Source organism: Leiobunum rupestre, chromosome 10, assembly GCF_980474605.1.
Source record: "Leiobunum rupestre chromosome 10, qqLeiRupe1.1.hap1, whole genome shotgun sequence".
In the NCBI taxonomy this organism is placed as follows: domain Eukaryota; kingdom Metazoa; phylum Arthropoda; class Arachnida; order Opiliones; family Sclerosomatidae; genus Leiobunum; species Leiobunum rupestre.
Window position 1 is genome coordinate 5569319 of NC_143393.1, and position 64910 is coordinate 5634228.

Consider the following 64910-nt stretch of genomic DNA (forward strand, 5'->3'; position numbering starts at 1 on the left):
CGAGAAAAAAAGTCTTAATTTTCCAAATGCCACAACACTAGGTGGTGGAGCGAGAAAAAACGTCTTAATTTTCCAAATGCCACAACACTAGGTGGTGGAGCGAGAAAAAAAGTCTTAATTTTCCAAATGCCACAACACTAGGTGGTGGAGCGAGAAAAAAGTCTTAATTTTCCAAATGCCACAACACTAGGTGGTGGAGCGAGAAAAAAAGTCTGAATTTTCCAAATGCCACAACACTAGGTGGTGGAGCGAGAAAAAAGTCTTAATTTTCCAAATGCCACAACACTAGGTGGTGGAGCGAGAAAAAAGTCTGAATTTTCCAAATGCCACAACACTAGGTGGTGGAGCGAGAAAAAAGTCTTAATTTTCCAAATGCCACAACACTAGGTGGTGGAGCGAGAAAAAAGTATGAATTTTCCAAATGCCACAACACTAGGTGGTGGAGCGAGAAAAAAGTCTGAATTTTCCAAATGCCACACCACTAGGTGGTGGAGCGAGAAAAAAGTCTGAATTTTCCAAATGCCACAACACTAGGTGGTGGAGCGAGAAAAAAGTCTGAATTTTCCAAATGCCACAATACTAGGTGGTGGAGCGAGAAAAAAGTCTTAATTTTCCAAATGCCACAACACTAGGTGGTGGAGCGAGAAAAAAGTCTGAATTTTCCAAATGCCACAACACTAGGTGGTGGAGCGAGAAAAAAGTCTTAATTTTCCAAATGCCACAACACTAGGTGGTGGAGCGAGAAAAAAGTCTGAATTTTCCAAATGCCACAACACTAGGTGGTGGAGCGAGAAAAAAGTCTGAATTTTCCAAATGCCACAACACTAGGTGGTGGAGCGAGAAAAAAGTCTTAATTTTCCAAATGCCACAACACTAGGTGCTGGAGCGAGAAAAAAGTCTTAATTTTCCAAATGCCACAACACTAGGTGGTGGAGCGAGAAAAAAAGTCTTAATTTTCCAAATGCCACAACACTAGGTGGTGGAGCGAGAAAAAAGTCTTAATTTTCCAAATGCCACAACACTAGGTGGTGGAGCGAGAAAAAAGTCTTAATTTTCCAAATGCCACAACACTAGGTGGTGGAGCGAGAAAAAAGTCTGAATTTTCCAAATGCCACAACACTAGGTGCTGGAGCGAGAAAAAAGTCTTAATTTTCCAAATGCCACAACACTAGGTGGTGGAGCGAGAAAAAAGTCTGAATTTTCCAAATGCCACAACACTAGGTGCTGGAGCGAGAAAAAAGTCTTAATTTTCCAAATGCCACAACACTAGGTGGTGGAGCGAGAAAAAAAGTCTTAATTTTCCAAATGCCACAACACTAGGTGCTGGAGCGAGAAAAAAAGTCTGAATTTTCCAAATGCCACAGCACTAGGTGCTGGAGCGAGAAAAAAGTCTTAATTTTCCAAATGCCACAACACTAGGTGGTGGAGCGAGAAAAAAAGTCTGAATTTTCCAAATGCCACAACACTAGGTGCTGGAGCGAGAAAAAAGTCTTAATTTTCCAAATGCCACAACACTAGGTGGTGGAGCGAGAAAAAAAGTCTTAATTTTCCAAATGCCACAACACTAGGTGGTGGAGCGAGAAAAAAGTCTGAATTTTCCAAATGCCACAACACTAGGTGCTGGAGCGAGAAAAAAGTCTTAATTTTCCAAATGCCACAACACTAGGTGGTGGAGCGAGAAAAAAGTCTTAATTTTCCAAATGCCACAACACTAGGTGCTGGAGCGAGAAAAAGTCTTAATTTTCCAAATGCCACAACACTAGGTGGTGGAGCGAGAAAAAAAGTCTTAATTTTCCAAATGCCACAACACTAGGTGGTGGAGCGAGAAAAAAGTCTGAATTTTCCAAATGCCACCACACTAGGTGCTGGAGCGAGAAAAAAGTCTTAATTTTCCAAATGCCACAACACTAGGTGGTGGAGCGAGAAAAAAGTCTTAATTTTCCAAATGCCACAACACTAGGTGCTGGAGCGAGAAAAAAAGTCTGAATTTTCCAAATGCCACAACACTAGGTGCTGGAGCGAGAAAAAAGTCTTAATTTTCCAAATGCCACAACACTAGGTGGTGGAGCGAGAAAAAAGTCTGAATTTTCCAAATGCCACAACACTAGGTGCTGGAGCGAGAAAAAGTCTTAATTTTCCAAATGCCACAACACTAGGTGGTGGAGCGAGAAAAAAAGTCTTAATTTTCCAAATGCCACAACACTAGGTGCTGGAGCGAGAAAAAGTCTTAATTTTCCAAATGCCACAACACTAGGTGGTGGAGCGAGAAAAAAAGTCTTAATTTTCCAAATGCCACAACACTAGGTGGTGGAGCGAGAAAAAAGTCTGAATTTTCCAAATGCCACAACACTAGGTGCTGGAGCGAGAAAAAAGTCTTAATTTTCCAAATGCCACAACACTAGGTGCTGGAGCGAGAAAAAAGTCTGAATTTTCCAAATGCCACAACACTAGGTGCTGGAGCGAGAAAAAGTCTTAATTTTCCAAATGCCACAACACTAGGTGGTGGAGCGAGAAAAAAAGTCTTAATTTTCCAAATGCCACAACACTAGGTGCTGGAGCGAGAAAAAGTCTTAATTTTCCAAATGCCACAACACTAGGTGCTGGAGCGAGAAAAAAGTCTTAATTTTCCAAATGCCACAACACTAGGTGCTGGAGCGAGAAAAAAGTCTTAATTTTCCAAATGCCACAACACTAGGTGCTGGAGCGAGAAAAAGTCTTAATTTTCCAAATGCCACAACACTAGGTGGTGGAGCGAGAAAAAAAGTCTTAATTTTCCAAATGCCACAACACTAGGTGCTGGAGCGAGAAAAAGTCTTAATTTTCCAAATGCCACAACACTAGGTGGTGGAGCGAGAAAAAAAGTCTTAATTTTCCAAATGCCACAACACTAGGTGGTGGAGCGAGAAAAAAGTCTGAATTTTCCAAATGCCACAACACTAGGTGCTGGAGCGAGAAAAAAGTCTTAATTTTCCAAATGCCACAACACTAGGTGGTGGAGCGAGAAAAAAAGTCTTAATTTTCCAAATGCCACAACACTAGGTGGTGGAGCGAGAAAAAAAGTCTTAATTTTCCAAATGCCACAACACTAGGTGGTGGAGCGAGAAAAAACGTCTTAATTTTCCAAATGCCACAACACTAGGTGGTGGAGCGAGAAAAAAAGTCTTAATTTTCCAAATGCCACAACACTAGGTGGTGGAGCGAGAAAAAAGTCTTAATTTTCCAAATGCCACAACACTAGGTGGTGGAGCGAGAAAAAAAGTCTTAATTTTCCAAATGCCACAACACTAGGTGCTGGAGCGAGAAAAAAGTCTTAATTTTCCAAATGCCACAACACTAGGTGGTGGAGCGAGAAAAAAGTCTTAATTTTCCAAATGCCACAACACTAGGTGGTGGAGCGAGAAAAAAAGTCTTAATTTTCCAAATGCCACAACACTAGGTGGTGGAGCGAGAAAAAAGTCTTAATTTTCCAAATGCCACAACACTAGGTGGTGGAGCGAGAAAAAAGTCTGAATTTTCCAAATGCCACAACACTAGGTGCTGGAGCGAGAAAAAAGTCTGAATTTTCCAAATGCCACAACACTAGGTGGTGGAGCGAGAAAAAAAGTCTTAATTTTCCAAATGCCACAACACTAGGTGGTGGAGCGAGAAAAAAAGTCTTAATTTTCCAAATGCCACAACACTAGGTGGTGGAGCGAGAAAAAACGTCTTAATTTTCCAAATGCCACAACACTAGGTGGTGGAGCGAGAAAAAAGTCTTAATTTTCCAAATGCCACAACACTAGGTGGTGGAGCGAGAAAAAAGTCTTAATTTTCCAAATGCCACAACACTAGGTGGTGGAGCGAGAAAAAAAGTCTGAATTTTCCAAATGCCACAACACTAGGTGGTGGAGCGAGAAAAAAAGTCTGAATTTTCCAAATGCCACAACACTAGGTGGTGGAGCGAGAAAAAAGTCTGAATTTTCCAAATGCCACAACACTAGGTGGTGGAGCGAGAAAAAAGTCTGAATTTTCCAAATGCCACAACACTAGGTGGTGGAGCGAGAAAAAAGTATGAATTTTCCAAATGCCACAACACTAGGTGGTGGAGCGAGAAAAAAGTCTGAATTTTCCAAATGCCACACCACTAAGTGGTGGAGCGAGAAAAAAGTCTGAATTTTCCAAATGCCACAACACTAGGTGGTGGAGCGAGAAAAAAGTCTGAATTTTCCAAATGCCACAACACTAGGTGGTGGAGCGAGAAAAAAGTCTGAATTTTCCAAATGCCACAACACTAGGTGGTGGAGCGAGAAAAAAGTCTTAATTTTCCAAATGCCACAACACTAGGTGGTGGAGCGAGAAAAAAGTCTGAATTTTCCAAATGCCACAACACTAGGTGGTGGAGCGAGAAAAAAGTCTGAATTTTCCAAATGCCACAACACTAGGTGGTGGAGCGAGAAAAAAGTCTGAATTTTCCAAATGCCACAACACTAGGTGGTGGAGCGAGAAAAAAGTCTTAATTTTCCAAATGCCACAACACTAGGTGGTGGAGCGAGAAAAAAGTCTTAATTTTCCAAATGCCACAACACTAGGTGGTGGAGCGAGAAAAAAGTCTTAATTTTCCAAATGCCACAACACTAGGTGGTGGAGCGAGAAAAAAGTCTTAATTTTCCAAATGCCACAACACTAGGTGGTGGAGCGAGAAAAAAGTCTTAATTTTCCAAATGCCACAACACTAGGTGGTGGAGCGAGAAAAAAGTCTTAATTTTCCAAATGCCACAACACTAGGTGGTGGAGCGAGAAAAAAGTCTTAATTTTCCAAATGCCACAACACTAGGTGGTGGAGCGAGAAAAAAGTCTTAATTTTCCAAATGCCACAACACTAGGTGCTGGAGCGAGAAAAAAGTCTTAATTTTCCAAATGCCACAACACTAGGTGGTGGAGCGAGAAAAAAGTCTTAATTTTCCAAATGCCACAACACTAGGTGGTGGAGCGAGAAAAAAAGTCTTAATTTTCCAAATGCCACAACACTAGGTGGTGGAGCGAGAAAAAAGTCTTAATTTTCCAAATGCCACAACACTAGGTGGTGGAGCGAGAAAAAAGTCTTAATTTTCCAAATGCCACAACACTAGGTGGTGGAGCGAGAAAAAAGTCTGAATTTTCCAAATGCCACAACACTAGGTGCTGGAGCGAGAAAAAAGTCTTAATTTTCCAAATGCCACAACACTAGGTGGTGGAGCGAGAAAAAAGTCTGAATTTTCCAAATGCCACAACACTAGGTGCTGGAGCGAGAAAAAAGTCTTAATTTTCCAAATGCCACAACACTAGGTGGTGGAGCGAGAAAAAAAGTCTTAATTTTCCAAATGCCACAACACTAGGTGCTGGAGCGAGAAAAAAAGTCTGAATTTTCCAAATGCCACAGCACTAGGTGCTGGAGCGAGAAAAAAGTCTTAATTTTCCAAATGCCACAACACTAGGTGGTGGAGCGAGAAAAAAAGTCTGAATTTTCCAAATGCCACAACACTAGGTGCTGGAGCGAGAAAAAAGTCTTAATTTTCCAAATGCCACAACACTAGGTGGTGGAGCGAGAAAAAAAGTCTTAATTTTCCAAATGCCACAACACTAGGTGGTGGAGCGAGAAAAAAGTCTGAATTTTCCAAATGCCACAACACTAGGTGCTGGAGCGAGAAAAAAAGTCTTAATTTTCCAAATGCCACAACACTAGGTGGTGGAGCGAGAAAAAAGTCTGAATTTTCCAAATGCCACAACACTAGGTGCTGGAGCGAGAAAAAAGTCTTAATTTTCCAAATGCCACAACACTAGGTGGTGGAGCGAGAAAAAAAGTCTTAATTTTCCAAATGCCACAACACTAGGTGGTGGAGCGAGAAAAAAGTCTGAATTTTCCAAATGCCACAACACTAGGTGCTGGAGCGAGAAAAAAGTCTTAATTTTCCAAATGCCACAACACTAGGTGGTGGAGCGAGAAAAAAGTCTTAATTTTCCAAATGCCACAACACTAGGTGCTGGAGCGAGAAAAAAAGTCTTAATTTTCCAAATGCCACAACACTAGGTGGTGGAGCGAGAAAAAAAGTCTTAATTTTCCAAATGCCACAACACTAGGTGGTGGAGCGAGAAAAAAGTCTGAATTTTCCAAATGCCACAACACTAGGTGCTGGAGCGAGAAAAAAGTCTTAATTTTCCAAATGCCACAACACTAGGTGGTGGAGCGAGAAAAAAGTCTTAATTTTCCAAATGCCACAACACTAGGTGCTGGAGCGAGAAAAAAAGTCTGAATTTTCCAAATGCCACAACACTAGGTGCTGGAGCGAGAAAAAAGTCTTAATTTTCCAAATGCCACAACACTAGGTGGTGGAGCGAGAAAAAAGTCTTAATTTTCCAAATGCCACAACACTAGGTGGTGGAGCGAGAAAAAAGTCTGAATTTTCCAAATGCCACAACACTAGGTGGTGGAGCGAGAAAAAAAGTCTTAATTTTCCAAATGCCACAACACTAGGTGGTGGAGCGAGAAAAAAAGTCTTAATTTTCCAAATGCCACAACACTAGGTGGTGGAGCGAGAAAAAAGTCTTAATTTTCCAAATGCCACAACACTAGGTGGTGGAGCGAGAAAAAAAGTCTTAATTTTCCAAATGCCACAACACTAGGTGGTGGAGCGAGAAAAAAGTCTGAATTTTCCAAATGCCACAACACTAGGTGCTGGAGCGAGAAAAAAGTCTTAATTTTCCAAATGCCACAACACTAGGTGGTGGAGCGAGAAAAAAAGTCTTAATTTTCCAAATGCCACAACACTAGGTGGTGGAGCGAGAAAAAAGTCTGAATTTTCCAAATGCCACAACACTAGGTGGTGGAGCGAGAAAAAAGTCTTAATTTTCCAAATGCCACAACACTAGGTGGTGGAGCGAGAAAAAAAGTCTTAATTTTCCAAATGCCACAACACTAGGTGGTGGAGCGAGAAAAAAGTCTGAATTTTCCAAATGCCACAACACTAGGTGCTGGAGCGAGAAAAAAGTCTTAATTTTCCAAATGCCACAACACTAGGTGGTGGAGCGAGAAAAAAGTCTTAATTTTCCAAATGCCACAACACTAGGTGGTGGAGCGAGAAAAAAGTCTTAATTTTCCAAATGCCACAACACTAGGTGGTGGAGCGAGAAAAAAGTCTTAATTTTCCAAATGCCACAACACTAGGTGGTGGAGCGAGAAAAAAGTCTGAATTTTCCAAATGCCACAACACTAGGTGGTGGAGCGAGAAAAAAAGTCTTAATTTTCCAAATGCCACAACACTAGGTGGTGGAGCGAGAAAAAAAGTCTTAATTTTCCAAATGCCACAACACTAGGTGGTGGAGCGAGAAAAAAGTCTTAATTTTCCAAATGCCACAACACTAGGTGGTGGAGCGAGAAAAAAAGTCTTAATTTTCCAAATGCCACAACACTAGGTGGTGGAGCGAGAAAAAAGTCTGAATTTTCCAAATGCCACAACACTAGGTGCTGGAGCGAGAAAAAAGTCTTAATTTTCCAAATGCCACAACACTAGGTGGTGGAGCGAGAAAAAAAGTCTTAATTTTCCAAATGCCACAACACTAGGTGGTGGAGCGAGAAAAAAGTCTGAATTTTCCAAATGCCACAACACTAGGTGGTGGAGCGAGAAAAAAGTCTTAATTTTCCAAATGCCACAACACTAGGTGGTGGAGCGAGAAAAAAAGTCTTAATTTTCCAAATGCCACAACACTAGGTGGTGGAGCGAGAAAAAAGTCTGAATTTTCCAAATGCCACAACACTAGGTGCTGGAGCGAGAAAAAAGTCTTAATTTTCCAAATGCCACAACACTAGGTGGTGGAGCGAGAAAAAAGTCTTAATTTTCCAAATGCCACAACACTAGGTGGTGGAGCGAGAAAAAAGTCTTAATTTTCCAAATGCCACAACACTAGGTGGTGGAGCGAGAAAAAAGTCTTAATTTTCCAAATGCCACAACACTAGGTGCTGGAGCGAGAAAAAAGTCTGAATTTTCCAAATGCCACAACACTAGGTGCTGGAGCGAGAAAAAAGTCTTAATTTTCCAAATGCCACAACACTAGGTGGTGGAGCGAGAAAAAAAGTCTTAATTTTCCAAATGCCACAACACTAGGTGGTGGAGCGAGAAAAAAGTCTGAATTTTTCTAGAAATGGGTTGATTCCCAAGTTATAGCATATTGGAGAATATAGTTGAAAACGGATAACCAGAGGAAGCCGCTGAGTGGCTCGGGTCAAGGACAGTAGATACTATCTACTGTCCTTGCTCGGGTATGATTCCCCTTGAAATCGCCGAATGAAATAGCTTCAGCAACTTGACTTAAATTGTGGCTATAGATGAAGTCATTGAAGTGTTAGGTGTTACAAATTATCTTTAAGTCGTTGCTATTTGTCAATCATGCGACCCGTTCTATTTCGATCTACATTGGTTAAAGGGACGGATAAGAATATCCAAAAAATTTATTAAATTGAAACACTGACTTCTTTAATTATTTAATAGCTGTAAGATTGCTTTGAGGATTTTGTCAAATACTACATATTTATTTTACGCATTAAAGTGGGAACTACTATATCCGAAAGGATTTTCAATTATCTCAATCGAATTATAACACGTCTGCGGACAACAATGGGGGTGGAAAGGCTATCAAGCCTATAGCCACTTTTTCGATTAATCGTGATCTATCAAACTACCTAGGAGACAAGCCCTCAAAAAAAGCCCTCAAATAGTAGTTGATAAACTACTATTAAGCGTGGCGTTCTTCGATTAAAAATAAAGTGAGTAATATTTAATTGTAAATAATTTATTTCACTAAATTTTTATTAAATAATTTGTTAAGTAATTAAATTTTTATTAAATAATTTGATAAGTTATTAAATTTTTATTAAATAATTTGTTAAATAATTAAATTTTTATTAAATAATTTGTTAAATAATTAAATTTTTATTAAATAATTTGTTAAATAATTAAATTTTTATTAATTTGTTAAATAATTAAATTTTTATTAAATAATTTGTTAAATAATTAAATTTTTATTAAATCATTTGTTAAATAATTAAATTTTTATTAATTTGTTAAATAATTAAATTTTTATTAAATAATTTGTTAAATAATTAAATTTTTATTAAATAATTTTTTAAATAATGAAATTTTTATTAAATGATTTGTTAAATAATTAAATTTTTATTAAATAATTTGTTAAATAATTAAACTTTTATTAAATAATTTGTTAAATAATTAAACTTTTATTAAATAATTTGTTAAATAATTAAATTTTTATTAAATAATCTGTTAAATAATTAAATATTTATTAAATAATTTGTTAAATAATTAAACTTTTATTAAATAATTTGTTAAATAATTAAATTTTTATTAAATAATTTGTTAAATAATTAAATTTTTATTAAATAATTTGTTAAATAATTAAATTTTTATTAATTTGTTAAATAATTAAATTTTTATTAAATAATTTGTTAAATAATTAAATTTTTATTAAATAATTTTTAAATAATTAAATTTTTATTAAATAATTTTTAAATAATTAAATTTTTATTAATTAATTTGTTAAATAATTAAATTTTTATTAAATGATTTTTAAATAATTAAATTTTTATTAAATAATTTTTAAATAATTAAATTTTTATTAATTAATTTGTTAAATAATTAAATAATTTAATCATTATTATATTTTTGTTAAATAATTAAATAATTTAATCATTATTATATTTTTATTAAACTATTTAATAATAATAATACAATTATTTAAATAATTAAATATTTTGATTAGTTAAATATCAAAAAAATTACAGACAAGTTTGTGATGGTTGAACACGCAGTGCCTACTCGCAAAAAAATCCCCGCGAGTTACGCAAATTCTTATGAGACTGACACGAGCCCTTGTTAGTAACAGAAATAATATGAGCCCGAGACAAGCTCAAATGTTTAGGGAGAGGAATTGTGAGTTCGAGACGAGCTCTTGTGTTTGGGAGAAAATAAATATGAGCCCGAGACGAGCTCTCGTGTTTAAAAAAATATTGATGAGCCCGAGACGAGCTCTCGTATTTAGGGAAAAAAACTTATGAGTCCGAGACGAGCTCTTGTGTTTTTGGGGAAATTATTGTGAGACCGAGACGAGACTAAGGCCAAACAAAAATTTTGGTGAGACTGATCCCGAGATCAAGTCTTAGTGTGCAGCTATGGTGGTCGGTCCCAAAACGTACAATGGAAGGCGTCCGTCCGGTCGGTGAACTGTCAAGGCTGCTCTTCTGTGTGGAGAACGTAGGGTGGCGGACTACCAAAGCTACATAATTTATGTACCCCATTTGAGTATAACAATTAAGTCTTTTATGGAATCTCAATGGGGATTTAACATTACGAGGAAGCTAGTTGGTCCTGTATTCGGGTTCTTGGGTCAAAAAAGGGTAATCTGGTCAGACGCGGTACTGAGGGTACAAAAATAGGTACGCCCGAAAATAAGTTGTATTCAGCCAATCGCTAGAATTTTCCCAAATCGCTAGCTCGCAATGCGCAATGAGAAAAAGTTATATACATTTAATTTGTTCATTTTAGAACTTTCTTTACATGTTTACGTAATTATACAAGCCCCAAAAATATATTGTCAGCGAAATTAGAGAAAAAGACGTGCAAGGGTGTGTGAAAGCGCGTGGTGCAGAAGCGCGTCCGGCATGCGGACAACCGCAACTGTCTCCTAAACAGTAAACTAACGGTCGCGGTGATGAAAAGGATTGCCAGTAATAATCATATTGTGACAACTGTGCGTCAGATCCAATTGTATTTGAACCCGTGCGATAGCAATCGTTTTATCCTCTGAACAAATATTTAGTGTACAGGGAGTATTTTGTCAGATTGCTGTTAGTCCATTATGAGCTTTGATCGAATAAAACTGCTCTGTTTTTTGTCGATTTCGACCAAAGATTGGTATTCGGAATAATAAATCACGCTAACTGTAGATGGCACCGATTCTCCAAATATTAATTCAAGACGAATGCTCCCATTCTTTATCAGGTTGAAACCGTCAGTCGAATTTCAGTTGAGGTAAGGGAGTTAAGTTGAATACGAAAAGGGCGTTTCCATTGGCGAATTCATCACGGTCAATGAAATTTCCTTCGTCAATATTCCATTGACCAGTTTGAAGAAAGAGGTTAGCGTAAGATCGCACAAACAACTTATTTTCTGGGACGCTACTACCATCAAGGTATAGGGCGATTTCATTTAGTGAAAAAAGTTAAAAGGTGACATTTTGTAGTCTCCCAAATACGCATTCCGGTCTACAAAACCGATACACACCTTACTCGGTATTTGACCATTATATAAGTTGTCTTTAACGCATATTTTGTTTCCTTGTGAAATTGAAAACGAATTACATCCCCTACGGGTGATAGGATATATGTGGCCAGTTCCAAAGTTTTAGCGTCTGATATCATAATCTCTGGCGTCAATCTAACTTTTCTGACGAACATGAGTGGGTAAAAATGACTTTGCATTTTTCACCGTCTGTGTGTAAACAAAATTCATTTAAAATTTCATTTTAAATTTACGTTCATCGCGTTAGGTATAAACCGAGTTTGTTGACAAATATCGGCTCGTACAAACTCCTATCATGTCAATAACCCCTTCTTGCGGAAATTTTGCACGTTTCATAAATCCGTCGTTATTGAATAATTCGTCAAATTTCCCAGATTTGTCGTTGTAGAATAGAGACGCTGTTAAGAAACTTTCCTTGGCTGGTCCACCATATGTCAAGAGAGTTTGAATCACTGATCTGTCACCCAATGATACGTGTACTTCGCCAAAGAAACCTTTTTTTTTGTGTTTTCTGGACCAAATTTGTCCGCGGACGTTGTTGTTTTAGATATAGCGTCATAAATCTATAGTTTCACAATTTTCACTTGAACTTGAAGTAAAATGTTTTTCAAATCAATGTACAGCTCTGAGTTTCCGGCGATATTGAATATAATTGCTTGGTTTTCATTTACGTTCGATGTAGGATTATATTCAACCAGAATTCTAATTCTGCTTCAACCCATATTAACTTCCTATTATACCCGTTTGCAGTGACGGCGATCCCTGTGGGGGCTCTGGGGCTCGAGCCCCCACAGGGAAAAACAAACGACGACAGAGCCCCCACAGAAATAAAATTGAGGAAAACGGTAATCAGGGAAATATTTATAATCTAACTGCCTTTATTTGGGTCCGAATTCAGTCTTTTTACCGAAGTTACATTGAGATTGCAGATGCGAGTAGCATTACGATGATATAACCGTAAAACTGATTTCTATAGATTCATCCAAACAGAAAATCGACCTGTCGTGTACCCTACTTTAGCTAAAATACCTTCGTTAAGTATGTGGCCAAGAAGGGCTTAATAGCCTAGCCATGTAAACAGATATTTTTCTAAAGATATCGACTTAACTTTTATTATCAATGTATCCATTGAAGGATGAGATATAAGAAAGAACACTTTTAAAAAAAATATATATAGTAATAAAAATTTAGAGCTGTACGTTTTCTTGCTTTAGTTTTAAGTATATTAATTTTTGGATGAAAAAAAATAATTGCCCGTGCCCCTACAGAAATATTTTCCGATCGCCGCCGCTGCCCGTTTGAGTATAATGTACGTGAAATAAGTTTCGAGCTAATGCTATTCCGCGAACTGGGGTGGGCTAACGATATTGTTCAATGATGACTACGATAATATATATCACACTCTAGCCGATAATATCTTTTATTCTTCCTGGTTTGAACCGAACTGATGATGGGAGGCGTTTTACGTTTCCTTTTACAACCATTTCGAGTCAGCTTAGGCTAGGCGCCCACTGGCTCTCCGTTTCGTATCCGTCTTGCCTTCCACAAGGCATTGTCTCCGTTACCAAGCAAAGGCTTGTGGAAGGTAGTACGTAGACGTTACGAAGAGCAGTGAGCGCTTGGCCTTAGTCACTGCTTCGGCGCCTCTTCTTAAGGTTTTTTCCCCCGCTTCTTTTCCCCGAGATTTTAACGCGTCTTTAAAGGACACACCACTTGAGACGTCAGGTGCAATTTTAGCTCCGGTATTTAAAACAATTCTACCAAGGAATGTAGCCCCTTTTTTTCAGTAAATAGGCATGGCAGATCGAAATGCCAAAGCCAATATATTTCCAAGACCATATCCTCTTTGTACGGCTACTCCACGATATGCCGGAATTGATCCGTGTCCAATTCGATTAAGTAATAGTTATTATAGTAATTTACAGAAACGTGATCTAAATTACGTGGATACATGTTTCTCCTTTGACTCGCTAGCCACAAATGAACAGAAGAAGGATTTTACACCTGATTTTATAGAGAATTCCATATTCTTCGGGGTCTAAAATGAAGAGTGACGTAAACGTTTTCTCTTTCGAAATGTACAGGCTGAACCATTTTGCTCATCATATTAATTTCAAAGGTTTGGAAATAGTTATTCGCAATGGGCATGTAATGGGGTCTAGAAAACTCTTTCTCAACAATGTCTCCGTCTTTTCCTTGAATACTATTATAATACGTAATAAGGGAACATCTGAATCTCCAACCGATCGGCTTTGTATTATATCAAAAGTGGATATAAAACAGAAGGTCTGAGAGGAAAAGGGTTCGTTAGCTTTCTCAGTGGTTTCCTTCAAAAATGAGGGGCTATTTCCCCTATACAATGAATGAGCCAATCAGGAACGACTCTGTTACGTTTGACCTCTGTCTCATGACGTCACGGTCAGAAGAAATAGTTCAGATGGGCGATGCTAGCTAACCTAGCGGTAAAACCAAGAAGCATATCCTCCTTGGTAAAACTCCCGAAGACGTTGTCACGTTGGTTAATTTATTCCTTTTTCAAAAATTTTGCCTCTGTTAAGTTCAAGCGTGGCTCAAGCCCGTAAGAAATATACACCAGAAGAGTTAGCTTTAAAGCCGAAAAGTAAATTTAGTCAGTGTAATTTAAAAGATTTGTATTCAATTGGTACTATACAAACCAGTGAAGATTTAAGCCAAGGCTTAGCTAAAATTCCAGTAGATAGGGATGTACAGACAAATTTTAGTATAGTAACATGGATTAAATAACCTTATAAGGTTATTTAATCAATGATAGTAATAACCAAGGTAATAATGCAGAATCGCAAACAGAGATTTTGGGTTCAATTGTATCTCAAAAAAAGGGGGATGAAATTAATTGTTTCTTCAGAGTAATGCGAATGTAACAACTCGTGTTGAGAGCACATATATTCTAGTAGTTCTTTTAAAGTTCCATTGTTTTTAAATTCGTTAAACACTTAAAACCGCACACCCCAATCATTCAAAACAAAAACGTTTTTATCAATTATCTACCTAAGCCTTACCAAACATGTCGCACCAAATCCAGCCCAAAGACTATATAATCAGGTGGATAAGAAACTGAAGAAGAACTATAATATATCAGCCGATTTGCGCAGGTACATGCGAGTAAAGCGCCATTTGTAATGCTCCGCCAAAGGGGGTAGGCACAAACTAGGGGCATGCTTGGGGGATCCTCATTTTTGATGGAACAGGGCTACCGGGTCCTCCCAGACTTTCTGTTTTATATCCACTTTTGATTATATCAGAGTACATGAACAGATAATGTAACCTAGCGTCCATATCACAACTAAAAGGCGCTGTCACGAAAGTAACCACAGCTACATCTTTGCCTGAAATTATCGTGAATCCTAATATAATGGCAATTTAATGCGGTATGTAAAGTTGGTTCCTTCCTTTACTTTTGACAACCACCCGCCGATTAGGTTTGCTGTAATAAAACTCGATCCTTGAGTTAATTTCTATGCTATCATGATCTCTAGTAATTCTTCGGTAGATTAGTAATATCCAGACGGTATAAGTGTGCTTATTATATCATGCATTTCATCTTTGAGATCTCTTTTAACAAATTTTTCGGGTTTCTTTTCCCGTTTCACGTTTGAGTTCTTTGTTTTCTTCTTGATTTTCTCGTGCATTTTGAGGCTTTTTGGAAATAAATTATTTCAAGGAGACTTGTAAATTATCGGCTACAAATGTAGTATCTTCTACAGTGTTCCAAATTAGAACGATTTTGGTTTTTTAGTTCTTTTGTTAAGTTGTAATCCACCCAAAAACCATTCGGTTAAAAATTGCAAGGTCCTTTTAAACAAAAACGTCACGTCCTATATTACTTTAGGCCATAAAAGTAGTGAAATCAAATAACGGGCAAGATCTGTAATGGACGCTTCAATAAAAGATCCTCGGTTTTTACTCCCCTCTCCAAATTCATCTGGGAAGGAGCTATTTCCGGTCGGTCGGTTAAACGGTTAGAATGGCTAGCCAAAAAGTCATATTTAAGCCAAATGGAGACGCGTTTTTGCCCTCATGAGAATTTTGCGTCAGATAAGAAACGCGTCGGCTCACGTTTATAAGGAACATACTAATGTTAATTTTCGATAAGATATTTTAAGGTAAAATATATAATGTTACTAAAACTAAGTACAAGAAGATAATATTATTACTATTATCATCCTCTTATGGTATAAATAATTAAAATTATATGTCATATTTTTATAATACCGGGCAATTTTAAAGCTTATCATGCAGGCAGAGTTAATTCATTTCGTATAAAATTATCTTTTGGAAAAAGATGAAAACTCATTCATTTAGAACTAAACATATTACTTTTGCAGTACGGTATGCAACAAGTGTTTCCTTTTAACCAGGTAACTTTTTGGCATGTTAAGGCTTAGCAAAAAACCGATGTTACGTTCGAGAAAGTTTCCAGCTTTCTAATATTTAAACAAGCACTATATAAATAATAACTTATGAGTCCTGGCTGTCGGAAATATTACTTCTTGGCAATTTCTGCGAAGATGTTTTATTTAACCGCCTATTATATTCCCATAAACATCATAAACTGGACTTGTTTATCAACAAGTGATGTGCTCTGAAGTAATATGCTAGACCTTGCGCGTCCTAAGTGTTTTACTGAGTTAAAATCCTTTGTACAACCATAAAACATTAGAGAATGGCTAATATTAGAAGAGACAAGTTTTCTAAGCTTAGCTGTAACGATTCTAATGATACAATATCAGTTAAATAATTTACCAAGTTAATTAAAGAAAAAGGTCAATATAAGATAAAACGTTTTCTTAAGAATGTATAAAGAGTGAACAAATCATAAAATTTACAACGTAGCGGACGAAAGGCAAGCATAAATATCAAAAATTAGTTTCTAAAAACGATGTAGATGGCAGCATTACCTAATCACGGGACCATTTCAACCTCCCGACTTTAAAGTTTTCTTTCGTTCTCGAAAAGCGTGGCCCGGCTTGTTTATTTTATTTATAGGGGCATATATTGTTTTGATCGAAATATATTATCTACTCTGTTTAGATTTACTCTTTTACCTTAAAAGCATAGTAAACGAGTTTCAATAATCAGAGTCAACATAACTTGGCAGTGAAATAAACGTTCGCACGGGTTAAATTCTTGTCTCGCTCAAAGTAGCACCTTGGCCAACCAAGACAAAATAAAAACACTCGATAAAATTACTGAAACTCTCCGTACTAGTGGTACTCGAACATTTCTGAACATTATCGATAGGTGGCGGTGCGACTATTGAAACTGGTCAATTACTGAAAGCAGACAAGTTGTTGACTGCAGTGACGTAATTACTGCAGTCAACAACTTGTCTGCTTTATTTAATTATGGTTTTAAGGTAAAAGAGTAAATTTAAACAAAGTAGATAATGTATTTCGATCTAAACAATATATTTGATACACTGCGATTCTAATATTAGCCATTCTCTTTGAAATGTTTTATGGTTGTACAAAGGATTTTAACTCAGTAAAACACTTAGGTATCACAGTGTGGTTTAAAATGTATTTTTCTAATTTATATAATGATTAAAATAAAACTCTGTTAATTTTGGTTGACAGTTGTTTGCCCATAACTCTGGTTCAAATTATATTCTTTCTAAAATATAACCTTCACCAATGAAAACAAAGAAGTCGCACCATTTAAGCTGAGTAATTGCAAGTTGCCCCTGCATTTGAAAAAAAAAATTGTGAGATCTTTTTAAAATAAATTTTCCATCTTGTTTTTTTAAATAATCAGGTTTGAGTTTTTCAAAACATTCCTCAAGAGTAAATTTCAAATCTCTGCCCTTTGCCAAAGTCTTTATTTCTAAAAGACCCCATTCTTGGATACTTGTATCGTATACTAGACGGTCAGGGCTAGCTCCCAGAAAAGGTAGTTCTGGATTTACGCAAAATCCTACTGGGTAGACATGTTTCACAGCATTCTGAATCTCAAGGTACGGAGCCACAGCTTCATTTTCACAGCTTAGTCCATCCTTCATAAACTTAGTTGCTACAGTTTTCTCACTCTTCAATCTTTTAACAAAGCCTTCATTCACTTCCTTTCTCCTTTGAATGATCTCCTTGAACTGTGAAGCTGTTATCCTTAATTTTCTTTCAGCTTTCCACTCAAGGCATTCTGATTGGATTCTTGTTCTCTCTTCTAAGGCCCAAGCTTCTTCCATAGTTAAAATTAATATCACAGGTAGTTTGGTTTTAAAACTTTCATCCAATTTAAGATCGCATAATTTAACTGGCAAATTTGGAGGTATTATATTTTCTAAACAGCTTTGAACTATATTTTCAGAATCTTCTATTCTTATTGCAGAATTTGAAGTTGGCATTACTGGTTGAAAATTGCAATCTGATAATAAATCTTTAAAAAAACTTGATTTTGAAAGATTATTTGATGTTTCGTAGAGATTTATTAAAGCTGATTGTGAAACAATAGTATTTGATAGTTGATATTTTTCCCGGCGCTTTGAGATTATACTTCTCTGCCTTTCATCAGATTTCCCTGGTCTATGTTTGACAAATGTCAATTCATCAAAATTTACGTTGACCTTATCAGCTGGTGTCAGGTGTGGGACACCCCATCCACGCTCTTTTTCAGTACAGGAAACATCATTAATTAGATATGTGTTACCCATCCTAACATTATCAATCAAAAACCATAGTACAGCAACAATATGCTTACATCTACCCCCATTTCCAGCTACACATTCACAGTTGCCAACTAAAATTTTTCCAAGATAGTTTAATTGGATAAATACTTTGTATTTTTTTTAAAGTAAATGATGCTTCTACATCAGCTTTAATTGATATTAAAGACTCTCCATAATGTAACAAAACATTTCCTGCCTTATTACTTTTATACCTTTGATACCCCGATTTATTATGTTTTTCCGTTTAGTTTGCCCTTGATAAAAATTAAAATCACTTTCTAAAAAGGAGAGTGGAAAATCTCTTAAAAGTTTTGTCCGTGGTCCTTTGGGTTGACAATTTATGTCGTAATCTTGAATTACTCTCAAAGGAGACCCAATTAACATAGAAATAAAAAATATATCAGTATATTAATTATAAAACAAATTTTATTTAAACATAACCGTCCATTTTGTTTGAAAAACGCGGGTTAAGCAGACAGCAGAACGTAAAAATTTTATTTTTGCGTCCTGCTGTCTGCTTTGAAAATTACCGCCTACTCCGTCGAGGCTTAAGTAACATCGCCAACTCACCCTATTTTCATGGCATTTATTAGATGAAAATTGTTTATTCACTTACTTAAAAATGATAATGGTTCGTTTTCCGAACATTTCTGAAGCCGTTGAACTAGTTTTCCCTATTTATTAACAATTTTTAATTAGCATAACTCATTGTTAAAACTTTACTAAAACATGCATAACGCTATGAGAAAAACTTTTAATTGGATAATATCAGAAGAAAATAGGGGGAAGTACGCTTCTAGTCAGCTTTGGAAAGGCGTCACTTTTCACGAATTTTCGCGCCAAAACGGTTTGGCGGGAAATCGCGGATGAATACATCGTTTAAAAAGTCATTTTTCTTAAATTGAACAATTGTAACATATTGCCCTTCTCATTCTCTGCTATTTGAGCTAAGGCGTATTTGCTTTCGTCGATTATAGCCGTGTTGAATCAAAACAAAAGTAGGACTACTTTTTCAGTTTGGTTTATTATGCGTAAAAAGGCGTTTTCTTGGGTCACACGACGACTTCTACGGCTCAAAGCTACAGATACGTACTTCCCCTATTTTCTTCTGATAATATTTACCTTTGGGAGGACGCAAAGCGCCGCCACTAGAGGTCTCTATCTTAGGCAAGATTGTCAATAGCGCAAGGATTATAAGCATTTTTGCATTTTTGGGTCCGCTTAATGTATGCTCTGCGTGAAACAAGGTCGCATTGAATTTTTTCAATGGAAATGTTATACATAGGCATACTTATGAGTAACATTAACAAGTATCCAAATTATACCAACTTTTAACCAATTTTCCCCAATTGTACTAATTTTTAACAGAATTTCCTAAATTATTCTAATTTTTACCATAAGCCAACTTAATTTCAAAACTATTGTCTATTTACGAAAATTGAGTTTTGTAGATATTTTGAATAGTTTCATTTTTATCCCTGGTTAAAAGTTATTATAATTGGGGATATTTTGTTAAAAGTTAGTATAATTTGTGAGATTCTTTTAAAAAAACTGCATAGTTTTGGTTATTTTCAAACAAAAATAGAAAATTAAAGCCTGCTTTTAGATTTTGGATACCTCGGAGCTTAATAACAACGCTAATCACTTGCATCTTGTAAAAAACAGTAACGTGAGTTTAGAATTAAAATTTGCCAAACCGTTACCGGAGCCGATTTCCATTCTAATTTACGCTGAGTTTCTTTAAGTATTTTTTCAATCCTTATACCTATATTTACATATTGGAATTGTTACAAAAGATTCTTTTAAACGTAACTTAGTACATTAATTTAGTTTGGAAGTTCAAAACGTATTAAGAGCCCTTCAAAGTACTATAAAAGGATTTCATTTACAAACTAAATTAATATTTTCTTCAAACTTTCAATTCGTTATAATTTGAATTTAAATGAAAACATCATGGATTATAGGTGCGTAATCTACTATTAGACCGAACGGATTTAAAAATACTTAAAGTAAGTGGTTTTACTGATAAACTCTAAAGGAATTTAACTTTAAAGGGTATCTTAGATTATTGTTTTTAATTTTATTCAAGTTCAAAACGTATAAAGAGTCCTTCAAAGTACTTTAAAAGGATTTTATTTACGTACTAAATCCATATTTTTTTTCAAACTTAGAAGTTAGTTTGTATGAAATACTAACAAGGGATAAATTTATTTAAATAGATGCTTTGGTGACATCTAACGGCGGCAATGGAAAATAATAAACAAAATACTAAAAGTATCAGGTGTTATTAAAATTTTAATTGCTATATTATATTTATGGTACGTACTTGAACCCATTATGGTATTTGAAATAGCTTAATATATGAAGAAAGTAAACATATTTCTTAAAGCATAGAAAGCGTTATTATTTTTATAATTTATTAATTAACTATTATTATGGTTACATTATTTACATAGGGTTCTTAGTTAAAAAGATCCAAGTACCTTTAAAGCTCACCAATACGTAAATGTAATATTTAGTTCCATAATCTTATCGGTATTTATATTATCAATAAACACAAAAATACAAAACCTGATACATTAAATTATGCATTTGTACTTTAAACAATACCTGCATTTGAAATTATATAGCATAAAAACCCACAGCTGATAAATAAAATTACATCAAGGTTTTCAAAACAGTATTATCAGTTAAAAGAATTAAATTATTTGCATTGTGTTTTATATTCTTCAATTGTGTTGAAATCCATACGGTAATAAGGATCAAAACGCGATAATATAAAAAGTTCTGCAAAACTAATCCTTTGTTGCTATTACAGTATAAACAAAACGATAACCAAAACTAAATCCTATTCCCCATTTTTCTTTCTTATGGTGAAGGACGAGGTTTTTCTTGTAGCATTTACGGCTGGAGGTTCAAAAGAAATCTGGAAAATTCGTTCGCTATGTCATTTTCTGTTCAGCTGTAGAACGAATAATCGTAATCTTATCATTTCAGACCCAACCGCGGTGGGGCAAATATGTTGGGCTTTAGGCATCTTGAATATAGCTGCCGCACTCCGCTCAGACCCACCCGTGGTAACTTTTATCTCCGCGCCGCACCCTAGGGTAATCCGCGGTTGGGTCTGAGCGGAGCGCGGTGGGCTCCCCTGAAAGTTTTTATTATCTTTGATTATGTCAATGTGTTTATCTCCCTGATAAGAAAATTCTACTTTCAAAAATCTATAAATGTAAACTTTAATCGTGTCCATTGTTTAAATCACAATTGAACCGTCATATTACTATAAACCATATAAACGTAGAAACCGAACGTTTACGCGTCATAGTGGAAGACAGCATAGAACTTGAAAGATAAAGTGAAACACGCGAACTAGTTTAAACAGTCTCTCAGTTCGAAACTAAATCTAGAATAATTGACATCGTGAATCAGTACCATTAGAACTTTTTGTAATGTTGTATACCATTGACTAGCTTAAGTCCTGTAAAAATTGTGCGATTTAATATTAAAATAAAAATAATATATATATAAATATCAATATTGAAATATTTATAGAAATAAAAGGTAGAAAATAGAAGATATCTTATTTTTTAAAACATTTCTTAATTTCTTTATTGACTTAAAATATTTACAATATTTTACAAATTTTGATTCGGTTTAACGTCGTAATTTGTATATGAGTTAGTGTACAATTCCTCGTCGGGTAAAATATTCTGCCCATAGCCATTTAGAGATAATTTCTGCACAAATTTACAATATTTATAATTTTTCCAAAGGTACGAAACTATGATTAAGAGATAAGTAAGTTGTATATAAAACAGTTCTGAATAGAAAATTAAAATAAATAATAATGTTTTTAATATCTGTTTAATAAATAATATTTATAGTAATTAAAGGTGGCAGATGTTTTCGCAAACAACCAGTGTACTTTTTATCAAATATTATAAACAATTTAAGCAGCGTGCCTATATTATTCTGTCTGCGTATCTATTTTTTTTTTAATTTAATTTCCATCTGTATGCATTTGGATAGAACATACCTTAGTTTATCGGAGCGAAGATCGTGTGGTACAGCTTAAATTTGCTTTAATTACCCTGAAATGATACCATAAGGCTGAAAAGGCTGGAGCCTAGGGCGGCAGATTTTAGGGGCGGCAAATTTGGGGACCGATTTCTACAAGACATTTTCCGGTGACTTTTCCCTTTTCAATTTCATTGTACATTCAACGTACCGAAAATTTGTATAAGTTCTATAAGCTCTATGCTAAAACACCCAGTTCCCGGCCCACAACCAGTAATCGGCTTCTGCGTCTCTGCCTGTACTTTGTATGAGTGAGAAGAGAACAAAATTGCGGCATATATATTTTACACTACCCCCCACTCATACAAGTCCGACTACTGGTCAGGGGTGGAGAAATAAGGTACGCAGGGTACGCAACTGCGTACGGGCGCGAGGGTTTTTTGGGGCGCAAAAAATTCTAGGACTATTAGGTAAGCAAATTTTTTTAGTTGGCGCAGTGGCAGCGTTGGGAAGTTGTTTTAATTTAATTTAAAAAATAGAACATTTATCCTGCAAAATGTATCTGATACAAGTTAAAAAATTAAGTTACGGAGTAAAATATAAATAATAAATAAATTAAATAATAAATATAAATGCATCTGTATTAGTATTATCGAAGATTCTAAATACGAATTTTGTTTTCCCGAGTCAGGCGGCTATTAACGTAGTAATAGCCGTTCGTGCTACTCCGTCGAAGTTTTAGCCGTTCGTGTGTAGTTTTTAGATTAACGGACTATCTCTATTCTTTACCGAAAATTCAAACACGTGTAAACAATTTTATTCTCTTCAAAATTAAAAAAGCTTAATCAGTATCACATGTGCACTTTATGTATTGTAAGAAACTTTCATAGCTTCATTCAATTTGTTTTTTTTAAATGATTGTAAGCAGGGTTCGAAATAAAAAACCCATACAAAAAAACCCCGCTAGTTCTTTTGTTCTCTACCCACTTAAAATTTTAATAAGACCCCAAAAAACTCAATAAAACCCGATGTATCCGGGTTAAACCCTGAAAATTGCGGAGTTTAACGGTAATAGTAAGCGTAGGGTGCTGACGGTAAGCTCGCGTGGCATGAATGACCACTCGTAAATAAGGCAATAAAAGTCGTTTGCGACTTGGGGCCTGTGGTGGTGCCTAAGGTATTAGTCTAGTTAATTATTAAAAAAAATAGATACCCAAAAACTATTTCTTGTGCAATTTCAACCAAGTTGTTGTATTGTAAAAAAAGTGGGAACTGACAATTGTAAAGGTAAGGGCGGCAAAATGTGAACAGCCTACTTTTGAGAAATGTGTAAATCCGCCACTGTAAATGCTACAAGAAAAACCTCGTCCTTCACCATAAGAAAGAAAAATGGGGAATAGGATTTAGTTTTGGTTATCGTTTTGTTTATACTGTAATAGCAACAAAGGATTAGTTTTGCAGAACTTTTTATATTATCACGTTTTGATCCTTATTACCGTATGGATTTCCACACATTTGAAGAATATAAAACACAATGCAAATAATTTAATTCTTTTAACTGATAATACTGATTTGAAAACCTTGATGTAATTTTATTTATCAGCTGTGGGTTTTTATGCTATATAATTTCAAATGCAGGTATTGTTTAAAGTACAAATGCATAATTTAATGTATCAGGTTTTGTATTTTTGTGTTTATTGATAATAGAAATACCGATATTATTATGCAACTAAATATTACATTTACGTATTGGTGAGCTTTAAAGGTACTTGGATCTTTTTAACTAAGAACCCTATGTAAATAATGTAACCATATTAATAGTTAATTAATAAATTATAAAAATAATAACGCTTTCTATGCTTTAAGAAATATGTTTACTTTCTTCATATATTAAGCTATTTCAAATACCACAATGGGTTCAAGTACGTACCATAAATATAATATAGCAATTAAAATTTTAATAACACCTGATACTTTTAGTATTTTGTTTATTATTTTCCATTGCCGCCGTTAGATGTCACCAAAGCATCTATTTAAATAAATTTATCCCTTGTTAAAAAACCCTTTGTTTTCTAGATTTGAGGTTTGCTTTTAAGCATCACTGTAATTAAGAAAGAAATATAATAACATAATGCAACAATTTTTTTTTACCTGAGTGTAATACCTTGATATATTGTTTAACTTCTTTCATTTTTAAAAATGTAATTGCTTGACTTAAATAAAGCGTGAAAATTATTAGTTTCAAATGATATTTACAAATCTTATCCACTTTAAAGTCCATTTTTCAGGTATTAGTAAGTATTTCATACAAACTAACTTCTAAGTTTGAAAAAAAATATGGATTTAGTACGTAAATAAAATCCTTTTAAAGTACTTTGAAGGACTCTTTATACGTTTTGAACTTGAATAAAATTAAAAACAATAATCTAAGATACCCTTTAAAGTTAAATTCCTTTAGAGTTTATCAGTAAAACCACTTACTCTAAGTATTTTTAAATCCGTTCGGTCTAATAGTAGATTACGCACCTATAATCCATGATGTTTTCATTTAAATTCAAATTATAACGAATTGAAAGTTTGAAGAAAATATTAATTTAGTTTGTAAATGAAATCCTTTTATAGTACTTTGAAGGGCTCTTAATACGTTTTGAACTTCCAAACTAAATTAATTTACTAAGTTACGTTTAAAAGAATCTTTTGTAACAATTCCAATATGTAAATATAGGTATAAGGATTGAAAAAATACTTAAAGAAACTCAGCGTAAATTAGAATGGAAATCGGCTCCGGTAACGGTTTGGCAAATTTTAATTCTAAACTCAGGTTACTGTTTTTTACAAGATGCAAGTGATTAGCGTTGTTATTAAGCTCCGAGGTATCCAAAATCTAAAAGCACGCTTTAATTTTCTATTTTTGTTTGAAAATAACCAAAACTATGCAGTTTTTTTTAAAAGAATCTCACAAATTATACTAACTTTTAACAAAATATCCCCAATTATAAAAACTTTTAACCAGGGATAAAAATGAAACTCTTCAAAATATCTACAAAACTCAATTTTCGTAAATAGACAATAGTTTTAAAATTAAGTTGGCTTATGGCAAAAATTATAATAATTTAGGAAATTCTGTTAAAAATTAGTAATTTTAATATTTTAATATTTTTATATTTTTTATTTTATTTCATTTTATTTTATATTTAATTTTATTTCATATTTTATTTTATTTTATTTCATATTTTATTTTATTTCATATTTTATTTTATTTCATATTTTTATTTTATATTTTATATAACAGGTCTTAAGCCAATCAATGACATACAATATTATCCCTTTACTTCTCTGCTCCCTTCCAACTATCTTGCAATATTTTCAATCCAATTGTATTTGGTTTTATATCTTTAACTTTAATTCTCAGTACAATTTCCCTTTGACAAGCTTCTTCTAACTTCAATTCCCACTTTTTTAAATGCTTTTCCATTTCGTCCAAATGCTCTTTTATTTCTTGCATATCTAACCACGTCATATTATACTATTCCACTATTTCACTAACTTCCTCGAATGAATGGAAATCCATATGACTAGAAGTAACAGAACACAATAAATATAAAACGTCCAGCAATGTTAAAAGTTAGGTCACCAGAAAGACCCTTTCCTCTTGTTGTTTCTATTTCAGTGGAAACGAAACTTGGATTATTCATGACGGTTCAAATTTGATTTTATAAATGGACACGTATAGTAGGGAGCTGGATCGAGAGTGTGGGGGATAAAAAAAAATAATCTAGGTGAAAAAATTATTATAAATAAATACCGATTCAATATACGAACGAAACTTAATTATTAATTTAATTAAACTCATTTATAAATTTTATAAATTAACTTGAAATATCGTAAAGCCAATAAAAATAATATAAATTTCCTACAAATCACCCATTTTAGGGATAAAAATGAAACGATTCCAAATACGTACAAAACTTAATTTTCATAAATAGACAATAGTTTTGAAATTAAGTTGGCTTATGGTAAAAATTAGAATAATTTAGGATATTCTGTTAAAAATTAGTACAATTGGGGAAAATTGGTTAAAATTTGGTATAATTTGGATACTTGTTAATGTTACTCATAAGTATGCCTATGTATAACATTTCCATTGAAAAAATTCAATGAGACCTTGTTTCACGCAGAACATACATTAAGCGGACCCAAAAATGCAAAAATGCTTATAATCCTTGCGCTATTGAAAAGGTTAACAAGGAAACAAAATCTCGTGATCGCTAGACACGAGCTAAACTTGAGATGGATGGAAAAAAATAAGGCTCTTCGTTTTTCCAACAACTTTTCTGATGTACCCAAAAATGGACCAAAATAGACCAAAAGTACCCTAAAAATGACCAAAGTCACCATTTTCGGCCCTATGTACCCCATTTCGGACCAAAAGTACCTATTAGCTTCATTGTAATGTTAAACCCCCATAGAGATTCCCCTAAAAAGAAAAAAACTTGTGGTCCAATTTTGGGTACATTAATTATTTCGGAGAGGGAATCCAGGTTTTAAATTCAAATTAACCGCGCCCCCCGGCAATCCGCGCCTCCCAGGTAATCCACGCACGCGCGCGGGAACACTATCTTCCCGCCTAGGTTATCACTTTTTACATCATTTCAACTTATTCCGTACGATAAAACGTGATAAGATATACGTTCAAGTGTCAAAAAAAAATTCCATTCTACGTTACTTTAACAACGAATTGGGGTATTTTCGATCGATTGGAACTCAATGTTAAATCGTTTTCCAACGAATTGGATTTCGGTCGAATGGGCGCAAAGCAAAATTATTGCATTAAATTACTATTCTTAATTACTATTCGAAAGGAAAGGCCTTCGAGTGAAAAACAAAAACGCGCGCGCGTTCAATTTCTTGTGGGGTGTATATTTTTTGCCCTTTCAAGGTGGTCTGCTTTGCATGTTCTTGTTTTGATATTTATTTTTAACAGCTAGATAATGCCAACATAATCCACCTGGTTTCAATTATAGCAACGTTTTTTTTTTTCAGCTTTTTAAATTTCGGTCCGTTGAAACCTTCTGCAATTAACTCATAAAAAAGGAATTTTTTAATTTTCGGCCGTAAGTAGGTTTTCCAAGGATGATTTTATACAGCGCGAAAGCCTTATTCTCCTTGGTGTAGCCACGTGGCGCAATTTCGCTCTCATTCGCGAATTTTTCGATTTTCTTCGCTGAGTTAGCTCGCAATCAACGAATCCAGGAATTTAGGCCTAGCTTAATTTATGTATTATGGAGAAAAGAACTGGGTTAGTTTCCGAGAGTTGGACTTTGATATTTTCGATTTAACAATGTTTTGGAATAAAATTATTTGTGAATTGAATATTTTTAATAATGGAAGTTGAAACATTAGGCCTTGGACGCGGTAAATCTCTGCCGCTAGCCTCACATTGGATTAAGAAAATTCAACACCACACACACTCCTATACCCCGTCTCCCTTAACAATTTCCCTATCATTATACCCCGACAGAATATTTATCTTTTTTTATTACATTTATTTTGTAGAAGTTTAGGATCCGATTTGTCGGTAAGCACGGAGACTTCACTTTCCTCGGCCATTTTCGCGACTAAAGAATGCGTGGATTTTGCGTAAAAACCGCGAGAGGCGCATTTATACAAAATAAATTCGGCAAATATGGTTCTGCTTTTTTACAGGGGGAAAGGCTATGGCAGATAGCGCATGCGCAGTCGTTCTTTTTATCTATAAGATAATTTACCCCCCTGCGTGGTCACTTGCGTTGCCCTTTAATGTAAATCTCTTTACCAAACAGATGTATATGAAGTATCTAGATGGGAATCGAAGAGATGTATTAGCTGCACAGTTGAAAGTCATAATGCTCCGGCCCAGCAGGACCTCGCTCTTAAATTCCTAGGGTTGACGACCAAAATAGAAAAAAGGCTTCGTTGAAATTTTAGACCAGGGACTTTAAATACTGTTTAAGTTTACTTTTGTACGCTGGTTACCTCGATTTGTTTACAAAGTCCTTTTTTACCTATCACACGAACCCAAACCTTCATGTTCGCATTTCCCTGCTTAGTTTTGCGCTTGTTGCAGCCTACTTCCAGGGGCTAGTAGGCCACACCTTGAAGCTCTCTGGCGCTCTTTTCACTCCTCGTAGAAAAATGGGGGAAAAACAGGCATACTTCTCAACTCACCCCCTACAACTCCTTAAAATGTTTGCATAACATTTTAAAACACCCTGTATATATTATTATTTTCCATGTCAGATATTAAATAACCTTCAACGTGAGCTTTTCTACTGACATTGGCTGTTGGTTTGGCCCCGTCTGTCCAGTGCCATTTCAGTGCCCCGCTGGTTTTTGCTGAATGGGACCCGAATCAAATGCACCTTCCGTCGTTCATCTGAGACCATAAGTCTATAATATTGTTTCACAAGTTTGTCACTTTGGGGCATATTTTACTGCGAGGTAGTAACGAAGTGACGTCATCTCAAGAAGAAAATCTTCCCTTAGCGAGGCGCTGTCAAGGGTTACGTGTGACGCGGGAGCAAGCGGACGTAAAACGGTGACGAAGCCCGTAATGCAGCCTATCTTGCGTATAGCTCTCAGTAAAATTTTTGCATGTAAAGAATAGGAAGTGTCACTTTTGCTGAAACTCAGGAAAAGTTTTTTAAGACTTATCTTTTAAGTTATGTCGGTGGACAACTTGTTTCGGTGTATAGCAATTTGTGGTTTCGGCCATGATACATCAGCGGATACATTTCACGACCACGCAAATATTTTTAGTCATCAGATTAAGACATCAGATTTTTAAAATACAGTCATTTATGTGAAAACTAGCTTCCTCATAAAATTATTTAGAAATCGACTTATTACATTTGGCTTCTCCACACTAAATTTATTTAAAACAAACAGTGGCGGCGGAACAAGGAAGTACAGGGATACATCGTACCGTCCTAGAAGGCGGGAGTACAATCATTGTATTTGTACCCCTAAATTACCCATTCAAAAATTTCTTAAATCACATTTTGGTCTCTTATTTTCGAAAACCATCAGAAATTATAATTAAACTATGCATAATATAATATTATTTTCATATAATTATATAAATTAAGAAAGTGATTAAATTAAATACTGAATTAGATTTGCTATTAGCTCTTTTGTACTACACATCAATTTGTAAAGACTAGCCGCTTGAAAAGGGGCCATGGTAAAAAAAATTCAACTTGTACGAGTTAGCGTTTTCTTTTCATATATTGCAGAAGTAGGTGCTTTTGGAAATAAATAAAAACTTATATTTGAGTTTCTACTACTGTTATTGTAGCACCCATGTATTATGTACAGTAGTAAGGCATTCTTAACAGTATAGCATTCAAAGTAGTTTTGTCCCTATCCGAATAACACCAATAAACTTTTCACGTGATATGATGCATGAATCTGTTGCAGACAATACTTTTAGTATAACTCCTCAGTTACCGGATTACTCTACTGTCCATCAAAAGTACGTTTCAAGCGAATAACATTAGCGGTGTAGGAAGATGAATACTTCTCTCCGTGATATATATTATATACTTCTGGTAACAAGTACCATAATAGTAAGAAAGACAAGTTTGAAGCAATTAGAAGAAAATACAAATAAAATATTTCTTTTTACGAATATCTCATAGCTCGATAAATAAAAAGTACTTTTAAAGCCAATTACACAGAGCTGTAAATAAAATAAGAAATATAATAAAAGTACTAAAATTTTAACTATATATTAATTTAATTTATGTTAATATTTCAAGTATCAATCAAGTCGAAAAATAAAACTATTTCGTCTGCTATTTAATTTCTATAAATAACCAACGAATGAACTCGTTGAATATAACGAGGGAAATTTAAACTGTTGAAACGAAAGACTTTCAATCGTAATGAAATTTTGCTTAAAAACATGAAAAATGTGTAATTATTTTAAAAAAAAAATTATAAATCTCTTTTTTAACTAACAAACACTAGGTTCCCACCAATGTAAGCTAAGTTCTTTGGCAAAGTCATTGTCAAAACTTAAAAATTTCGTTAACGAGTGTCTGATAAGTCGGCCAGATACCATTTGCAAAATGTAAGAATGGTAACGCAATTTCTTCACCCTTGATCGTTTATTGGGATTATTGTTGATTGTCAGTTTGAAAAAGTGGGCGAGATATTTCATAATTTGGTCGTCCAGCTCGGCGCTAGGATAGGCTCTCGATACGCAACTTTTCAGGCTTTCTGGCTCTTGAAGTAGGTTTATCAATGGTTCACGCTGGGCCAAGAAATCCAACAAAATCGCTTCGTTTTCGGAGTCGTCTAATTTTTCAAAATTTTCTAAAATCTGTCCACCAGTAAGAAGGAAAGCGGTCAACAAACCCAGACACCAAATGTCCACTTTCTCGTCGTCAACAAGATCAGCCGTCTTAGCGGCTGTCAAAGTCTCGGGTGGTTGCAGCGCAAGAGGACAACCTACGCTTCGGACATCCACAATCGGTCTGTTAGTCAAAAACGTGAAGTCGGCGAGCGTGGCTTGTCCGTCTATACCCAGAAGTACGTTGTCGGCTTTTAGGTCCAAATGGTACATTTTGTTCTTGTGCAAATAGTGCACAGCGTCCAAAATTTCGGGAATCCATTGTCTAACTATTTGGAAAGAACGAGGGCTGGTCCTGAAATGTGCGCTCGTCACTTTGGAACGCAGATTGCCTTGACATAGGGGCATCTTGTAGGCGGTCCATTTGTAGCTATCCTCCACCTAGAAATATTAACGTTCGTAAATTATTTCTTCGTGATTATGCGTTACTTCGTATCAAATACCCCTTTGCTGTCCTCCAAGCCGTAAACATCCAAGCTTTCCAACGGAAAATGGGCGATCATAGATAGGATATTGGGATGTTCTATCTTCATCCAACAGGCTATAACTTCTTCATCTCGAAAGGGTTCCACTTTAACTGCAATCTCTCGTTTCGAGTACTGATTAGTCATTTTAGCCACTGCCCCGTTAGAACCCCAGTCCAGTAATTCTTCGAATCTCAAACCTTGCTCTTTTCCTACAAGCTCAATGCTTTTTCTTTAAATATATAAAAGTTTAACTGTAAAATATTATTCAAGGTTACCTTAACAAAATTTCGTGAAAGCTTACCGATATAATTCTTCCGTCAAACTTTCCGTGGAACTGCTCGTTGATAACTTTGCATCACTTGCGACGGGTTTAGGTCATTTTTTGTGACTTTTATTCAGCACCGTAACCAGGGGCTTGATTCTACTCTTATCGTTAGGAGTTAACGAAAGAAAATTTTCGTTGGCTCCATTGAAATTATATTAGCTAACGAAAAATTATTTTCGTTAAGTAGCTAACGATAAGAGTAGAATCACGCCCCAGGATTTGATTTCAGGGTGGGCACGCAATGGAAAAAAATAAAAAAAAAATAAAAAATTGTACATACAACCATACGGTCCAGGGTGGGCACGGCCTGACCGCCCCCCCCCCCTGGTTACGGCCCTGCTTTTATTTAACAAATTTTTGGACCTAGTAAATTTAATCTATTAAGTAAACAAGTTAAAATCTTTGACAATCAGATTTTTAAGCCTTTTTTGTTTCAAATATCGCGCGTATTACTTGGCACGCGGTCAGTCAGAGAGGGCAAGGGCCTTGAAAGTAGTCAGACTAATCAGATTAGACTAATCTATCAATGATGAACTTGCGCGAAGTGTGATGTGATGTGATGGAGTCTTATGACGGAATCGTCGGGAGGGAAGATTGTTTTTGTTATAATTTCTTTATTGTTTTCACTGATAAATAATGAGAGTTTCGGGCTATTTTTAAAAATATTCATTTTAAGTTTTAAATATGAATAACAGGCAATATCAGTCGGGGGTAGAAGACATTGAGCAAGGCTTACCCGTGAAATCAAGGATACAAGTCAACGTTAACTCCAATGGATTTTTATCAACCAAACGACATCCCAGTTTGTGGAGGGTAAAGTTTAATCATTGCAAAACACCGCCATGTGTAAGAAGGCTTAATTAAAATAGTTTACCACATTAATGATGTGTTTGCAGTGGTGGAAACAACGTTCGAGACTTCAAAGGTTTTACATTGGAATATTTGCCGTTTTTTTCATTTTCACGTTTTTAATTGTTCTTCCCTGGATGTCCAATACTTTCCCTATCGGGGATAAAAAGAAACCTTCTCCTATGATAAATAGTAAAGCTAGTGCCCTAATTTCAAACAAAATCAAATCTACAGTATCCGAACAAGTTCAAAATTCATATGATGTGTTGTATAGTCCGGTTAAAAATGAAGTATGTTGGATAAGACTCTTAAAAAATAACTGCTCAGAAATTTTAATATTTATTGTTTTTAGAATGTTTTAAGTGTGGAAAATGATCCAAACCGTTTAAATGTTAAGAATTTAGAACCAGTTATAGATAGATTTATTCAAACAGGTAATTTAAAGATCTATGTGCCATTCTGAAAAATTGTAATTTGAATTATTTTTCTTTATGTAATAGGTCCGACAAATGACAGACAAAGAGCCGTTACGGCTGCATTTAAACATGCCTGGAAAGGGTACAAGAAATATGCTTGGGGACACGATCATTTGAAACCTATATCAAAAACCTACCAAGATTGGTTTGGTTTAGGTCTAACTATCGTTGATTCGATAGACACTATGTACATTCTTGGTCTCAATGAAGGTGAGTGTTAGATAAATTAGCTAGCATTTAATTTAAGTTATTAAATACTATTTCATAGAATATGAGGAAAGTAAAACTTGGATCACAGAGAAATTGAATTTTGATCACAATAAGGATGTTAACTTATTCGAAACTACTATACGAATACTGGGTGGTCTTCTCAGCATTTTTCATTTAAGTCATGAAAATATTTTCCTTCAAAAAGCTGTAATAAATTTAATAATGTTGAAGAATTATGGTAGAAAATTTGCTTATTACAGTGATATGGTTTTACAGATTGATTTGGGCAACCGCCTCTTGCCTAGTTTCAAAACTACTTCAGGAATTCCGTATTCAGATGTAAATATTAAAACTGGGACAGCCCATGCACCTTCCTGGGGTCAAGACAGTTCCGTATCAGAGGTTTCAACCATCCAATTAGAGTTTAGAGATCTAAGCCGCTTAACAAAAAATGATAAATATGAAGTAAGCCCTTAAATTTGTAGTAAATTTTTGAAGCTAGTAAACCTTTTTAATTTAGACAACAGCATTCAAAGTATCAGAGCACATTCACCAGCAAGCCAAAAAAGAGGGGTTGGTGCCTATGTTTATCAATGCGGAAACAGGCCGCATAAGGAGTACATCGACTATAACCCTCGGAGCTCGTGCAGATAGCTATTACGAATATCTGCTTAAGCAGTGGGTTCAGACTGGAAAAACCATAGACTGGCTTAGAGATGACTACACTGAAGCTGTCAACGGAATGCTTCACTTATTAGTGAAAAAATCACAGCCAAATAATTTAGTTTTCGTTGGAGAGCTACTCAGTGGACGTAGTTTCAGTCCCAAAATGGTAAAATAATCATTGATACAGCATTTTATAATATATCATATTAAGAATAATTCTCTTTAGGATCATTTAGTTTGTTATTTGCCTGGTACGTTGGTATTGGGGCATCATTATGGTCTTCCCGATTCACATTTGCAATTAGCCATTCAATTAATGGAAACTTGTTATCAAATGTATGCAACTACAGAAACGTTTTTAAGTCCTGAAATAGCTCATTTTAACTTGCAACCCCATGGTGATGCAGATATTATTATTAAAGTAAGATTTTTGTTTCTAAAACAGCACCAAAAAGTTTAAATGACTTAAAACTACTTTTTTTAAAGTCAAATGACGCCCATAATCTCCTGAGGCCTGAAACGGTTGAAAGCCTATGGTATTTATATCACGTAACCAACAATAAAACTTACCAAGAGTGGGGCTGGAAAATTTTTCAAGCATTTGAGACACATACAAAAGTGGAGGATGGTTACACATCGATCGGGGATGTTCGAAATGCGGCTATGAAGAAACCTAAAGACATGATGGAAAGCTTTTTTCTAGCTGAGGTGTTAAAATACTTGTTTATGCTCTTTAGTGACAATCAAAACGCATTCTCGATTGATAAATACATCTATAATACGGAAGCGCACTTATTACCGATCTATAAAAACTAAAATAAGCGTCACTATTCAGGAAGCAAAAACTGCAGAACCACAATCAAAACCAACCAAATTGTTATAAATTAGAAATTAAATATATATAAAATAATGTCTGTGGAAAGTGTCACCTGCATTATCGTCGAAATATATATAAATTTTACGAATTTAAGTTTTACGGTATTATTAAAAACTTATTCACTGTAAAGAAGTACTCAAAAGTCCTATCAAATACGATTAATGAATTTTGTTACAAAAATCTGGACAGTTTCGTTCGTCCTTAGAATACTTTTGTGATACAAAATATTCTATAGCTACGACGCTTAAAACAGTCTTCTAACACTGCCTCCTAAATTATTAATAGTTAGGCGTAAATTTTAGACTTTTGTAAGTGTACTACCAGCCTTGATTGATTGAAGTGTTAAAATATTTTAAAAAATGGGTCCAATGAAAAATAAACCGCAAAATGTTAAAAGAATAAGGAAAATATTCGTTAAGAAAAACTGTCCATTTAATTTTAAAGTACCTGACGTTTTCTTCTACCGGTATGTTTTTAATTGTGTTAGGGCTAAAAAGTGCGGTGATTTTTACATTTTGTAGGATCATAAATTGGGTTAACGTGATGGTACTTCTGTGAAGTAATGGTGATCCTTAAGAAAAGGTGTTTCCTTTTGGTTTTGAATGACTAATAAGTGTTTTAAGCTAGTCTACCAATAATTTAGTGACTACTCTTAATTTAAATTTGCCAAAATCCCTCAAAAACAATTGGAGGGAAGTTGTTTGTAATGCAAGAACAGTTAAAGGTTTATTAAAAGAAAGATAACTGTTAAGCTATTAGGCGCTTCCTAACTTCTGTAATTAAGGAGTAGCTAATAATACTAGAGCTTGCCAGATCTTATTTTTTTATACATGTATATTCTACTATGTCATATCGAAAGCCTTATTGTTTGAATTGTTTTCCTAACAAACTATTAAGTGTAAATAAACGGATATTATGTATTGTTATCTCTCATCCAGTATATAAATATATAGTCAATTTTACCGTAGGTAACCTCCGTTCCTTTCTCTCCTATACCTATCGAGGAAAGTGGCATTTGTGTAATTGGAGCAATGGATGTGATATTTCAAACAAAAAAAATTAAAATACCTTTCTAATAAACTGTACAGATAATTTAATAAAAAAAACATTGTTAGAAAAATATTTAACAATGCCTATTTTTTTCTTTCATCTTAAATTCATTACTGTAAGATTAACCATGGAAATATAACGCGTGGCTACATCTTAAATAAAATACCTTAACTTACATAAAATATATTACAAAATATAGAACTATTATTTACACAAACAAGATTCTACGTATGAAGGGGAAAATTGTTAAAATTGCGTGACCAATTAAGGCGGTTTAATATCACACTTTATTCGTTTACCTACCCTAATTCAGTAAACCTTAAATTTCTTGGAACAAAAAGAACATTAACACCAAAAAATTAATATTAACGGAATTAATTTGATCGGTTGTAGAAAAGCAAGTTTAATTTGTTCTAATAGCTAGATTTACTGTGATGAGGCAATTTGAATATTTCTCAAATATACCAAAACGATTATTGACAATATAATTATTAGGCCTAGTTAAAAACACTAGAAAAGCTACTAACAATGTATAAAATGGTAAAACTTGGAACTATGAAATATTATTGCATCAGTATTTTATAAAAACATTGCTATTTTTGTAAAAATTTGTAACAACCTTTTTTCTAATTTCTAAAAAAAATATATAGGACCCGATATTTTTTGTACAATTATTTGTAATTTCTTTCCCATCTATTTCTCTTTGAAATTTCCATTATTACTCTTAACTTGTTATAAATATGTCAAGTTGCGCTAATATTAGCTTTTAAGTTGCCTATGGTTACGTTATTGCCGATGTTGAACTGGTCATTGTGCTTACGGAAGAATTGGAGGCACTATTGCTACCAGTGCTAAGAAACCTTTTGACCAATGGAACATTTGTAGCTAGTCGGCCTTTCTTTCGATTCAAATTGGGAGTAGTGTCACTTTGCTGGTTAGGTCTCAGGACAAAATTCAAGTCGTAGTTTAAATTTATTGCATAGTAAACATTGGCTGAACTTGGAAATTTTATCTCTGAAAGATTTGTATTAGAAATTATCTGAAAGATTGGCAACACTCTAAACGGAAATGTTTATTACCTCCACCATTGGGAAGCAACTGCGACAGGGTATACTCATCGGGACTGCCTTCGATACCATGTTTAATCATGGAATTTTGAATGACTGTTCTTGTGTGATCACGGTCGTAAAGCTTATGAAACAAAAGAACATTAGAACTTAGAAGTAAATTTTTTAAGCGAGTTATCATACCATGATACTTTTATATACATTGACACCCAGCTCGGCTTTCTGATCGCTTTGTTCTACGCTAACTCTAATTATATAAAATGGAGGAACATGATTGGGGTTGTAGGAAGGAGATTCCATTGACTCTGGAGAGGTCGTTGGGGGAGTTGGAGGTGCGTAATTATTCAACGAAGGCAAAGACAGATTCAACCTCATCATTGAACCCTGTTTCAAAGAGGTAAGAAGTTGAGAAACTGCTGAAAAGGGCTGTTCACAGATTACAAGGCAAAAATCCTAATTTCACAAAACACCACTCAGCTCTTAATCAAAAGTAACAATTGGAAAGACCTTAGCGCTTTGTTTTACTTTTACATAGAAGGGAACAAGTACTGAAAGCACCTATAATTTAAAATAACTGATAATTATGATGTCACCTAACCACAACCACCTACCCCCACAAAATTTAGTTCTGCTTTAACACTTATACAAACCCCTATCAACTCTTTTAAAGCGCTAAGAAATTTGTGAACGGCCCTAAACACAAACGAGTGAAAGGCTATACTTTGAGCTCGGCAATGTTGTGGTTTTGAGGAGGTTGTAAGCTCGATGATGTGCTGCTCAAATCGCTATTGGGTTGATCATACAACTGACTAATGGAGGAGGCATTTGTGGATGTAGAGCTAGTGGAGTTGGTCTTCCTGTGACCCAGATGGTGCTCGACACTATATTAAAGAGTTTAAAAGTAAAAATCACAAGTATACCAAAGTTATTAATCACTTGAGGAGTATACCTCTTGCTCTTATGAAGAGCTGCAGGCTTTTTGCTAAGACTCGGTGGTTCAATAAGGCACGATATTTCGTAGCTTTCATTATCATCTAATGTATTTGCTGAGCGAAACCAAGCTTGGAAAAGAGGGTCGGCTTCGATAGAGTAGTTATTGGCTGAACTTTGCAAAAGCTTAATTTGAGCCAAAACTTCAAACTCTTTTCTTTTCTTATCAAAATTGATCAAACCATCAGGAAGCAAGTCGGGTATAGCGGTATCAATCATGGTTAAATCGGTTAAAAAGGTTCCCAAATAAGGCACTGTTCCCTGAACCGTACAGAACTACAAAAATTTGGAGAAAAAAATTAAAATATTTTGAGTGGCAAATCAAACGTTTTTCCAATTTTACATTTTGATTGGAAATTTGTCTTTGCATTAGTTTCTGTAGCTGTCGATCATCTTCACCTACTGAATCTGCAAATTTAGCTGTGCCCTCCTACAAATGGCAACGTAACATTTACATCGTTAGTCTCCATAGCCTTTGTAATATTACTTTGAGTCATACTTTCAAAAGTAACTTTCTACAGTTGAACTGATTATTTTCCTCAGAAAATATCCTAGCAAGCTCATTAAAAACTTCAACTTTTTCCCTTGGCACACACATCCACGTCTTTTTCAACCTATATATGGCATTGCTTTGTAAAGCGGCAGTTACCGCTTTTAAAGAGGAAAAATTCTTTAAAACCCTCAATTCCTTTAAAGAATAAAAGGAGGTATTTGTTACAAAATAAGCTCATGGAATAAAAATACTTTAAAGGATAATTACTTGCGCAATATCAATCCATTTTGTAATGACTAGAGCTCTGCAGTGCGATTCTAATTCCAAGCCGTACAAGACAGTAGATATCACTCGAGCAGAAACAGCGTTAAACTGATTGACGGTTGCAGTAACCGTATTAGAGCAGCTCTGAGATAAGATGCCATTAACCAGGTCAAATCCTGTCGTTACACCATTCCAAGTCCTCACTTTCTCTCGCCGTGACCAAGTGGAACCCAGGCAATGGTGTGAGATAAGGCGTTTGAAAAGCTCCTTCAATTCAGATTAAAAATTAAAATAACCTTCATTTTAAAACTAAAAAAAAAAAACAATAAAATGGGCATACTGAATCCATCCAGGTTAACTGTGCAGCAAAATGACTGGGCGAAATATCATCAAAGTCGTACGTGGGGGTTGGGCATGAATCGATTGAATCGGTCTCCGTACTACTCATGAACCAATCAATATCAGGTGATGAAGGTGGGGTTATAATCCTGGTTGCTTTATAAAAGAAGTTTAACTTTCAGTAAACCAAACACGGAAGAGACGTCTTTTACATACTTTTTGAAAATTCTCTTTGGCAACGCTCAAGTCTGTGCCTGGTTCGTATCTCAAGCATACTACCAGGAAGGAACTGTATTGCAAAATCAAGAATTTGATTTAAAGTTTGATATTGCGGTGGTTCAGCAAAATCTTCCGGATGCATATCCATCCACACTATAAGGGCTCTAGACAGTGTTCTTTTGAAAAACATTGAAGGTTTCGCATGAGACTTATAATAATATAAAAAATTTGTTTAAAGAACTATTACTTTCTATGTTGTTCTTTCATCTCATTAGACATTTCCTCTTTATCCGTATTTAACATTTTATATCTTAATTTAAGATTGGTTTAGAGAGATTGTCAAATATAAAAACGAAGCTACAAAAAGAATTAAAGTACCTTTCAAATACTGCTGAAAGAACCTGTTGGGCAGTGGCAAAGGACCGGTACGTGGAGAGGAATATATTTAAATACGTTGATTCCAACTCCCCAGAATCATTGGCTAAGCATTCTACTAAACGATTCAAAGAACCAGCTTTGATGATTCTAATTCTAACAGTTTCCCATTCCAAATGAGATATTGAATCATCAGCATCCTTTATTAAAGTCAACCTCTTCAGTACTCCAAATATTAAACGTGTAATAATATTTATCTAGTTATATTTACTTCAAAACTGACACTTGAGCTAGGATGATAGCGAACCTTCTTCAAATAAACATTAAAAACGGCTCCAACAACTTTATCCTCTCCCCAGAACCGCCAAGAAGGTTGCTGGCCATCGGTTATGGGATTCATCCCAATACAAACCAAATCATTCGTTTCTAATCATAGCCAAATTAACGAGAACAAAGAATTTTCCCTTTACTTTCTTTCTTCGCTGAGATAAAAGCGTGCGAACTAATTCAAAGAATACAATTAACCAATCAAAATCAATTAAGAACAATTGGAGATGACCTGGGCCTAGAATTCCAAGGCCTACTGGTCTCAATCAACATCCTTCAGAAAGTGGGTCTTGCTATTTCAGGTTTAATTTACCCAATAATTTTAAACATTTCTACAAATAATAATAACAAGTTCACTTACATATAACCCGATAATTCCGACGTATCTATTCACTATCATTTACTTCGAAAAATTAAAAAATTGACCATTTTAAAACAGAAGTCACGGATCAAAGAACGCCTCTCTTCGCATAAATCTTCCTAAATGGCTTCTTCATCTTAGAGAAAATCGAGAGAGGAATAGAAATTAAATCTCCGGGAATTTTGTAAGCCACCCACTTCCGATAATGGCATGACGTAAGCCTTGTCTATTGTAATAAAATTAACCGGAAGTTTACCACACAAAAGCTATGGCGAGATAGCTACAGTTTCTATTCCTCTTCTATATTATCTTTAATCGTCTTAATTTTTCAGGGTTGATGACATTTTATCCACCAAGCGTTAATTTTTGCAACTAATTTTGGAGATCATATATAAAGTTTTTAACTTACTCCTTTTGAATATATTATATTTTATAATGTTTATCGTTATTCATTAATTTTGCCAAATACTGATTGAAGGTAGAATACTCATTTTTTCGCCGTGGTACAAAGCATAAAATGCTATGCCGATATGTATATCTCCGAGGCATTAACCATTGGACACTTTAAACTTAAATTACGTTAGAATTTTGAATATGACTTTAAATTGGAAAATGCAGACGAAGAAGATATAAGGAAAAACACCGGGCACGTCATTATTCAGCTTCGTTTTCTACCAAAGAAAATGGATAGAGGAATGAAAACATCATCTCATTGAGGGGATATATATGAGAAAATCGTTTTGAAGAATCTTATGACCTAAATATTGTCCATTTAAATATTATTAACTGTAAATTTATCACACAAAATCTATAGTCTTAAGCCATTGATATAGTCTTCACAAAACCAGGAAGTTACAGCAAGGAAGATCTTCCTTGGTTACAGTTACTTTTTTTTTCCTCTTTTATGTTTTCTTTCCGTCTACCGAAGCAATACCCAAGGTTGGTAAAATCCATTGAGTTGGGAATATTAATCTAGAGATCCAATCAAATCTGCTCCCCGCGAAACAAGTTTTTGAAAAATACGAATGTGCCGTCTGCTCTAAAATGACGAGCAAACGTTATCATATGACCCGTGGCGCCATCCATTATTTTGAAGAAAAAAAATCTTTTTGCTTGAAAACGCGTCTTATTTGAACGAACCATTGAGAGATAGACGGCGCCACGGGTAGAATGATAACGTTTTCTCGTCATTTGGGACGCCGATGGGAGCAGACGACAGTATTCTTATTTTTAAAAACTTGTTTCGCGAAATACTGAAATCCGACGTTTTGATTGGACCTCTAGATTAATATTCCCAACTCAATGGTAAAATCGTACAGGCACTACCGACTTTTTGAGAAATTGAGAACCTTTATAAAATTTCCCTTATTTGACCTTTTTAGCCCTATGGTCGGATCTGTCACCAATCATCATCAACACTCTCAACTGACGCACGAACATCTCTTCTTTTTTTTCATTAACAGTTACATGTTTTTATCAAGTAGTTAATTTCAAAGTCATCACTTAAAGTACAAGAATACTTAAATGGATCATTCTGAGGCAGATTCTAAACAATATATCGTCCCTACACGTGAGATTTTCACCATAGATGATATGCCAAAATGGACCAAATCAGAAGTAGACCCTTTCAGGCTTAAAGAATTAAATTACCATACCAAAAACTATTTGATGTTTTTAACAGGCATATCACGAGTATGTTGGGTTTGTTGTCGCAATGAACGAAGCCATCAAAGGGAAAAAACTTAGCGATGTAACAGTAACTTCTCCAGTTACGTCACTCCTCGTTATTTACTCCAATATGAATTTCATATATTTAAAGGTTTTTAAATCACCTTTATAGATAATCGACAACATTTACGTTCTATTAGAAAAGTTAGACAAATGGGTAGATGAAATCCCACCCATCCAACAACCCCAGAGATTTGGAAATAAAGCATTTCAAACTTGGTATGAAAAACTGAAAAAAGTCTGTATGAAAATTTATTTCTGATTCCCATTGTAATAACTCAAATAACGAAAAACTAATTTTAAGGAATATGGAAATGTTCTAAAAGAAGCGTTACCGGAAGAATATCATCCAACAATTCCTGAAATTAGTGTTTATTTGACTGAAGGTTTTGGAAATTCCACCAGAGTTGATTATGGAACTGGTAAAAATTACATTTCTTAATTTTATTCTTTGAAATTTTGAGTAAAAATATCTTTATTTTTAAGGGCATGAGATGTCGTTTGCCATGTTTCTCTGTTGCTTATTTAAAATCAAGGCGCTCAAACAGGAGGACTCTATCCCCGCAATTTGTAAAGTATTTAATAGGCAAGCTATTAAATTAATTTATAATATAATCAATTAGAAGTTAATTTGATGGGTATAATTTCTAATTAGGTATTTAATATTGATGAGAAAGTTACAAACAACGTATAGAATGGAACCCGCTGGCAGTCATGGGGTTTGGAGCTTAGATGATTATCAGTTTCTTCCGTTTGTTTGGGGAAGCTCGCAACTTTTTGGTATGAAATATAAGATTAAAAAAATTCTTCAGTGTGGAGTATTAATGTTTTGTAATTAATTAATTAAAGCCCATCCAAAATTGGAGCCAAGATCATTCCCAAATGAAGGCATCGCTGAAAGTTTTTCTAAGGATTACATGTTCATGGCCTGTATAGATTTTATAAATAAGGTAAAAATTATATAGTTGGGATTAAGATTCTGCAAAAAACTAGATTATATATGTATAATCATAAGTGTATAATATTGTGACATAAGCGTGACACTTCCTATTCTTCAATTGCAAAAGTTTTACTGAGAGCTATTCACAAGACAGGCTGCATTACAGGCTTCATCTCTGTTTTCTGTCTGCTAGCTCCCGCGACACACGTAGCCTTTGATAATGCCTCTCTAGGGGGAGATTTTCTTGTGATGATGTCACTCCGTTACTAGCTCTCAGTAAAATATTCCCCAAAGAGACAAACATATGGTATGATATATACGTACATAATTTAGTTTTTATATATGTTTGAAATGTTTAGGTTAAAACTGGACCTTTTGCTGAGCATTCCAACCAATTGTGGAACATAAGTGGAGTTCCCACTTGGTCTAAAGTAAATGCTGGTCTTTTGAAGATGTATAAAGTGGAGGTAAAGTTTAATTTTGTAGTGTTTAGTCTAAAGCCAGCTGCACGCATGAAGCTCGCAAACAAATTTAGAGCGCCAACGCATGCAAGTGAAGTGTGTACGAAACTAGAATTTTTTTAATTTCGCATAGCGTCGCTCGCTTTGCAACATGTGTGTAGCCGCCTTAAGGTAGAAGGGTATGAATTTTCATGGTATCAAAAGTAAAAAGGGTCCTGGCTATTCTGAGTAGCGGTGTGCTTATAGTTAATTTTCAAACTGATCCGAATAGTTATTCCCAACTCTAAAACCGAATTGGTTTATCTAAAAAACCGGTTATTATGGGTTTCATAAAAAGGATTATTCAAAAATTTGGTTTTTCAAAATGATTGTTCAAATTAACGATGAATTGGCTTAAACAGTGAAAAGTCGTTTTCTATTTGCTTTATAACAGTTATTCGGTTTAATAATAAGTAGTATTAAAACGGTTACCCTAATTGTTTTTCGAACAACTGTTTTAAAATTCCATTTGGAATTTATTTATTAATTCTGAGAGTTTTAATCGCAAACATAGAAATTATTTGATCTTTCTCTCTGGCTGACGTTGCTACTATCTGGTTGTTTTGTTTCTGGCTAACTCCAAGAGTTTTATAGGTGCCTGTAGAAATTATTTCATTGGATTAAAAATTACTAAGCTAGCAAAGAAGTCTCAGTCAGCTAGTCTGAAAACCACTATCACACATACCGTGAAATAGATAATTGAATTATATTAGGTGAAAACTATTCCATGATTCCGGAATGGTCCAAAGAACTGATTCGGACCAAGCTATGACGTTACCAAAACTTCCCGGACAGTTCAGAACTTGTTGTACGAATAGTCTGAAATTCCATCCTAAAAGCACTTATTAACTAGTCTAAAAAGCTATTGCAGACAAATTTAAGAGAGCTCAGCCTTGGGTTCTTGGTGGTACCTTCTTTTGATTAAGTACTGAATGATCCGAGAAACGGTTCTCGGTAGCCAATAGTCTGGTGAAAAGACTGTGCAAGGGCAGTTACAGCGGTTCAGTACTGGCGAATAGTTTTTCACCTAATGAATAGCTTTTCCAAAAGATATTTCTCTATGTAATGCTTAAAATAGTTACGGATACTTTAAGTTACTTAACATGGAAATTTACTTTTGAATTTACACTAGTAAAAGTTAAGTAAATAACTAATTTTTCATTTTGCTAAATTTTTAGGTTCTAAGTAAATTTCCAGTCATTCAACACAATCTCTTTGGAAATATATTATGTATAAAAGCCCAAAATTTACAGTCAACATGATTCAAGTTATTTTGTAATATGAACAAGTTTGTGGTTTAGCTCCTGTGATAAGTCAATTGAAAAGTTGTAAATTTAACACTAACCAACCAACCCAACCAGGCCACGATTGTTTTCTGTCTTTTATTTCATTTAAAATAAATAACCAACATATTCCATACAATTGAATTTATTTTCAAACACATCTTAATTACAAAATTTAAAAAAAAAATGTAAAAATATATAATGATCTAATCATTTGAATATAGCTTTTTTTTACAATTGGGCTTTTTTTTGGAAGAGGCATTTTAGCATTGTCAGGGTCGTGCACTCGTCTTAAATGCTTTATTTCTTCAGATCAAATATAGTTCTTGAGCTATAATAATGTATGTTTATATCTTAATTCTTTAAATTAACAATTTTAAGTATACTCCGTCTTTAATAGCGATAAAATATAAAATAAAAACTTCCAGAGTCAACAGCTACGATTGATTCAATGTGAAAAACCCCGTTTTACGAAAATATAGCCTTTTAATTATTGCAGGCATATCTCTTTCACTTTTAACCGGCTGATTAAAACCAGAATTTGGAACAACTAAATGGAAGAATTTAAGTATTTAAACAGTGACAGCCACATGCTGATCACTAGGCTGAGATGCCCTACGAAATAAATTTTTTGCTTGTTTTGAGCAAAAATCTAAGTTTGTTCTTTTGGTTTCTAGCGTCACTCTCTCTGCGCAGAAGATAAATGAAGTTCTGGGGCTAGCACTTTCCAAGTGCAACCCTAAACCATCAAAACTGCTACTAAATACAGTTGACAAATTGGCAATTTGTTCTTCATCAGATTTATTTAATTTCTTGTTGTTTGCAGAGTTTTCCAGAGTCGAATCTGCTAAGGCACTGATTTGGTGACCCTCCTTAAATTTTAGCTTGTAGAAAGGTTTAAAGTCAGTGATGGTCTCATCATCATCGCTGTCAGTGTCAAATGAGCTTAAGGACCAATCCCTGGATCTATGTCGTTTCACTGGATGTTTCGTCCTATGGGGAGATGGTCTACATAATGAGGAAACTCTCCATTTTCTGAGGAAGGAGTCGCCGTTGGCTTGTTCAGTTTTCTTACACTTTTTATGATTGTTACTAGAAAAATCATCATCTGATGAAGATTTACGTTTTAAAGTGGGAGGTGATGAAACGTTTTGCTGTTCATCTAGACTCGATTGGGCAGGATCTTTCAGATTAACCGAGTTTAAAATCACATCGGCATTTGCAGTTCTAACGGCAAGTTCCACTAACTCTTGGCTTGAAAACTTTAAAGGCGTCAGACAATCAATGTTTTCCAAATTAGGCACTTGGATTTCATCTAATGGTTTATTTTCCTTGTTGTTTTCATCCCAATTGGATTGAGAAGGGTCTAATTCCAGGGAAGATTGTTTAAATGGAAGGTATTCCTGCTGGGAAGCTTCCTCATTTATGACGTCATCTTTCACTTCCCCCTCTCGGGATTCATTTTCTTGAAGGCTAAATTCGAGCCTCGGCTTACCTAAGCCTTTGTCATCGGTTTCTTCAAAAACGTCATTTTCCACTTCCAAATTACTTTCACAAAAGTCGGAATCGTTATTTTGAAAGGTTAAATTACGGGAAGACGAATAAATTTCATCAACGACTAATATCTTGGCTTTTTGAATTAAATTGGCGACGAGCAAGTCCTTGAAAAGCTTCGGACCACCTCTTTGAACGCGAAAATTCGCGATTTTATTTAGAGATATCGAAATAACTTTATGCGCGTCCACTTCGCTAAACTCGGAATTAGACATTTTACGTTTTCAAAGCAACATAATTAAAAATTAGTTTAATTGGTTAATGAAAAAACGCTAACTAGTTCACGGGCAATTGTATTTTGACGTCTCTACTTCCCTAAGAACGCGAAACAAGTTACTACGCGACGGGTCGTCGTTATGTGACGTCAAAAGCGTTCAAAGTTCGCTTGAATCGCAGCGGCGCTTCGGCGTCAAAAGAAAAAGCTTATCACTTCAAACTTAACCAATCGGAAAGTAGATCACCTTTCACGTGTAAGGGAAAAAAGGGGGAACAGAAAAGCCCGCGCTGGCAAGAGGCCAAACTAACTGCAAACCAGCGAGGTGAAGAGGGTGTAAAGGGAATTCCTTTTAAATGCCTACAAATTTTGCCTACTCTTTGGCCTACTCCTGTCACGTGGTTACAGGAAACGTAAACATAAACATGTGACTAGTTCTTGTCAAATTAAACGGAAAATTTGGACGAACCAATATTTTTTATTATAATCCATACCATCAACATTAGATATTATATTTAGGAAATAAATAACTTTATACTATTTTTTACAGGAATGTGGGGTTCAGCTGTACAATAACTTGGTTGTCACCGTTTTTACAGTCAATTCTCAAGCTTTTTTTTCTATGCTGTACAGTGTAAACAGAGCGCAATTTTTACTTAAGCTTTTTACACTTATAACACAAATATATATTGGTACTGGTACTAAATGTACCAACTATTATAATTTTATTTATTTTTACATGAAGAGTTAGGGAAGACAGTGGTTCATATAGCAAAAGTAGAGGTTTAATTTGAATATACATATACAATATATATTTATTATATCCACTTTAAGTTTACGTAAACTTTGTATATATTGTATAACAAGTGGTGTACTTTATTTAGGTTTAACACGGTTTTATTGTAGTTTTTAAGACAAAGTTACAAGAAGATCGAATGAATTGACATTTGGCCTACTCACTTCGAACTTTTGAAGGGATAATATAATTATTTTAAATCACAGGGAAACAATTCCTATTTTCAACACACTGGGTAAATCCCCCAATGTCATTTAGAGAATAGACATACATCCCTTTAAAAAATAACTTGGAATGTGAATTATAATTTGATTAGCTTATTTTTTAAATAGTTTTTCAATCATGCATTAAAATATAATTACAAAGCAATAAACTTTGAACCCATAGTTTAAAACAAAATCACACTTGAGATTGACTATGTGATTAAATTTAAAAATGACTAGAATTCTTAATACAGCTCCTTATAAAAATATAAAAACGTAACAAATTTTATCAATATATTTTTGTGGGTCTAAACATTTTTTAAAAGGAAAATTAATAATAATGTTGGTCAGTGTTTTTTTTGGGGTGGAAATAAATTATGATTGTCCCAGTCAAACTATTTTTAACTAATTTTAGAATTTTTCCATAAAAAGGTAAAGCAATGTACTTTAATATTAAGATTCAAGACTAAGAAATGCTAAACCAAACCATTGATAACCCTAAAATAGTTATTGTTAATAATACAAAATACAAGATGGCATAAAACTTAATATGGGTCAAAGTTGGGTCTAATTTAAATATAGTTTAACAATCTATAAAGACTCTTAAACCTACAGCAGCTTTTAAACCACAGTTACATACAGTTTATCATAGCTTAATTTAAATTGTGGCACCATCAACAAAAAATATTTTTGAAATTACTTTTCAAAATCACTTGCCAAACCCTTAAAATTATAAAGTTTAAAAACAGCGTTTAAACACATTGTATTTATTGTTTTAAAAACTCTGAATAAAAGATCTTAAAAAACCTTTAAAAACATGTCTATTAAATGTATCTTACGAGGATAAGGTTTAATTTACTCATTTCTGCACCTACTACGTACATATATTTTTCCCCATAAAATGCAATATGCTGGCCCAATACCCCTATAAACTATACATTAAATATTAGCAAAGATAAAAGCTGCAATTTTTCCGTAACAATTTATTTCTTTTACAATGTACCATGCCTGGTAAAAACAAAATCGTGAAATAATATTTTTCACAACCTTTATAGTTGAGTCAAGGCTAAATCAGAATTGCGCTGGCAAACATAAGCTTAAAATGTTACACTAACCGAAGATTCAATTTTTCTGATTTGGAGTGTTATCGAATCTTTTGGTCATTTTCCATTTCTAACTTAGATAACATTACGATTCAAGCGCAGTAACTGGAATTTAGCATAAATATTTCATGAACCCCTGGTTATTTACTAGCATATTCAATAAGTTCTTGACTCGACTACAGTAACTGTACTAGTACCATAGAAAATTTGTGACATCCATTGCTTCTCAGATATGCGTTTTCAACGTTTTCAATAATTTTTTCCCCTCATAAGTATTTTGAAGAAAACACAATTTCAATCATTTTTAAAATGCTCCGTCTCAACTAAGGAATCTTTGTCATACTATTAAGAGTAAAAGTCGGGGTACAAATTACCCAGAAGTAATTTTAAGGAATTTCAACAGTATTTTTTCATGCAAAATCAGTATGCAAAACTGATAAACCAAGATACACCAATAGCAAATTTCACCTACACCATTATATATTTATTCGTATATAGACTATGCCTACTTATATATTTTTTCCTTGAGAATTCATATGATTAAAAATGATTTTCCAATACTGATAGATTACTTATTTGGGAATTAATGAAATGCAGGGTTAAAGACGTGGTCTAATCAGTGTCCCAAAGTGAAAAATCCAGGTGGCGAATAGCGGAAATACTGGCCTGAACAATGAGTTTATCGGTCATTGTGGCAAATAGTGGCCAATACACTTTTTTTATTAATAAAAATTAAAAAGTAGTCAGCGTAAGATTGATATTAACTACTCATTTTGCGTTGTGGTTTTCATAAATGTGGTGTCATTTTATAATTTTAAAATTAATGGTTTAGAAAAATTAATTTGCTTGCCATAATTAGCCACTTTTTGCCATTGGCATGGATTGTTCTATAAAAAAGTAGCCTTTAGGTAACACCGAGTCTAATTATATAAAATTGAGTACTAAAATTAACAAAAATAGAAGAAAAATTTTAAATTTGTTTTGTCTTGTTTAAAGATAGGTTTAGAGTACCTTTAACCTAATTAAAGTAATTGATTAAAATGTTCAAATTTTTAAATGCTCAGTTATTAAACTATTATTAATATATAAAAATTATCACTTAAATGATTGACTAGATTAAAAATCAGTTTTGCCAATAAATCGGCAATTTAAAATTTCCACTCGTAGCGAAGACAACAAAATCGAAGCAGGTTGGAAATACTGACCAGAATTTGAGACATAGGAATATTGATTATTCTTTATGGCTTTTGAACCGCTTCCTTTACAGTCATTGGAGGGGAAACAGGAGTGGAGTCATCGTGAAATAGTGGATTTTTCACCTCCATCTCACCAGTCTGTCATTAATAAATCAACGGGTCAGTTATTAATTTTTGTCGTAAGCAAGAATATTATTTAATGATAATTACAGGAGCTAGTCCAGGGCATTCGTAAACAGTGTAGTCGCCCTCTTCATTTTCCTCCTCCGAATCAACATCGGATGCAGATGTGTTACGAACTGTTGTAGCTCTACAGATGCAAAAACGAAAATAATGTAGAACAAGAATGAGGGAATATTTTTCATATTTACTTTTCAACAGCAATCATCTGTTGTTTCTGGTGCTGATAATGGTACATTTGGGCGCTTTGCGCTAGTCTACGATCACCACTCGGTGAGATTTGATGCTCTTTGCTGGGACCCGTAACTCCGTAAGCGGGATAATCAACCTCAGCTGCTGCTTTGCTGTTTTTCTGCACCCTGAAGTTAAAATTTCAATATGTTAAAAAAAGTTTTTCCAAAAATTACTGGGAAGATAATTATATCGAAAATTTTATTTAATTATAATCTATTTGCAAAGAAAACTTTGTTTGGAAAACACTAAAGTTTTCATTAAAAAATAAATATTATTATTATTATTAAATCAAGTCTTCGATATTTTCATTGAATCGACCAAAATAATTATCTAAGTTCAAAAGGGCGTAGCTTTAGGAAATTTTATGTTACATCTATATCCTTACATTTTCTCTACAAAATTTTGTACAAAAACCGCTAACATTTTGGATTTGGATGCTACAGTCTCCGATATACCAAGACTAGAGTTGGCATTTTCCATGATAAACCCTCTTTATTTAATAAAGACTTCTACAACACACTGGTGCACATTTTGACACGGAATACTCTTTTAAAAAAAGAACGTCTTGGAGGAAATATAGACATTAGCCCAAAATATAATCCATAATATATCTTAATATAAATTCTTGAGGAGAAAAAGTGGGGTGGGAGGACAAAAAGACAGGGGGGAAGGAAAGGAATTCTATTGACAATAAAGAAGGGACTTCGTCACCACTCTTAATATGACAGATGATTTCTAAGCCACCAAGGCAGGCTATAAATGAGCTATCCTCCCCCCAGATGGAATTTAATAACCCAAAAATGGAAGAAAAAAACTCGAGACACCCAAGTTTTCTCTACATCACCCACCTCCCACAGAGTCCCACACTAAAATTAAATTTTACCTGTAGAAACAAAATCCAGCAGCAATAACACCGACTATAGCTGCAGCGCTACATCCAGCCACAATAACTAAGGAATAACAAATGTTAAATTTGACGAATGAGCATTCTAAAGAAACGCGTAATGATATAAATAAAAAAAAACTGACCAACAAAATAAATATCCGCGAGTGGATTTGGATTCTTGGACTCCGTTTCGAAAGCGGTTTGAGCCATAGGAAGAATACGTGCGTTATATTCCCCAACAGACTGCTGCTGGGATTTCTTTTCCTCTTTTATAGGTTCAGATATATTTTCATCATAAACGTATCCTGTAGAACCTAAAAGAGCAACATTCAAAGTCAAACTCCAATAGATGTTACACAAAGAATCTCAAGGTAATAAAAGACATGACTCGCACTTTTTGCATCATTTCTTGATATGTCACTCTGTACAGAAGTATCAACTGGTCCAGCATTTAATCTTTCAACGTACTGCTTTTCAACAGCATCATCGTCATGCTTAATTTCAGAGGCACTATTTCTATACCAATCTGGTACCGTTCTTGGCCGATAATATTCTCTCGATGGCCAACTTTCTCGTGTGTTATAGTGCTGCGGTATTCTTATATCAGCATTCAAAGTTTCTCTAAGAATGATGCCATCTTGGTAGGGGAGCCTCAACGGATTGTTAATGTCGTATGGTTTTAACCGTGGTAACGGTTTTTGTTGTTTATACAGGGCTAAATACTGACGTATGTTCTCTTCTGATGGACCAAGTTCTGCAACTGTAATATTGATTACAGTAATAAGTTCAACGTACCAGTCTGAGAAGTAGGTGAGTATTCGCGACATTTATAATTAGGAAAAAGGCGATAAAGGGACGAATTACGTCAATCTAAATTTAGTAAAGACTAGCATATGGAACTTGAATGTAAACTACACCTTCTAGAGCCAAAAATCATTTAAGCCTATGCTGTAGGCCTAACGTTTAATTGCGTTTACTCACCAACTACATTATGTAATAAAACAACAGCTATCCAGTGTATCGTTATACATTTGAGGATCCATAAACCGTTAAACATTCCAATTTCGACATATTTTGCCATTTGACAAGCGTAGGCTATTTATTTTTGGCGAAATAAATAGACCCACAATTCGTTCGAGCTACCCTACTTCGGCGACGACGGGCTACTTCAAAGGCGATTGCGTAAAAGATACATAAACGCGAGAGAGAAAAAGGATGACAAACGAACGATGACCAAAGAGGTCTTTTCTAACTCAAATACCAATCATATGAGAAGATTAGGGTATTTAAAACCTTCCAAACCAATCGTAAAACGTGAAAGTTCCTAAACAAGTATCCCCTTAGGATCGTTATATCATTCTCTCTCTAAGAGGATTTCTAATGTAAATTCGTGCCGGTGTCATCAATGTTTCATCAACATCATGGCCAAAACTGTCAATTTTAATTTTAAATATTTTTTATAAAAGATATTTAAATTTTATGATTATTAGAAAAATTTGGTATATTTTTCTATTAGAATAAACTATAATTTTTCGTATAGCATCTGAGATTTTTTTGTAAGATATTCATTTTATTAAGCCTTTATGGCTTTTTCCTAAGTAAAAGGGGCAATCAAGTTTACCATTATCCCTCAAAAACAGATGAACCATAGATAAGTTAAAAATTTAATTTAAATGTAAAAATATCACTTTTTTGGTAAAATGATTGGGATAAATATTAATTCAAGACCCATAATTTCACTCTAAAATTAATTTTCAAGGCCAGTATAATCATTTTTATAGAATGTTTTATTATTCTGATAGATATCATGGCTGTCGTGAAAAGTGGAGCGGATGCCCATCCACCACATTATTACGAACAACTTCCATCAACCGAGGAAGAGCGTTTAGAACGGATATTTAATCAATTAGATATCAATCAAGATGGGAAGATTGACATAAAAGATTTAACAGAAGCATTTCAAAAAATGGGGGTACCCCATTTACCAGGAAACGCTGAGGTACATGCAAATAAATTGAAATACAAAATAGGTATTTAATTTTAAAAGTTTTAAAATCAAAATAGAAATTTTTGGAAAGAAGTGACGTAGGAAAGAGTGGTGACCTCGATTTTTCAGAATTTGTTCATTACGCAATAGAACACGAAAAACAATTAATGGTTATCTTTAAAAGCTTCGATGAAAATAGAGACGGTAATAACTTCAGTTTCAAAATATACACATCCAAACACTCACTTGAAATTAATTTTAACTACACAGGAAGGTTAGATTCAGAAGAAATTGTTAGTTCATTTAAAAAATTAGGAGTAAATATTACTGGACCTGAAGCTGATCAATTGTTAAAAAGGTAAGTATTTTTATTGTCTATTTATCCTGCGAGGTGAGTGGGTTGCGCAATCACGAGGCAAAATCAAAATTTCCATTATTTATCAGTCTTAGGACAGTCCTTTTAGCCATAGATGCGTATAGTGAGTTATCATAATCAGGCAGAGAAAGCGTTAAATTTTACGTCACCAGATAAAAGCTGCATATCATGGTTCAAGGGCATTATATCAAGAGTTGGAAAAATCCAGTTAGAGTCGTAGAAGAGACTGGTGGGGGAAGACTAGCTTTTTGAAATTTAAATTATTTATGTACATAGTTAAAATTTTTATAATATTATTAATTTTAGAAGTACCTTGTATGTGATCTATTTATTACCTAAGTAAAAAATGCCACGTGATAGTTTTTAATTTTCAACTACTTTTTATTTTTAAAATGGTGAGTTCATTTACTATTTTACCAACATAGCCCTAAGAAATCTAACTTTTAGTTTTGATCTTGAGATCTAATTTGATACCTCTCCAATTTCTAAAAATATATCAACCTTGATAGGTAAAAGAATTGGCAGAGCTTTTTATTTTTTAGTTTAGTGGCCTAGCTGGACTATACACCAGACTTTTAGAAGATGCATAATTTATCTATATTTACTATAGAATCTATAGTTTATATTTGCATAAATTAGCATGATTATTTTAAACCATTATTTTACTATTGAAATGGGTATGTTTAATATATTTAGTATAATTATATTATGTATTATATTTTATATAAAGTTTGGTTAAACCAATTGAAATTTATTTTGAAATATATTAAATCGATTATTAATTGAAATATTTTTAATATAATTATATTATTATTTTTTTTTATGTAAATTTCAATTAAATTAATTGAAAGGGGAATGTCTAGACTAGATATAGCAGCTAATTTTCATTTTAAGTGCTTGCGCAAATGTTAGATAAATGTAATTTGAAAGTGTTCCATCCCCCGTTTTTCTTATTGGATAAATTTGACTCAATTGAAAATGCTAGCCAATGGATAGTGTACAAATATTGGGCCATTTTCCGTGATAAGGCAAATTTCCTGGTCTAAGGTTGCGTTTGTTCGTCTGAATAATGATAAGGCTCTTAGAAATATTGCGTAAAAGTTTTAAGTATCAAACTGATTATGTTTCACCCTGCTCACGAGGGTAAAACTTCAGTCATTGACAGTCACGAGTAATCTATTTTTGTAACAAAATGAAAATGCCTTTTTTTCTATTTTATCAAACTAATAGGATGGACAGAGATGGTTCTCTCTCTATTACGTTTGAGGAGTGGCGAGATTATCTCCTTTTTCATCCAAGTTCTAATATAACAGACATAATAAAATATTGGAGACACGCAACGGTACAGACAAATGATAAAAACATTCTTAACGCGGTTGGTTCTAATAGAACTTAAATATATAGTTTGTAGACCTGGGTGAAGCCTCTTTAGTACCCGACGATTTCACCGAAAACGAAATGCACAGTGGGATGTGGTGGAGGCATTTGGTAGCAGGTGGGTTCGCAGGGGCGGTTTCGAGGACCTGCACGGCCCCTCTTGACCGTTTAAAAGTATTTTTACAGGTTAGCTCTTTGAAACATTTTTAAGATCTTGTATTTGAGGGAATATAAATTAAAGAATAGCATTTGGTTTATAGGTTCAAGGCAACCAGTTTTCATCCATACGTCATTGTTTATCTCATATGTTGAAAGAGGGAGGTATTAAATCCCTTTGGAGGGGAAATGGAATTAATGTTCTCAAAATTGCACCCGAAAGTGCGCTTAAATTCATGGCCTATGAACAGGTGCGTAAATCGAAAATTTATTTAAAAACTTTATCTAACGAATTTTGTATAAATTACAGGCTAAACGATTAATCAGAGGCAAGAATTCGACGGAATTAGCTATTTATGAGAGATTTCTTGCTGGCTCTTTGGCTGGTGGAATTTCACAAACTGTTATTTATCCTATGGAAGTATGTTTAGAAAGTGTTTTATATAACCATAAGTCTATGTTCCATTAGTTTGTCAGTTAATCAAAGTAATTATTGATAGCTCTGTTTGGAGGGACTTAGAATTGATGTCATATCCAAAACAATGAGCATCTTTATTGGAAAAATACCCAAACTCAAGAAAACATTATCGCGTACCAGTCCTACGTCTTGGCGCATTCATATTAGGCTTAACTTTTCACATATAGAACTGATGCTTTAGTGGAACATAATTATTCAGTTATGGTATAACGTTCAATTGTACTAAATATATTTCTTAAATTTAGGTCTTGAAAACAAGACTCGCCTTAAGGAAAACTGGTCAATATTCAAGTATAGCCCACGCTGCTAAATCTATTTACAAACAAGAAGGCTTTGGCAGCTTTTACAGAGGATACCTGCCTAATTTATTAGGCATCATCCCCTATGCAGGAATTGATTTAGCTATTTATGAGGTTATTAAAAATTTAATACTTGATATAACATAAGTTAGGTTAATTACAGTGGGTTGCAGAGCAATTGCTTAATTGGAACATGAAACTACATACTATATTCATTGGCAAAATTACTGTGAAATTAACTTGTTGGGGATAAATAGTAAATTTTTTGTTCCGATTCACAAAATTAGTAAGTAGTTTTTCAAAGTAAGTGTTACTTTTACTTTGGAAAGCTTTTGAATTTTCAATAAATCTTGGTTGCTTTGTAAAAAATGGGTGGGGCAAAGATTTCTAGGGCTTCGTTAACTGTCAATTCTTTGCCAGATTTGATTTATGTAGTCAATTAGTCGAAATATTATAATTTCAGGAATGGGACAGCTCTAACTTTTACCATAAGTAACATAATTTCATAAGTATGACACTGAATGATTTTGGATAATGATAGTTTGTCGTAAAGTGATTGCATAGTCGAAAGTAGTGTAACCGGAAACTCGCCCCTTCTTTCTCTCTTTGCTGGCTAAAAAAACTGCAAAATTAGATTGGTGGCTATAAATACGAGCCAAAACTGGTTCAAGTCTCGAATTTGAAAATAACTAACTAATATAATCGTAAATTCAATAGACAATGGCTTTGTCAGTCCTTAGCTTTATAATGATTTATATGGTCATTGGCGAAACAGACTATTATTAAAGAACCTAGCGTTGTGTACGAATAGGAAATGTCATACTTAGGTTTAATGTGTTACTTATGCTTTTACTTATATATATATATAATGGCAACTTTATATTTTTTTATATTTTAGACACTAAAAAGTATGTACTTAAGTAGACATTCAGAACGAGAAGATCCAGGTGTTTTAGTTTTATTGGCTTGTGGAACAACAAGTAGTTCTTGCGGGCAGTTGGCAAGTTATCCATTGGCCCTGGTTCGAACGAGGTTACAAGCTCAAGGTATTTATGATTTTAAATAAGGAAGTCTGATAAATCATCTAATTTAAATACCATTTAATTTTCAGCCGTTACGCATCCCAATTCTAAAAACCAAACGATGGTTAGTCTGTTCAAAAAAATAATACAACAGGAAGGTTTCATGGGCCTTTACCGAGGAATAACGCCAAATTTTATGAAAGTAGCTCCCGCCGTCAGCATAAGTTACGTGGTTTACGAATACAGTCGAAGGGCACTCGGTGTTACTATGACTTAATTTAAAGAGTTTTAGCTACGGAAAATATGCGCCAATTTGGAAAAAACCTCCAGCTTTTTATTTTTGAATGTCTAGAAAACTACTAATGTAAAAAAATATTTATGAACTTGTATATTATCAATGACTTTCATCACTAAAAACAGTGTGCTATATCAATGCAAAAGGAAGGCTGAAAATGAACGAGAGAGAGAGAGAGAGAGAGGGTTGAGCATATAATTGCTAAAATAAGCAATTATCATGGCAAATACTGTGAAAAATATGAATTTTAATGTTTAAAGGCCAAGTTTCACATTAAAATTTCTTTTTCTTTACCCCCCCCCTCATTAACCCACCAAATTGAAGAGCGTTGTAGCATTGTAACTGCTGGCAATTTGTACAACAATTACAATACTAGTTGAAGAGTGATTTCACCAGGATGTGACTGTTTTCCCTTTTGATTGTTTTATTTCTTAAATCTCTTCGTAGGATAAACTGTGGCTGTGAGTAGTAGCTAAGAAAAAGTTTAAAATCTCTAAGCAAACAGTAATTTCCAATACCCTTGATCTCGATAATCTCTCTACCAAAAGCATTTCAAAAATAAAAAAGTTGTCTTTAATAAAAAATAAATAATGTGAAAAAAATAAGATTTTAAAACTTGACATTCCTTCTCTTCGTATTATTTATTTTAAACAAGGGCAATTTACAGAAAATTTAACTAAAAAAATAAAAAGTCTCCTAAAATGTTAAAATAATTATAATAACAGCAAAATCATTAGCATTAAGGAGTATCTTACAAAAAAAATTGTTAAAAAAATATTTCAAGTATTAAATATTTTTAAAAAAAACTAAAAATCCTTACAATTTTTAAGCTAACCATTTATTGTAATTGTTTTTTTTTACCGCTATAAGTAGCAATGTTTAGTTCGCATTAATTTAATGTTCATATAATGTATTTTAGTGTGGCATATGGATTATAAGGAGCAGCTTTAGGTTATGGGTCTTAAAAAAGTAGTTATTGTTTTTATATTAAAATAATAATAGGCAGTTTTTAAGGATTGTTAATTTTGTTGAAAGAAGTTAGTAAAACCAAAAGTGTATAACATATTTTATGAGAGAAGTATCCATCTAGGGAAAAAAAAATTGAAATGTATCTTTACAAGCTCCTGGCAGTTTTAAAAGGGGCAATTTTCCCACCAAACTGCGCAAGCATACTCCAAATTACAGCTTCAAATTTACTGTGGGTATTATTCCACCTAACGATGTAAAATGTACCAATTACAATCTGTTATAACTTATATCATAAGTAACATAATGAACATGTTACTTTAGCTTATATACAAATATTTTCTTATTGTAATAGTTTTAGGAAAATACTATATGATATTTCCATCTTAAATGAGTTTTGAAAAATTAAGGGGAGCTGCAAAGGTAGATGGTTCAAGTGAATAACATTACCTGCATTAGGAGATGCATACTTCTTTCTAAAGGATACATTATATACTTTTGGAAAACAAATGTGATTTATTTTTAATTTTTTTAAGTTACATTATTCTCAAGTTAAAACGTGATAAAAAGTTTGGTTTTACAATTTCTTTCGCATTTATTTATTACCGTTTTTAATTTTATTGAATTTGCTATATTTGAGAGCTTCTCTTAGAAGTGAAATGAAATTTCACTATTCCCCAATATATAGTCTTGGGTTTTGTTGCTAAGTATTTTTAACATGTGTAGGATAAACAATTTTTTTTTTTCATAAATTGACTGTTGTAGCTTTGCCATAGTTGAGTTAAGTCATAGGCCTAACAATCGACTTCAGCTTTAACTTTTACTGTGCCTTAAAGTTGACTCCCAATGTTAAAGTAATTAACCATATAATATCAACAGTTATTTCTAATATCTTACGCAATATCTTATAATCTATGCATTTGAAAATGAAATATTTTAAATATATCCATAAGCATGTATCCTTTTTTATTCCTTACATTGGTTAACATGCGATAATTTGTACCAACTGCCAATTTTATATTGTTATTTTGGTAAAAAAGGTCTGTTGAAATCCTATTTTATTTAATACCCCCTTTTAAAAGCTTTGTTGCATTTTATTCAGATATAATATAAGTGATAATATTTATTTTATATTGTTTTAAAAAAAAACCTTGTTTTATTAATCATTTATAATAAAGAAACTTAATTTGCAAATTTCTGCCATTCAAAAAGCCCGCTGCCAGCCGCCTTTTCCTTTTCTTAGCACAACGTCATCTTCGTCAAAAGGCGCTAATTTTAAATTTTAAAAGAGTCATGTTTTACGAAAGGATAATGATTTAATTTTTTTTAAGAGAAACCGGTATTTCGTCACAAAATGTTTCGACCTTGAACATTTACTTTTGGTCGTATTGATAACACCAAAATTAATAGCGCGTTCCACTGGCAAGATCTCATGGGTATCTGATGTCATAGATCTGCCTCCGATTTTGCTGGAGCGCCAACAAAATCGCGTGGTAAAGAACTTCAGTGGAACACGCGTCGAAATTTTATAGCGTTTTCTGTTTGATTGCTCGAGATTCGCTCCAAATCTGTCTCTGACGTCATAGATCTCGTCCCAATCGACTAGAGTAAAGGTGGATGCACACATAGCCTTCGCTGGAAAATCGCGTCGCGTCGCGTGATTTAAATAGAATGGAAGTCATAGCGCATGGGCGCGTGTGCGAAAATTCGCAGGCGAAATCGCTTGCGAACCGTATGTGTGTTTGGGCCTTTAAACCGCAAATGAAACATAACATTAACATCATAGAAATCTCATAGGTAACTAGAATGCTGCCGGGTAACTGGCAAATGGACCAAACGCCGTGACAGACGATAGCCAGATCTCAGCCAATCAGAGCTCAAAGAGTGGTTCTGCCAAGAATTTAATGTCACCAGAGAGAATGACGGTCCCTAGCTCCCGCGATAGTAGCGGAACCAAGGAGGACTATTATCCTCCTTGGCGGAACCACCCTACGGCCTCTCATTGGCTGAAGGTTCAAAACGAACTGGCGACAAGCTCGGCCGTAGGCGTCCATAGAAATAGAAATTAGACTAGAAGCACTGCCCTTTCGGCCAATCCCAAGGGAAACAGGCGAGCTAGAAGGCTGACATTAGGGTGGAATCGCGATGTACGCGCCATCTGACAAACGCATTAAACATTGTCGCCATGGCTACGACGCGAATTTCGAAGATGGGAAAAAAGGCGATCCACTGCGCATCACGTTGTGCGCAGCGGCGGTCTTTTTGTGTTTAAATTTTTGCGTCTAAAAGCATATCCGCAAACAAAAATGGTTAAAAACTGCGCTTTTTCACATTGTAAAGAGAGATCTGGGAAAGAAATAAAATTCTCATTTCATAAGGTATGTAATATTATAGTAAATATTTTATAATAATCTCGGAATAAGAGATTTTTTTAACACTAAGATTTCCTCTGAGAAATGCTGAATTACTAGGAAAATGGGTTTTAGTGGTAAATCGCGAAAATTGGACTCCATCTTCAATTACTTCACATGACTTTGTGTCGGATGAAATTTACTTTCAAAATGGAAGGCACCATTTGAAAGCAAATGCTGTACCTACACAAGTAAAAATTACGCTATACATTCTGAAATAAAAAACTAACTGAAATATGAATAATTTCTTTATTAAAACAAGAATTTGAAAAAGCTCCCAAAAATATCTATTCCAGAACAAAGCATATTTACATCTTCTAGAGTATGCCAATTTATTGATTTTAGTAATTGTTATTTAGTTTCCATATTTATCAGAGGTTATTTCAGAAAACTTACGGAAAAAGTGAACTACCGGAAACCATTCAATTTGACTTGACTAATACTGATGATAGTTTAAAAGACACTGAAACCAAGATTTTGGAATCTCATGTAGGCATATTTTAAACCACACTGAAATAATTAAATTTTAGTTAAACTGTGATGATTTGTGGTATTTCAGACTTACAATGATTACGCAAAGTTAACGTGTGACTTTAAGGGAGACACGGTAGATATAGTAGATTTTTGAGATTTTTATGATTTTCCTAAAGCTGTTAAAATAACTTAATATAATGTCAGATAAATAAAAAAAGTTTTTAATACGTTGCCTACGATCTGTTTTATGTTATTCCACGTGACCATATTTACTTATTTAGTTTAAATTGTTTCTATGAGATGGCGCGACTATCGCGATTCCACTCTGATGGCAGCCTTCTAGCTGGTACGTCCCCGCCCAATCCAATCGTGCTTCTAGTCTAATTCCTATTTCTATGTAGGCGTCAGCATTCTAGTTACCTATGAGATTTCTATGATTAACATAATTATGCCCGTGCTTTGTTATTTTTCATCTGCTAGTAATATTAATTTTCGCGTCTTGGTCTGCCATTTTGCCAACAAAACTAAAAGGAACACGCAAAAATTTGCTCCGATCTCGATCTCGATCCGTTGATCTGTCAAAATCGGCAGATCAGTTTTGGGCGATCTTGGAGCACCCGAGAGTGGGAAATGGAACACGTGAAACTTGATCGGAGCAGATCCGAGCACGCAAATGGAACATAAAATGTTGATCAGATCGATCTAGAGCGCTCGAGAGCAGTCAAATGGAAAATGCTATTCATCAAACTTCCTGTGAAGTTAAAATGGCGGTAGTACAGAGACAAGGCTTAAATACTTACCTCGTTATCATCATAATTCATAACCACATCATTTACTTAAAAAAATTATGTTATGTTCGGTGTATAATATTCTAATGCTACAGCATGGATTAATTAACTAATTCTATTTCTATGGTCGCCAGTTGGTTTTGAACTTTCATCCAATCAGAGGCCGTCTCGGAGGCCGTAGAGTGGTTCCGCTACTCTCGCGGGAGTCAATTGCAGACGATGCAATCGACAGCCAAGCTCGGGAAATTTCCGTAGGATTTCGCTGGGTTTTTTTCGATTTTGAGATCGTAACAGCTTGCGGGTAATAACTTAAATATAATCGTAAAAGTATTAAATTTAATATTTGTTTTCTTAAATATATTTGTAATAAGGAATCCATAGAAATCTCATAGGTAACTAGAATGCTGCCACCTACGGCCGAGCTTGACGCCAGTTCGTCTTGAACCTTCAGCCAATGAGAGGCCGTAGAGTGGTTCCGCCAAGGAGGATAATAATCTTCCTTGGATCCGCTACTATAGCGGGAGATAGGTGACGTCATTCTCTCTGGTGACATTAAATTCTGGGCAGAACCACTCTTTGAGCTCTGATTGGCTGAGATCTGGCTATCGTCTGCCACGGCGTTTGGCCCATTTGCCAGTTACACGGCAGCATTCTAGTTACCTATGAGATTTCTATGAAGGAATCTGTAAACCTATTTGGAAGAAGATAGCTCCGTTTCATTTGCAGGTGCGCTTCATAAACATTAAGCCTAAACATCTAAATTTCCCGCCGTTTATTACCGCGCTTTAGCGGCCCCGTAAATCGCCTCGCATCTAATGTTAATTTGCGTGTATGAATTATCCCGATAGGGGCGCTACATACGACCAAAAACCTACTATCACCAAAGGCGGGGAATACAAGCGAAATCGCGGGTAAATGTTTTTTCTTCGGTTTTCCACTTTCCTATTTAGAAAATACAAGGTATAGTAAGTTAAACTATCTTTTCGCAATATATTTATGTTTAATTCATAATTTAAAAAAATATTACCTTATAAATATTAAATGAAGAAAAAGAGACGCGTTTTTTACGCGAAGGCGCCATATTAGAATATATAGTTTTGAAGGCTGTAGAGGTGTTTAGAGCGTTTTGACGCGTAAATAATGTCTCTCTTCAAATTTATAAATCTTTAATAATAACAAATCTTAATTAATATATATATATATATATATATAGCAAATTCACGAGTTTAAAACCGTTCTTAGGTAGTATTTTCTGTAAATCTAGTTAGTTTTAAGAGTAAGAATCTTAAAACTAATATAATTGAAGATAAAAGATGCTTAGGTACATCTTTGGAACTAAATAGGTAAAAGATAGATGGTCTTCAGCCTGCATTTCAAGGAGGATGATTTCTGTTCAGGTTTGTACCTTTATTACGGAAAAAATTTCAGTCATAAAATTACAAACCGGCCCTTACTAAATATACAATATTATTCTACGTTTAAAAAGACGAAAGCTTAAAACTTGCTGAAACCTAAAATTATATTTTATTGCGCTTATAATATATTTTAACTTAATATTATTTTATAAAAAATGTTAAAATAATAACATTACAGTGAATCTTCTTTTCACTTTTTGTTTTATTTATTTATTTATTTACATGTGTTTCAAGTATTAAACAATAATACTATGTTGCTGGCAGCATCTAGAGGATGTTCTTGGTTTCTGTTTAACTCTTTTATAATTTATAAACACCGTTAAAAATTAGAATCATTAAAAAAATATTATACTATTAGTTTAATATTAACCTACAATCGGTTTAATTCAATGTTTTTTAAAATTTAGTTAAAAATCATTGTTTTTTGTGGATTTTTCCTATCTGACTAACGTTAAATTTTGGTCGTAGCGAAACCCTGGTGGGAAAATATATACACGTTAAATTCAGGCGATTGACGGGGCCGCTAAAGCGCGGTACGCGTGATCGAAGTTGGCTGTGCCTAATGTTTATTACCTGAAAATTACATATTTTCGCGACCGGAATATCGACGCTTTTTACACGACGGAATAAAACACCGCGAAGCCATTTTTGCAAATAAAATAATAAATAAAATATTAAAAATAATTAAAAAAGTTATGTCTGCAGAAAACTTGTCGTTCGCCGAGAGCGCCGTATTTGAAGAACTATGATCAAATTCGGATTTGGTAACGTAATGAAAAATAATGAGCTAGGTGACGTCATTATGCCCTACGCCAGCGTCCACAAGCCCGGACAGGTGACAAAACCAGCATGGGTAGCAGAACCCCACTACTGATGGTCGCACCCTCGACGCAAGCCGCTCAACCCAGCAGAAGGTGCAACAATGGGACGACCAGCCCGCCACTTCGCACACAGCAGTGGGATAGAGAACGGATGCTCTAGCAACGCCGGCCGACACCCCACCTACAAAGGCAGGGAGCCAAGCCCTTTGGAGAGAGCGCCTAAAGGGGAACGGCAGGCACGCAGCAGCCCGCATAACCCCGGCACAGCTGGCACCGGAGATCCCAGTGGGATCCAAAAGGCCGGGAGATGGGTCCGCCGCGCCCTCATACGGAGGCCCGCAGCCCCACAGCAGGCAACCCAATCCGCCGAGGCGGCCAGTTTGCCCGGCCCCTCTCCATTAGCCTGGGCCGAAGCCCAGTATCCAGCCCACACCTGACCGAAGTCGGAGGTTGGAGATAGGACCCTTTGGATGGAGCTAACATCTCCCAGTGCGCCACCGCCCTTACGGGTTACAAGAGCCGGACCCCGACTCCCCGGTAAAGCCACCAGTTATTGCACACTCCGACCCCTTGAGGGCCGCCAGTTACACGGCAGCATTCTTGTTACCTATGAGATTTCTATGATATGGGCCATGGCATGTAAGCTATAGCCGAAATCGAGAGTTTCTGTCTCTAGCAGCCGACATTTCGCACATAAAAAATGCTCGCAATTTGTTGATCGGCCATCAAAAGTTATCTGTATGGTTTGAGCGCCCCTAGCGGAATATTATTTTAAGAATAGTTTTTGCATTTAAGCCGATACAAAAACAAGCGATGCGCTGAACTACTACAGGTTATAGTACAGTTTATAGGGGGAAAATCCTTGCTCACGGAATTTCTACTAATGGGTTGGGCGCGAGAGATCAAAGTTGGCCGTGGCTGAAATTTTCTGATCAACTAGTTCGCTGGGAAATCGCGATCGCCTGTGGAACACACGAATCTCGGCGAGACCTGCTCTCGATTTCCCAGTGGAACTTAAAATCAAAAATCGAGCGATCTTGGAGCGCGCGAGATCAGCAAGTGGAACGCGCAATAGTTAAGAGACGAAACGCTATTAATTAGTATTATAATCCTTTTTTACCCCAGGCAGTTAACGTCCAATTCTAGCTCCCCATTTGTTGGGACTGAACGTAAAAAGTTGAGAGTAGCGCATCGTAGCTCTTATCGCAGACGAATAGTTTTAAGTAGCTTCAAACAGAGGCGTACCGACCCGGGTTCAGGGGTACATTTTGAACCGGGCGCCAAGCTGTCTTATACGAACGGGGGGGGGGGGGGCGATAAAAACACTTCTATCTTTAAAATATCAAAGCTATATTTTTATTTTTATTTTGTATATAGGGATATGCCATTTTGTAAATTTTGAACCGGGCCCCATTTACTCTGGGTACGCCTCTGGCT

The 64910-nt window shown here is 34.6% G+C and overlaps 6 protein-coding genes across 14 annotated transcripts; 3 read left to right on the plus strand and 3 right to left on the minus strand.

Annotated features, from left to right (window-relative positions):
• Positions 1-30011: 30011 nt before the first annotated feature.
• On the minus strand, positions 30012-31653 carry LOC149923409 (uncharacterized). Of its 5 annotated transcripts, XM_090161510.1 has the most exons (5): positions 31509-31653; positions 31205-31387; positions 30880-31132; positions 30442-30817; positions 30012-30381 (listed from the first exon to the last, which is right to left on the minus strand). In XM_090161510.1, the coding sequence occupies exons 3-5, from the start codon at positions 31045-31047 to the stop codon at positions 30038-30040; spliced, it is 888 nt and encodes a 295-aa protein (XP_090017636.1). In that variant the 5' UTR covers positions 31048-31132; positions 31205-31387; positions 31509-31653; the 3' UTR covers positions 30012-30037. The 5 variants fall into 5 exon arrangements, with proteins under 5 accessions (XP_090017636.1, XP_090017635.1, XP_090017633.1 ...); XM_090161509.1 differs by having other exon boundaries at positions 30012-30817; positions 31205-31261; XM_090161507.1 differs by having other exon boundaries at positions 30012-30817; positions 31205-31324.
• A 34-nt stretch (positions 31654-31687) lies between these two features.
• alpha-Man-Ib (alpha-Mannosidase class I b) lies at positions 31688-35381 on the plus strand. Of its 2 annotated transcripts, XM_090161494.1 has the most exons (10): positions 31688-31816; positions 31923-32041; positions 32125-32367; positions 32430-32511; positions 32578-32763; positions 32822-32970; positions 33040-33228; positions 33284-33595; positions 33656-33850; positions 33916-35381. In XM_090161494.1, exons 1-10 carry the CDS (start codon positions 31798-31800, stop codon positions 34243-34245), a joined length of 1824 nt encoding a protein of 607 aa, XP_090017620.1. In that variant the 5' UTR covers positions 31688-31797; the 3' UTR covers positions 34246-35381. The 2 variants fall into 2 exon arrangements, with proteins under 2 accessions (XP_090017620.1, XP_090017621.1); XM_090161495.1 differs by having other exon boundaries at positions 31714-32041.
• A 37-nt stretch (positions 35382-35418) lies between these two features.
• On the minus strand, positions 35419-39943 carry LOC149923411 (ral guanine nucleotide dissociation stimulator-like 1). Of its 2 annotated transcripts, none has more exons than XM_090161489.1 (14): positions 39857-39943; positions 39375-39605; positions 39107-39303; positions 38976-39038; positions 38726-38904; positions 38511-38665; positions 38174-38437; positions 37913-38101; positions 37757-37843; positions 37373-37689; positions 37145-37304; positions 36607-36807; positions 36436-36547; positions 35419-36370 (listed from the first exon to the last, which is right to left on the minus strand). In XM_090161489.1, exons 2-14 carry the CDS (start codon positions 39501-39503, stop codon positions 36138-36140), a joined length of 2286 nt encoding a protein of 761 aa, XP_090017615.1. In that variant the 5' UTR covers positions 39504-39605; positions 39857-39943; the 3' UTR covers positions 35419-36137. The 2 variants fall into 2 exon arrangements, with proteins under 2 accessions (XP_090017615.1, XP_090017616.1); XM_090161490.1 differs by lacking the exon at positions 39857-39943 and adding an exon at positions 39792-39841.
• Positions 39944-41130: 1187 nt separating this feature from the next.
• Positions 41131-44381, plus strand: LOC149923412 (serine/threonine-protein phosphatase 2A activator-like). Its single transcript, XM_090161511.1, has 9 exons — positions 41131-41408; positions 41473-41559; positions 41632-41757; positions 41824-41941; positions 42006-42105; positions 42175-42299; positions 42369-42469; positions 42819-42926; positions 44138-44381. Exons 1-9 carry the CDS (start codon positions 41316-41318, stop codon positions 44219-44221), a joined length of 942 nt encoding a protein of 313 aa, XP_090017637.1. The 5' UTR covers positions 41131-41315; the 3' UTR covers positions 44222-44381.
• A 2110-nt stretch (positions 44382-46491) lies between these two features.
• Positions 46492-51878, minus strand: LOC149923413 (uncharacterized). Its single transcript, XM_090161505.1, has 8 exons — positions 51590-51878; positions 51003-51368; positions 50752-50922; positions 50606-50672; positions 49680-49847; positions 49519-49618; positions 48202-49446; positions 46492-48140 (listed from the first exon to the last, which is right to left on the minus strand). The coding sequence occupies exons 1-7, from the start codon at positions 51687-51689 to the stop codon at positions 49351-49353; spliced, it is 1068 nt and encodes a 355-aa protein (XP_090017631.1). The 5' UTR covers positions 51690-51878; the 3' UTR covers positions 46492-48140; positions 48202-49350.
• SCaMC (Short Calcium-binding Mitochondrial Carrier) lies at positions 51392-58150 on the plus strand. 3 transcript variants are annotated; one of them, XM_090161502.1, is made up of 11 exons: positions 51392-51418; positions 52411-52607; positions 52673-52799; positions 52866-52953; positions 54202-54313; positions 54376-54534; positions 54609-54755; positions 54815-54925; positions 55228-55395; positions 56180-56327; positions 56393-58150. In XM_090161502.1, the coding sequence occupies exons 2-11, from the start codon at positions 52416-52418 to the stop codon at positions 56578-56580; spliced, it is 1440 nt and encodes a 479-aa protein (XP_090017628.1). In that variant the 5' UTR covers positions 51392-51418; positions 52411-52415; the 3' UTR covers positions 56581-58150. The 3 variants fall into 3 exon arrangements, with proteins under 3 accessions (XP_090017628.1, XP_090017627.1, XP_090017629.1); XM_090161501.1 differs by lacking the exon at positions 51392-51418 and adding an exon at positions 51873-52164; XM_090161503.1 differs by lacking the exon at positions 51392-51418 and adding an exon at positions 52089-52107.
• The last annotated feature ends 6760 nt before the right edge of the window (positions 58151-64910 follow it).

Bases quoted from the DNA above. Each gene is read 5' to 3' on its own strand.
- LOC149923411 (XM_090161489.1), bottom strand. From the start codon at position 39,503: ATGAATCCCATAACCGATGGCCAGCAACCTTCTTGGCGGTTCTGGGGA. The intron at 37,690-37,756 runs GTAAAATTGGAA...AAATTTTTGTAG, and splicing joins GACAAATTTCCAATCAAAAT to TTCTGTACGGTTCAGGGAAC. The intron at 36,371-36,435 runs GTAATAAACATT...CAAATCTTTCAG, and splicing joins GTTGCTTCCCAATGGTGGAG to AGATAAAATTTCCAAGTTCA.
- LOC149923409 (XM_090161509.1), bottom strand. From the start codon at position 31,047: ATGACTAATCAGTACTCGAAACGAGAGATTGCAGTTAAAGTGGAACCC. The intron at 30,818-30,879 runs GTATTTGATACG...TAATATTTCTAG, and splicing joins GCTTGGAGGACAGCAAAGGG to GTGGAGGATAGCTACAAATG.
- LOC149923412 (XM_090161511.1), top strand. From the start codon at position 41,316: ATGGATCATTCTGAGGCAGATTCTAAACAATATATCGTCCCTACACGT. The intron at 41,560-41,631 runs GTTACGTCACTC...TCACCTTTATAG, and splicing joins ATGTAACAGTAACTTCTCCA to ATAATCGACAACATTTACGT. The intron at 42,927-44,137 runs GTAAAGTTTAAT...CTAAATTTTTAG, and splicing joins TGAAGATGTATAAAGTGGAG to GTTCTAAGTAAATTTCCAGT.
- alpha-Man-Ib (XM_090161494.1), top strand. The intron at 32,764-32,821 runs GTGAGTGTTAGA...ACTATTTCATAG, and splicing joins CATTCTTGGTCTCAATGAAG to AATATGAGGAAAGTAAAACT. The intron at 33,229-33,283 runs GTAAGCCCTTAA...TTTTTAATTTAG, and splicing joins CAAAAAATGATAAATATGAA to ACAACAGCATTCAAAGTATC.
- SCaMC (XM_090161502.1), top strand. From the start codon at position 52,416: ATGGCTGTCGTGAAAAGTGGAGCGGATGCCCATCCACCACATTATTAC. The intron at 54,314-54,375 runs GTACAGACAAAT...TTAAATATATAG, and splicing joins AATATTGGAGACACGCAACG to TTTGTAGACCTGGGTGAAGC. The intron at 54,926-55,227 runs GTATGTTTAGAA...TCTTAAATTTAG, and splicing joins CTGTTATTTATCCTATGGAA to GTCTTGAAAACAAGACTCGC.
- LOC149923413 (XM_090161505.1), bottom strand. From the start codon at position 51,689: ATGGCAAAATATGTCGAAATTGGAATGTTTAACGGTTTATGGATCCTC. The intron at 50,673-50,751 runs GTCAGTTTTTTT...GTTATTCCTTAG, and splicing joins CGCGGATATTTATTTTGTTG to TTATTGTGGCTGGATGTAGC. The intron at 49,447-49,518 runs GTAATTATCATT...TATTAATGACAG, and splicing joins AATGCCCTGGACTAGCTCCT to ACTGGTGAGATGGAGGTGAA.